At 42.4% G+C, this 72,089-nt stretch overlaps 1 protein-coding gene and 1 pseudogene across 2 annotated transcripts in view; one reads left to right on the top strand and one right to left on the bottom strand.

Moving 5' to 3' along the window:
* Window positions 1–15,753: 15,753 nt before the first annotated feature.
* LOC117535695 lies at window positions 15,754–23,374 on the top strand (annotated as a pseudogene).
* A 44,748-nt stretch (window positions 23,375–68,122) lies between these two features.
* The window catches only part of LOC117535696 (zinc finger protein 37-like), a 6,355-nt gene continuing 2,388 nt past the window's right edge, over window positions 68,123–72,089 (bottom strand). Inside the window, exons 4-6 of one of the 2 annotated variants that reach the window (XM_034200216.1) lie at window positions 71,102–71,331; window positions 70,937–71,028; window positions 68,123–69,543 (exon numbers count right to left, since the gene is read on the bottom strand). In XM_034200216.1, coding sequence (XP_034056107.1) covers window positions 68,361–69,543; window positions 70,937–71,028; window positions 71,102–71,331 — 1,505 coding nt within the window. In that variant the 3' untranslated portion in view covers window positions 68,123–68,360. The remainder of the gene's footprint in view (window positions 69,544–70,936; window positions 71,029–71,101; window positions 71,332–72,089) is intronic. The other variant, XM_034200217.1, reaches the window with a different exon arrangement.

Below are 72,089 nucleotides of genomic sequence, written 5' to 3'. Positions count from 1 at the left end.
ACTCCAGGAGATCAACGCAGGTATGTGAGTTTTGTACACCAGTTTGTATAAGTTTAATGTTTCACATTGCTTGTGAAAAATATACTACCACTATATGATCACTGATGTTTTGTTGTTGACTGGACACTTATTTTGTAAAAGAGATAGCATGAGAGGATCTCTTAAGCAATGCAGCTCACGTGTCCTTTTTATATGCTGTCCATTGAAATGCAGGAAAGTAATCACCAGCTCTGAGTGATCTGTTGCCGAGGGGACACTACCAGTGCTTGAATTGGAATGAAAAAGGTGCCAGTACTCTAAAATCAGCAACTTTTTCAAGTCAATTTGATATATACAGCCCACAAACAAGAATTTGGCTACTATAATGCTGGTGGGTTTGTCTCTTTACTACTGTATATTTTAGAAAGGTTCACTGTACTTAACATTTTTTATGATAGGCAGCGGATATGGCTAAAGCTCAGTAAGGTCAATATTAACTGAAAATATAGCAATCAAAGTCTAGATCTTCTGCTGAAGACACATGAAGCAGAGACCTTTCAGGTGAGAGCCCCTCTGGTGGTGTTCAACATTAATGACAAGGAAACAAAGCTCTGGTCAGAAGCATTTTTTATAAAAAGCTTTAACAAAATTAAGTATTTCTGTACATTTTGAATGCAATCTAACTTTCCAACTCAGAAAACGAAAAACGAAAAAGTGCCAAAAGTCTTCTCACATGGCTGAGCTGCTTTGCAATATACTTCACCACTGAAGAATACAAATATGTATAAAGTAAACTATGATGCAATCTAACTTTCCAACTCAGAAAAATGATAAAGAGCATGAACAAAGAACATGTAAAAACAAATGCAAAATTTGCACAATCTAAAATGAGAAACTGTAACTGCAAGTAACAAAGTCTGAGCCATGGTAAAGAGTTACATTGAACTACCAAGCTGATCAGATAACTCCCTGGTTGGTCTGAAGTCCTTCTATCTCCAGGATCTGTACAAATCGGCACATTATGCCAAAAGTCTTCTCACTGGGTGAGCTGCTTTGCAATATACTTCACATTGTTAGAAAAGGCTCCAGAAGGCCTTGGGGACATCAGTATCAGGGGCTGGAGCTGGACAGGCTCTTTCATCAGCACTTCTCCTTCCCTTTGCCAGCCAGGACCTCACATACTGTTCCGGATTGAACTGTCCTAGTGATGGTCCATTACATTTAATGAAAACCAGGCTGGACAGTCGGCTGACAGAGAGAGCATTCCTTTTTGCAGTAAGGATATCGTTCATGCAGCTGAATGCCCGCTCACACTCACTAGTGGAGACAGCGATGGTTCGGACTGCTTTCAGTAGAGGCTCCATGGCAGCAGGTGTATGGGATGCCCTGGTTTCCTTGTATTCGCGAAAGCCCTGAACAGTCTCTCTTCTGTCCACTTTCAGCACTTCGCACAAACGTAGCACCTCTACGTCCCCATACTGTACGTCTAACTCCTCTTCAGGCCAACTTCCAGGATGGATAACTTTCATGTCCTGGATTAGCTGATTGTCCCGGGCCTCCCGGCCATGTAATGGGATTTCTCTTGTGCTGACATGAGAGGAGGTTGTGGAAGTCATTCTGTGTCTCAGATTCTCTACCATACTGCGGAAAAACTGACCTGCATGAATCTGTACAAGCCTGCCATTCTCACGCAGGGCAACACCCTTGAAGGACTTCTCAGCTAGAGCTGTATGAACTGTAGTCATGTGTGGGCCAGGCATGGTGACCATGGATTCAAAAACTCGTATTTCTCGAGTTAAGAGCCTATCTGCTGTAGGCAGTGTCATCTCTCTTTTTTGGAGTTGCCGAGAGAGGTCGCTGAGCTCTGTGAGCGCATCGTACATCAGTCCCAGATTGCTGACAAACGTTGCAGATGTGAGCACATCATCCAGGCCCTTGTACTTTGCTCTGTCTCTGGAATCCCTGCTCGTGTCGTTTGCAGCATTTGTGAAGTGATCATGAAGCACTTGGTAGTTTTCCCAGACTGCTCTGACGCTCCTTTCACTTGAAGCCACCCAGCGGATGGACAAAACACGCCCTATCACCAGGAGACGCTGTCCGACTGCTTGCGCACACTGCGCTAACTGCCTCTGATTTTTGGGGGAGGCATGGAACAAGGAATAGAGTTTGTCAAAAAAGATCTGGAAATGATTGAGCCCTGAGACCTCCTTGACCACATCCCCAACTGCCAGCTCTAGACGATGATTGGAGCAGTGCCACACAAACAGGCTTGGGAATTTACTACACAACTGGGTAGCAACGCCTGTTCTCTTCCCTAGCATGACTGAAGCCCCATCACATGCAAAAGAAACGAAACACTGACCTAAAAAGTCCTCGTTAAAATCTCTTCCAAGACACTCCATTAACGCCTTTGTGATGTCATCAGCCGTTGTTCCATCCAACTCGATCAGCTCCCAAAAAAACGTTTCGGGCTCAGCATCAGCTAATGCTGAGCGTAGACACACAACAAGCACCGTTTTACCACTAATAGTGGTAGATTCATCGACCAAAACACAGAGTTTTCTTTGGTTTTCTGTAATGTCTTTTGCCATTTTTTTCTTCAGCTCATGAGCTATGTGGTCGATGATTTCGCCACAGGTTTTATTGGAGTGCAAAACCCTGCCCACGTTCAGCCCATTCAGTTTCTGTACATTCAAATCAATTGGCATGTCTGTGAATGGCCGGCTATGTTTGCCAATTTGATATGCCGTTCGAAAAACTCTGATAGTGGTGTCTAATTCAGATGTATGCATAGACTGCACTTGATGTTGAATAGTTTCACATGAAGCAGATGTAAGGATGTCAGCAGCTTTTACATGGGCTTGTGATTCTTTATGTTCTTTGATTTTTTTCTCAGGCTAGCTTGTTGTTTGCCCTTGTCAACACCGAAATGAGACACTGCACACTCACCCCATTCAGTTGACAGTTTCAGTCCTTGTCCAGTGTGTATTCCCAAAGATTTGACATCTCTGCATATCCGACATCCTAGCTTCTTATCTTTAAGAAGGAGCCATGCATTGGTCTTGCAAAAATATTGCACCTGGTCCGTTGTCCAGCAGTCAGGTGCATCGCTTTGCCCGGTGTTGGTGGTGGCAGTTGCGCCAGCAGCAGCTAACGTTAGAGGCTCTGGAGGAGGCGGCGGAGCTAGTGCTAATGCTAATGCACTAGAACTTGGAGCAGGAGGATCAACCAAAGAAAGCTCCCCATCAGACACAATTTCCAACACAGGCACAGCATTCTCTGTATTTGAAGTTTCTTCCGGCGACAACCGCTGTCTTTTTGCACTTTTATTAATCCACGCTAACATTTTAGAAATGCTAATTTGTGACGTGACTTGCTTTCCTTCTCTCGGGGGCGTGCCTGCTCTGTTCTATCACTCTACATAGCCACCCACTGGGTGGGAGTTGCACTGCATAAACACAACACACGTGCATCTAGGTATGTAAATTGTAAAGCATTAAAACATGGTTTTACTAACAGTTTTCAGTATGTTGTTACTTCGGCATTATTATTATTATTATTATTTTGAAACGTGTATTACTATTAAATCACGGTCAAATAGGTTAATTTTGACATAGTCGTTTCCACCACAGTATTTACATGGAGAAGATAAGCCCCGCCCCCTCTCCAGCACGTTCTGTTTGAATGACAGGAGTAAACAGCTGACAGCCGCTGTGAAACTCCAGCGGTTAGAGCGATGAGAATGTCCGTTCGGCACCTCATGACGCATCTACTGAGTACCGGGCGGCTGTATATATATATATGGATGTATAATAAGAACGGCGGGAGAGTGTTGAGTACTGGCACGGTGCATGAGTACCGGAGTACCGCCAGCATGCCGGTACTGAGCAAGAAGTGCCGGTACTCCATGGGTCAGAACCAGAAGTGCCGGTACTGCGTACCGGTGAGTACCGGCCCAATTCCAGCACTGGTTACATGTAGCACCGGCGATTTGTGAGGAGATTCCTCTAGATTCTGTCGGAATTAGACTAAAGCCTTGAGTGAATTGTAGAATGAAAGTTTGAAACTGTTGGATCAGATCACTGACTATTTATGAGGAAATCCCCCTAAATGTTGTCGGCTTGAATGTGTTTTTAGCACCGGCGATTTATGAGGAGATTCCTCTGGATTCTGTCGGAAGATTATAATGTCCCAACTGAATTGGGCAGTTGAAGTTACAATTTAGTGAAATAAATGTTAGACTGTGAATTGAGGTTTCATATTAGAAAAATTACCACAGCATGATATGTTTTGTATGATTGTCATATTGTAACGAGAGAAGGTAAACCCCCTGTACAAGTGTGGACTTTCTATTCAAATAAACTGATCCCACTCTTTGGATTGGGAAAACTGCGCTCTCCTCTCCTGCTTTAAGGTAAGATTGCACCCTGCCACACTCACACTTAGGTAGGGCCACACCTCATTACTGATATCAAAATCCTTCGGGATCGCTTAAACAGATTTAGCGGGTCGTCTGAATTGAAACAGCTGTGAACCTGTTAAGCCCTGAGCCTGTTTTTCAGGTCTCAGGCTCGAAAATGACATTCCCAGAACCCCTTTGAAAGGGTAAATGAACAATATGTTTTCTCAAAGTAATGATAAACCTGTGAGTTGGATGTAGAAAAGTCAAAATCAATATAGATTTTTTAAATGTTAAAGTAAATTCAGATTGAACATAGTAAAAAAATGTAAATTCTAGTGTCCGTCCAAAAAAAAGAAATTACTTGTAGTGAAAACCACCCTTGAATGATGGGATAGTAGACTAAAAGATGTAGGAATCCAAACTATAACATATAATAAGTACCCTGTATCAAGATTGATGCAAAACAAGTGAAATTCCCACTTCTGGGGTCATTGGGGTGGATTTTCCATATCTCTGGCCCCCCTCGGTCAGTTTTGATGATTGACACCTCTTTTTAACCGTTAGAGCCAATAGTATCGAGGAGAAGTTCCTAAAATCCATCTAGACATTACCCATTGGTGAATGAGTGCTGCGCACATTGGATTAACGTATGGATTAACCTTCAGCCGCGTTTTTACCGTTTTATTGCCATTGAACGCAACTTTTGATCAGAAAGGTAACAGCTAAGGTAAGAGATGTCCAGTGAATGAATGCTACGTGTTGTGATGTCTGTGTTTGCTTCCCCTGTCGCGACTTCTGATCGCTCAGTAATGATACTAATACCTATAGAATCTGTGGAATCTCAGTTTTAATCGGATATCTTGTTTGTGCAGTTACGATGAGTAATAAGGGTATTTTTACCTTGAGTTCTGTGCTAAGTGCGTCAGCATTTTTTCCCTCAGGGCTAATTTAGACGCTTCTTGTGAGACTTGTGCTTTGTTTCGGTCAAAATTGTTCATATCTTCAGTTAGATGAGTTTCTAACCGTTAAGTGAGTATGACACATTAATAGGTTTGAGACACAGTGTCGTGAAAAAACACCACGCAGGTCCATAATCCGGGTGCTCTCGGGCTTAACAGGTTAATAGAGGTGAGATCTTGCTGACCTTGGTGGATCTGAGCCAAGCAGTAAACTTACATGGACTCAATAGCTACTGTTAGGTCAAATAGTAGGTCTGAGTCATTTGCCGGAATACATTAACAGGCAGAAAAAAGACAATCTTCTCAATCTTCCTCCTCCTCTCCTTCTTCTTCTGTTTGATTGATTTATTTGTTCAGTTATTTGTGTATCTATTAATTTAACAAACATCAACAGTACCATTGTAGAAGCAAACTTTAAATACAAAAGATATAATTTAGATTAATGATCAGGACGGATCGTTTGTCTTCGTTTGTCCTTTATTCAATTTGTATTTGTTTTGCCCATTTGTAATGTTATTTCCAATGTTTACCAAAAAAATGTATTTACTTTTGTATTTATTTATTTTTATTGTAAATCATTCTTCTGCCTTTTTAACCTTAATTCATGACCAGAACATCCTGCTGGCTTTTTCTCTGTGAAATGTGACCCGAGCGGCTGGACCTCCTTTGTGTTGAAATGAACCAATCAGGGTGTGTCAGACGTGTCTTACTGCTAACATATCAAATCAGATTAGACAATATTTTCTGATAAACACTCCCATTGTGTCACCCTTTATAAATGCTTGCCGCATCACAGGGAGCCATTCTGCAGAGCGAGTCCACTAAAGTCAAGGTAAGACGCTTTAAATATTTCTTTGTTTTTTTAAAGGTATTTTTTAGGCCAGGGTGGGCCTTTAGATCAGGGGTGTCAAACTCAAGATCTGGGGGCCAAATTCGGCCTGCAACTTCATTTAATGTGGCCCACAAGAGCTTGCAAAGAATATAATATGTTTATTATATGGTTACATGTCGATTTACAGAAGGACGTTGCCATACAGTACATGTAGCACAATGCATCTCCAATTTGACTTTTTTCTCAGAATTTGCCTTTTTTATGTCACTTTTTTTTCTTTTTATTAACTTTTTTTCCAAAATCATTTTGTGGCATTCTCACTGAAGAGACTTGCAATTATTTGTCCTAGACTTCTGCTTTCAGACATAGTTAATTATGAAGTTATTACCCTATCCGATAATCTCAATCTCAATCAATCTTTATTTATTTATATAGCACATTTAAAACAACCTTCAGTTGACCAAAGTGCTGTACAGGCAATATTAAATAACCCAATGGGAGTACAATAATAAAACAATAATTAAAAACATAATAAAAAGCACAATAACTAGAAACATATAAAAAATAAATAAATAAAAAACACATATAAATATAAAAATGTAATGTTCAACTAGTATTAAAAGCCAGTGCAAAGAGGTGAGTTTTTAGCTGAGATTTAAAAAGTTCAATCGACTCAGCAGTCCGGATATGTGCTGGGAGGCTGTTCCACAGTCTGGGAGCTGCAACACTGAAGGCCCTGTCACCTCGGGTTTTTTCCTGCTCCGAGGAACCACCAACATATTCTGCTGAGCTGAGCGCAGTGCTCTAGCTGGAGCATGGCGGTGCAACAACTCAGACAGGTAATGTGGTGCCAGTCCATGCAATGATTTAAAAACAACAAGTAAATACTTGAACTGGATCCTGTAACTGACAGGAAGCCAATGAAGGTCTGCCAAAACGGGTGTGATGTGGTCATAACGTCTCTTCAGTAAGAAGGCGTGCAGCCGCATTTTAATAATAATAATTCAAAGCAGAGGCAATAATGTAATATAATACATTATTTTATATGTATAAAATATTTATGTATGTATTTGTATATTGTCTTAAAGTTACAACCGGTCCTTTGAGTGCATAATGCGAATGTGGCCCGTGAGGAAATGTAGTTTGACACCCCTGCTTTAGATAGATAGAATCGGAGGGACGAAACCCTCTGTAACAAAGCACACAGGGTGAAATGTGCCTGTTTGTCTGCTTTAGGACGCTTCAACATTGCCGTATTATGTGTTAATACTTCAGGTTAAAGCCTAATTGCTTACTTTGCATAGCGTCACCAGCTTTAACAACCTCCACTTGCCAAAGAAACTGTTCAAGGGCAGGAGGTGAACTCTCCAAGTACCAGTCCAAACTCCATATGTAGGTATTTTCGGGGACTTGAACTAGCAACCCTAGTGGTCCAAGTCCCTATTAACTAAGCCTCGGACATTAGAGATGTAAAGGGAAGAAAGGGGCAGATAGAGGACGCAGCGCTTTAAGCATGTCCTTCTATCTTTACATGTGACCTGCTGTCAAAAATCCAACATATACACTGAACAAAAATATAAACGCAACACTTTTGTTTTTGCTCCCATTTTTCATGAGATGAACTCAAAGATCTAAAACATTTTCTATAAACACAAAATAACCATTTCTCTCAAATATTGTTCACAAATCTGAAAAAATCTGTGATAGTGAGCACTTCTCCTTTGCTGAGATAATCCATCCCACCTCACAGGTGTGGCATATCAAGATGCTGATTAGACAGCATGATTATTGCACAGGTGTGCCTTAGGCTGGCCACAATAAAAGGCCACTTTGAAACGTGCTGTTTTGCTTTATTGGGGGGTCTGGGGGGGTCCGAAAACCAGGCAGTATCTGGTGTGAGGGGTAGGGTTAGGGTAATGTTGTGAATCGAGTGGCCTGTGTTCGTCGTCCATAACATACGCCTGCCCATACCATAACCCCACCACCACCATGGGCCACTCGATTCACAACATTACCCTAACCCTAACCGGTCTTGTCCTTACGAAGCTTTTATGATGCTTTTAAAAAGGTTTTTATAAGGTTTATGTTTATGGAGGTTTTTAATGTTTTTTTAAACACCTATCTACCGAGAGCCAGTGCACCACGCAGGGCTCCTCCAGCGCTCTTCCCCAACCTACCCCTACCCCTACCCCTCACAGTATGTTAGTATATAACAGAGATGATTTTAGCATTGATTTTTACAAAACTGGATTGATCCACTGAAATAGCTTTAAAATCACAAAATAAAAGTAAATCTATTCAGACAAAGTTTGTTATGTTCTAGTTTTTAAGGTTTTATATACATAAAAGTGTATCTCACCTTAGTTAGTGAAAAAAAGCAAAATCTGTAAAGTTATCAAAAACTACGTAGTTTCAGTCAAAAAAGTGTTAAAATCCCCAAAACGTCCTATTAGGTGGCACAAGTCGTGTGTGTGTGTGTGTGTGTGTGTGTGTGTGTGTGGTGTTGTGTGGTGTGTGTGTTGTGTGGTGTGTGTGGTGTGTGTGTGTGTGTGTGGTGGTGTGTGTGTGGGTGTGGTGTGTGTGTGTGTGTGTGTTGGTGTGTGTGTGTTGTGTGTGTGTGTTGTGTGTGTGTGGTGTGTGTGTGTGTGGTTACATGCTCTTTTGGATCTAATATTCTCTTAATTTAATACCTTTTATTTTTGGTCTTGTTTAGATTTTGAAAACACATCTCTTTAACCCCAGGAAGGGGGCAAGAGGAAGGGGGAAAGGGACGAGGACGAGGGGGGAGAATGATGTGAGGGTGACGAGGGGGAGGGGGGAGAATGATGTGAGGGTGACGAGGGGGAGGGGGGAGAATGATGTGAGGGTGACGAGGGGGAGGGGGGAGATGATGTGAGGGTGCGAGGGGGAGGGGGGGAGAAGAGTGAGGGGCGAGGGGGAGGGGGGAGAATGATGTGAGGGGGACGAGGGGAGGGGGGGAGGAGAAGTGTGAGGGTGACGAGGGGGGAGAATGGTGAGGGTGACGAGGGGGCGGGGGGGGGGAGAAGGATGGAGGGTGACGAGGGGGGAGGGGGAGAGAGAATGATGTGAGGGTGACGAGGGGGAGGGGGGAGAATGAATGATGAGGGTGACGAGGGGGAGGGGGGAGAATGATGTGAGGGTGACGAGGGGGAGGGGGGGGGAGAAGGATGTGAGGGTGACGAGGGGGAGGGGGGAGAAGGATGTGAGGGTGACGAGGGGGAGGGGGGAGAATGATGTGAGGGTGACGAGGGGGAGGGGGGAGAATGATGTGAGGGTGACGAGGGGGAGGGGGGAGAAGGATGTGAGGGTGACGAGGGGGAGGGGGGAGAATGATGTGAGGGTGACGAGGGGGAGGGGGGAGAAGGATGTGACGTCAAAAACATTTAACACTTTTTCCAAGAGCGCCTTAAAGAACATCAAAGCTCAGAAACTATTCAATACCGATATATAGTTTTACAGTTCAATTAAACAATAAAAAAGGGTAGGATCAAGGGGTTTGAAGCTCTTTCAATTATTACCCAAACACAACTTCAAAGGGACGTCCTTATAGTCACCACTGTCACTTTATAGGCATACTAATGTGATGAAAGGGGTATGCATATAACTGTCCTGCCCTCTGAGGTCAGAGGGAGACTCTGGAGATAAAGGTAAATATAATAGAAATAAAATATGAAAAGCTTTACTTAAACAACTAAATACATGTGAGGAGGGATATGAGCGTATAAAACAGGATAAACAAAGGAAAACATAATAAGCCAATATATGCTTTTAAAATATATATGTATATAAATGTGTTTAATTTTATAACGTTTTAATTTCATTTTTTTTTTAAAGATATTGCTTTTACAATCACACACATACACACACACACACATACACACACACACACACAAACACACATACATACACACACACATACACACACGCACACACACACACACATACAAACACGCACACACATACACACACGCGCACACACACAGACACACACATACACACACATACACACACACACAAAGATCCTTCTGGTGTGTTTCTTAACTGTAAACGGTGTTTGTCTCGTCACTTTACAAGATGAGATACTGTACATTTACAGGATGTAATGATGTCTGCCTCCTTTAGTTCCTGTTTCCCTTCTTCAGAAAGCTGAACTCATGGATCCTCAGACAGTGAAGTGGAAATCCTGTGAGTATTTTCTTGCAGCAATATTGTGTTTTTATCAGAGACAGACATCTTTTAAAATGGTGTCTGATAAAATAATGTCTGTTGAGAGTTTTTCATGCAGATGTTGCTGCGGTCACTTGTTCTGCTTCCTGAGTTCATGGTTTCAGTTATCATTCATCACCGCATGATGACAAATAAGGATTTCACAGGAAGTACTTTACAGGTCACATGCTGTGTTAAAGGTCACATGCTGTGTTAAAGGAAGTGAGAATATAAACCCACTAGGTTTAACTGCAAGTCATTAAAAATGTAGACTGACTTTGTATTGACTGTTAAAATAAATAACATGTATTCAGGCTTTTGCCTTATTTTATCCACATTAAAAAAGGAAATCATCAGAATAATGATTAATAACAAGTATTCTTGTTAATTAAATCGGCTTTTCTTTCATTTGCTTTGCACTTTTATTATTTTGCCATATTTTATAACCTTTAGGAAACTTTAAAAAACATTAATTTGAATTTTGAGTCTTTTTTGTTTATTAAATTAGTGTTCTTTAATTACTTTTTTCCATATTTGATACACCTGTTCTTTGTTTAATAAATCATTTTTTAAATGTTTCTTTTGCACTAAATTCTTATTTATTTGTAAGCACTAGGGGTGGGAATCACCAGGCTCCCCACGATACGATACTATTGCGATACTTAAGCCACAATACGATAGTATTGCGATTCTCTGATATGCTAAGTATTGAGATACGATATATTGCGATATAGCAAATCACATGACTCATATCCATGTCAGTCTTCCCTTCCTGGTTAAAACATGTATTTGCAATATGAATAGTTTATGTAAATAACCCAATGTGTGTTCTTTGAACCTGAAAAGGAGATGGCATTGTTTGTGTTACTTTCATTGCAATTGTATACATGTCTTAACTAGGGCCGGGACTTTAACGCGTTAATTAAGATTAATTAATTACACAAAAATTAACGCGTTAACGCATTTTAATCGCACTTATTTTTGCACCGCGGAACGTTTCTCACTGGATGAGTTTTCAGGCGTACCGATTATACTGGAGCACCAACTAACGTTCATGACTTCAGACAACAACAAACCACAGTGAACAACAGTGGGAACATGTTGTTTTAAAAAAACGGACGGATGGAAGCGTCGATAAGAGCACGGTTGTGTGCAAATTATGCAAAAAGGAATTCGCATATCACCGCAGCACATCAAGCCTCAAGTATCACCTCAATGCAAAACATATAGCAGCTAGCGTGGACGTTAGCCTCTTTTATCGCGTTCACACCAAAAAGAGCCGGTACTACTAAAATTAGTTCATGAGAACCTTTTTACCCCAAGAAAGTCCCTGCTAGAGAGCAGAGAGCTGCTAGAGAGCAGGGACTTTCGTACGGCTCTCTTGTGAGAAAAGAACTATATTTCTGATTGGCTGGGCGGATTGCAAACCACGCCCCGTAAAACTCCCAAAAAGTTTTGTGAAGCCGCCATTTTATTATCCTAGCATTAGCATTATTAGCATTAGCATTATTAGCATTAGCCCAGCGCAGAAACGCAGAGAGACTAACTTATGGCAACACAAAATAAAACATGGGAGCGGTGGAGATGAGGAGGTGTCGGCGTTCTGGCGATTTACTCGGAAGGCTTCATTAGAAGCTGCTGGGACGTCCCAGCAGCTTCTACTGAAGCCAGTCCCCAACTCCGGGGACTTCCGGCCGGGGACTTTGGGCGGCAGTATACGCCGTGAAGTGGTTTGCGGCCTGCCAGTAAACCCAAAGCAGAAGAAGAAGAAGTGACGTCAGCGGCTTAATTTGCCTAATCCTCCCCCAGGTTCAAAGAGTTCTCATGAACTAAGTTCTCATGAACCTTTGTGGGAAAAGTACTGCGGTGTGAATGCGCCTAATGGTATACTAAAATCCATGTGAAAAAAAATTGCTTCTCACTGTTTCTCAGGTCAAATATTTATATGCGATTACAAATGCGATTAATTTCGATTAATTAATTACAAAGCCTCTAATTAATTAGATTAATTTTTTTAATCGAGTCCCGGCCCTAGTCTTAACGTAACTTCCCGTTATACGACCGTCTTTCGGAGGGATATGCTACAGTTTATAGAAGAAAAAAATATATATATACGAAGATAAAAGTTTATATAATAAAATATTGATACTTGGTATCCGTGTATAGATACAATATTACCACACAAGGTATCGCGGATACTATGCTTGTATTGATTATTTAAGCACTAAGGGAAGCACAGAGGCTGAGATTAAATGTCCCTCTCTTCATTGACTATTATAAAAATAATAGATAAACATAGATAATAATAATAATAATAATATCTGTGTTTCCAGGTGTCGTCCGGCTGCTGCTGCTCACTCTGTGCCTCAGAAACCCATCATCAGCTGCTTGGAGTGTGGAGGAACATCTGGAGGAAACTCTGGAGGATCATCTGGAGGAACATCCGGAGGATAATCTAAAGGAACATCTGAAGGACTGTCCTTCACCACAAAGACTACAAGGTTCTCCTGAAGACGGTGCCAGAGCGGCCTTGCCTCCCATCCACTCCTCCCATCACGTGGTCATCGTCGGGGCCGGGGCTGCAGGAACTGACGGCTGCAAAGCTGCTGCAGGACTGCCGGGCACAAGGTGCACGCTCCAAATACACTTCATACAACTATTTATCATGATCTAAGAACTCTAAAATAGGAATTAAGGGGGAAAAATGCTTTATAAAACTATTTCTAATGATTTAAAGGATCTAAAATGAAATGTTGGTCTTGAAAATTGCTTTATAAAACCAGGTGCATGCTCCAAAGATACCTTTTAAACATTTTATCATGACTTAACCCTTCTCTTGCCTTAGGTCACCCCCTTTCCCATGCTATTTATGAGTGTATATATATATAAGTATATATAAATATATATTTATGTGTGTATATATCAATAAACATATATATATAAACATGTCAATAGAGATATATTTATACACATAAACACAGAAAAAAAATGCTCTTCACTTATTTAACCCTTTTTTCTCAACCTTGCCCTCTACCAGCCAAGGCCCCTGGACTGCAGGGTCAACCTAAGCGTCCCTGTCCTGGACAGGTTTTTTAAAGACCAGGATACACACCCTGATTTCAGGCTGAGCAGGGAGTCCCTGAAGGTGCTGCTGGACCTCCTGGGTCAGAACAGGAGGCACGGCTGGGGGGCCACAATTGAGACCCTGGTGTTCCTGTTCTGGCTGATATAATTCAATCTTAGTCGACAGACTCACTTAGTGCTAGCTTAGATCATTTATTTCATCAGCAGACGCCCAACGCTACACCTGACTTCTGTTGAGAAAGACAAAATTGAAATCATCACTTACATTTATATCTTCAGGTGTCAAAGCCATTTTCCCATCTTTCCTTTTGGTATCGCTCGTATGGCGTGACTGGGTTGAAACAAACCGAGTGACGTGTGTTAATATTGCAATTTCATAGATAATTCATGTATTTTTTCAGATTTTTTCCAGTTAAAGTAGACGAGCATATGACTATATTAGCTGGAACGTTTTGGTATGATTGGCCATTTTTATTTTCGATATTCAATGAATATGTAATGATGCTTAGTGAGGACATGTAACTATGTTTGTTGTCTACTCCAAAGACAACCAATGATCTTAAAACTAACTATATGTATTTATTACATGGCTTAGTTGAATACTCGATTCTGATTGGTCAATTCAAAATACGTGACACGTTGTTAATCCAGAACAGACAGACCGCTGTCAAGGATGTATTGACCGTTGTTCAGGACGCTCACATCTGCAGAAAGAAATGCGGTCGATTTAACTGTATGCAGTTTGGCTGAAAAGCGGGCTCCTGATCAGCCTGTAGGTAGGATGTTCTTTTCCCCATAATGACCGCGTCGCTGCACATTATCCCTTACTTAGTTTTACATTACACAACACCCTGTTAGTGTATTAATTCATTGCTTTAAAATATTTGTTTTACGCCCTCTAGTTTAACTTGTTTTCTACATGTGATAACACTGTGTGGACCTTCATTTTTCTTATGTCATCCTGTCAGTCACTAACAGAGGATGGACCTGGTACTGTAAAACGATCCCATACATGGGCACAGCATAGCTGTTAAGGATCCAAAATATTTGTACCTAGCTTATAAATGTAGGTTAGGTGCGTACAGCAGACAGTAGCTAGCAGTTTTCGACAGATACAGCCCACTGAAAAAATATATTGTTTTATATAAAAATAATTGATATATATATATATACATATATTAGGTGTACACTTTACGAATATAATAGTTTGGTTATGGACAACTTTACCATTCAATCTCGTCCAACAGATCTTGCAGCTGTCACTCCTCGGCTCTTGGTAGTTCAGGCATTTATCAAACCAGGCAACTCCGGGGTTTCCTGTCAATCAAAAGTCCAGTGGCTCCGCCCCAAAGTGTCAGAAACTTTTCACGCGCGTGTAGACAGACTCAGCGCGCGCGCAAGAGGGCTGTCTCTCTCCCGCGAGCGAAGCAAGAAGAGGGCTGTCTCTCGGGTTTAATCTGCGCGCGAGGGTCATTTCATGCGCGTGTAAAAGCAACATTTCCGCTCGAGTAGCTTGTTTTGCGCGCTAGAATATTGACCCCAAATCTGACTCCATAGATTCGCTCTGGTGCAAAACTGCATGCGCAAAGCCCCCCACTTTTTTTTTGGTAACGTTGGTGTGTATGTGGAAATTCTCCTTCTATTCTATTGGCTCTAACGGTCAAAAAGAGATGTCAATCACCAAAATCGACCCATGGGTTCCAGAGAAACGGTAAAAACGGCCATTTCCACCCAAATCACCTCAGAGGTGGAGTTTTTTGCTAAACCTCTCTAAAAAGGTCAAATATCACTTGTTTTGCATCAATCTTTGATACAGGGTACTTATTATATGTTGTACTTTGGATTTCCTAAAGGTTTTAGTCTACCATACCATCATCCAAAGTTAGTTTTCACTATAAGTAAAATAAATGTTTACATGTTCAATCTGAATTTTTTTTAAATAAAAAACATCTATATTGATTCTGACTTTTCTACATCCAACTCACAGGTTTATCATTACTTTGAGAACAAAGATTATTAATGTAACCCTTTTAGAAGATATGGTCATTTGTTCTGGGAATGTCATTTTGGAGCCTGAAACCTGAAAAACAGGGTTCAACAGGTTAAAAAAAACAATTCTCATGATTTTGAAGCTTTTATTGTCAGATGCACAAGGAAACCCCCAAAGCTCCCTTAAAGGATGCAACACACTGAAGACTGAATAAAGACTTCATTTAAAGGTTGTTTTTTGGGGGAAATCACACATTTAATGACTTTTTTTTATATGTACAATGGTAACCATAGTAGAGTCCAGTGAGCGTGTTGGAGGCCGGGTGCATACCCATAGGAACAAGACGGAGGGATGGTACGCTGACCTTGGAGCCATGAGGATCCCCAGCTTTCACCAGTGAGTTCAAGACAAGTTTGAAGAAATAAATCTGATTCACCTTAACGGTACGTCCCACACAGCAGCTTTCAAAAAATCTTGAAAATCTTGGAGCTGGGCGTGTCTGAAAAGCTTGGGGATTTTTTGCAAGCAACTGCGACCAACAACCAATCACATGAATCTCCCGCCCCCGACATACAAAGCAAAAAAACCCCGGGGATTTTATGCGAGCAATATATATATATATATATAAACTCCCCAAACAGGCGAAAACCTACAGTTCCACCCACTGTCTCGCCACCTCCCTCCATGCCTGGCTCCTCCGGTTTGTATCCTGTTAGTTCTGGTCGTAAAGAACCGCGTGATTTTGCTACCGTAATTTCTCGTTTGGAATATGAGGAAATGAACTGCGGTCTGGCTCTCCCTGCTTACAACGTGGTTTGATTGGCTAGAGCTTCTACTGTTAGATTTGCATAAACGGGATTTGATTGGCTGACGCTTCCAGCTCAGCTTCAAAAGTTGAACATTGCTCAACTTTGAATCCTGGAAATCCTGGAAATCTTCGCTTTGCTTCCCACAATGCAGTTCGCGAAAAGCGAGGCAAAGTGATTGTCACCCCATTCAAAGTGGAATGGGCAGAGAAGCGTTGGAAGATATTTTTAACGCTGCTGTGTGGACGGGCCGTAAAGGTCCCTATTAAGGCATATATTATAGGTTTCTGATCTATCAAAAATGTATAAAACATTTTTCTCTGAATTTGTTTTGCTCAAAATACCAAACAGATCACCCATTCTAGCCTCAAGTCCCTCTATTTCAGCTGTTACTAAAGTGCTGATTCTGGGTCTGTGCTTTAAAAATCAAAACCACATCAAGGATTCTCTCTGAAACAGGATGGAGCTCAAACTCTTTTTCTCTCTCAGGTTTACCACAAGGGTAGTGTTAATTTCGTCAGCCTATTTTTTTGATTTAGTTTTAGTCTTAGTCCCTTTGTTAAATTTCCTTTTTAGTTTTAGTCATATTTAGTCACCTTCATCCTGTTTTTATTTAGTCAAGTTTTAGTCGACTAAAAGTCTGAGCATTTTAGTCTTATTTTAGTCAAAGAAAACTAATTATTTAGTCTACTTTTTGTCAATAAAAACTGTTGAGTATTTTTTAGTCATCAGATTATATAGAACATTTCAGTCAAACAAACTAGTCTAGCCAAAACCAATAATTTGTCATTTTAGTATATATAATAAATAAGATTATATCTTGTCCTTATTTGATGAAAAACACAGGTTGAATGATGAAGAAGAAGCTTTGCAGAGAGTATCTGGTCAGGTTTGTGGTGTTTTTACCTGTGTTTTGGCCACATTGCTTCCCTTCTGATGAAAACAATGCATTCGCTATTTTTTCTCCGCCTCATTGTAGCGAAAATGGGCCCAAATATCACGTTGTTTCTTTCTCCCAAGCAGTGGTGGCTTTAGACTTTTTCGTTGTCAGTAATTTGGACGGATCGTAACTTTCCGTCATAAATCCATTATTATCCGTAGAGTGCACAATTTATCAATCACTCGCGCTGACAGGGGGGTATTCGGTTAACGCGAGTGCGACCACTGCTCCCAAGGCCCTGTTGCCATTTTATTTTCTGTTAAATAAGGTTAGTTAGACCATGAGTTAGACCCGAGTCTTCCTGACAGTTCACAGTGTGCCGCTGCCCGGTGTAATTCACATGTACCGCCGCACGCACCGCAGACACACACAGCTGCTGCCCTGCCGCAGCTCCGGAAATGGAACTGCTGGGAGAAAAACTGACTATCAGAGATGTAACGTTATCTTTGATAATATTTCGTCTCCTCATTTTCGTCAACGAAAGTAAAGAGAGATTTTGGCCATAGTTTTTATTAGTGAACTACATTTTCGTCTGTCACTTTTCGTCAACGATATTGCATGTTGATTTCGTTACAGTATTGTTTACTGCCGTCGGTGCCCGTCTCGTCATCGTCTCGTTTTCGTCATGGAAAAAAAGGTCGTTGACGAACATTATTTCGTCATAGATTTAGTCAACGAAATTAACACTACCAACAAGGTGACTTCCTTTTGATTTCTCTGCTTCTTCACACACATGCTCTCGACTGTACAGGTTAGCTCTGAGCAATGGAGGGGTTGACGGCGTTAGGGGGTGGAAGGGGGGGGGGGAGACCACTATGGACGCCACATCGTGAACTGTCAACGGGGGGGTACACTGTGGACCTGTCAGCGCAACTTACATGGTGCCCGTTTAAAATATATAATAATAAAGGGTGGTGCCAGCCCGTCAGCGAACCGAGCCGGCATTTCTGCGCGACTGTCACTCAAATGCGGGACATTGTCTCAATTTGTGGGACGCGGGACAAATAATAAAAATGCTGTGTGTGCAGTCCCTTACAAAGCGGGACACCTGGTCACCCTACACACACACACGATGCTCTGCCCCTCACACACACACATGCTTCAAATCAAGTTGCATAAATTGCTTGAGCTACATTTTTATTATAATTACTGTCAATATGCCTATTATGTGTGTTCTCATTATTACAACAAATACAATTGGAACTGATAACACTGGCAATGATTTTATATTTATTAGACTAAAAAAAATCATGCTTCAAATAAGTGGGGGGTACGGCGTCCAACGCCCACTACACCACTGGCTCTGAGTGTTAGCAATGCTAATGAAAACACTGACCGTATTATGTCCAAAACACATCTCATTGTTTCTAACAGCAACGTTTCTGATTGGCCCGTGGGGGTAAAGCCCGCCCACATTTTAGTAATGTCGTCAAGACGCAGCAAATCTGGATCAGCTCCGTTGATCCCCCGTTTTTAGAGATGTGGGTACGGAGGAAAAGAGAGAGGGGTTATTATCTGACACTTAGAGAGTCTCCAGACACACCGGGGGTCACACCGGGGTCACACCGGGGTCACACACCGGGGTCACACCGGGGACACACCGGGGTCACACCGGGGACACACCGGGGTCACACCGGGGTCACACCGGGGACACACCGGGGTCACACCGGGGACACACCGGGGTCACATTGGGGACACACCGGGGTCACACCGGGGACACACCGGGGACACACCGGGGACACACCGGGGTCACATTGGGGACACACCGGGGACACACCGGGGTCACACCGGGGACACACCGGGGACACACTGGGGACACACCGGGGACACACCGGGGACACACCGGGGTCACACCGGGGTCACACCGGGGTCACACCGGGGACTAGTGCTGCGTACCGGTACGCCGAACCCGTACTGGACTTGTAAAAAGTTTCGGTTCAAGTCCGGTTAAAACCGGAACGTCGGGAACCGGTACTTGGACTCGCAAAAAAACTAGCACTTACGTATATTCTGGTGTCTGTGGTTATTTAAACATTCCCTGATAAACGTTATTCAGTGTCAATAAATGAGTGCTAATCCCAGTGTGCTCAGTGTACAACATCACATGTCATTTCACCTTCGATTCACGGTTTGAAAACGTAGTATTTCGCCACATGCTAATGCTAACCGGAAGTGAAGACTTTTCAGAATAAAAGTATTAGTTAATAGTGTGAACTTCCGGTTTTTTCAAGAATAAAACTGATTTAAATTAAATAGTGTATTTAATTCAAAATTACGCCATATCAACATTGATTTTAATTTCTAACAGTATGTATGTACATCACTATGTATGTAGTATGTACTGTATAATGTACACATGTAGAGTTGTAGAAAAGACATGGTGTACAGACAGTACACTCTGACTGTACAGTCAGTCACTACAGTGTGTACTGTATAGTAGGTGTGTCACAGTGTAATGCGTATAGTCTACTCTACACTCTACCTTTCAGCAACGTTTTAGGGATTTAGGCTCAGTTAGCTCAGGGACTGTTTGGTTACTTTAGTTTGGTAAATGAAATAAATGTTTGAACTTTGTAGTAGTTCACTGTAGTTGCTGTCATAAGTCATTTGTAGACTAAGTGGCAAAAAAGTGTTTTTTTTACATTTGTACTTTGTAGAGAAATGTAGACACAAGTTGGAAGGGAGTGCAATAAACCTGATGAGTTTGAATTTGAGTTGATTATGAGTTCATTTTCAATTGATAATTAGCTCACAATAAGTTCACTTTAGTTACTCACACAACTTGACACAAGCCATGGGTTCAGGTCCGGACTTATAAGTCCGGACTTATAAGTCCGGACCTGAACCTGAACCTCTGGACTTGAGTCCGGACCTGAACGTGAATGTGAGTCCAGGTACGCAGCACTACCGGGGACACACCGGGGACACACTGGGGTCACACCGGGGTCACACCGGGGTCACACCGGGGTCACACCGGGTCACACCAGGGACACATTTATGTAGAAAACATCAAAAAGTGCATTTGCATGATAGGAGACCTTTAAGTCTGAAACATGTAAATGCGTCTGTTGGCAGCATCGTCCACTGGTTTGCTAAAGAACTGGGAGTGAAGCTGAAATCATTCATCATGGAGGACGGGAACACGTTCTACCTGGTGAACGGGCTGCTGAAGAAGACGTACGCTGTGAAGGCTGATCCAAACATCCTGGAGTATAACGTGTGGAAGAGCGAGAGGGGAAGTCTGCCGACCAGCTAATGCAGGGAGCTCTGCAGAAGGTACATTGCACATAAACACAATAAAATGGAATAATAATAATAATAATTTTAATAAGATTATATATAAAAGTAAAAAAATATGAAATAATAATAATACTGGCAAATTAATTTAACAATATCACAAAAGAGAATATTCAATATTGAATGATTGCTACTCAGATTTTCTATGAATTGTTTTATTTATTATCGCTTGGTGTTGTTCCTCAATATGCATACAGTACAAATACCAAATAACAGCTGAGATGTTAATAATATTCTAGGTGAAAGATTATGTGAAGGCACATGGCTGCAAAGCTGCGCTCCAGAAGTACGACCGTACTCTTTGGAGGTAATTTAAATTCTTATTTTTTTTAATTGTATGTACTTCCAATGCACGTTGTACAAGGGGAGAACACTTTTGCTTTGATGAAAGACAGAATATTTAAAGATAATGACTATAATGTAAAAAACATCTGTTTCCCAGGATTATCTGAATGAAGAAGACATGAGTAAGGAGGCGATAAGGATGATCGGAGACCTACTGAACCAAGATAGCCTGATGAACATGGCTCTGACCGAGGCTATCTACCTCCGTAGCGACGTCAATAGCACCATCAAGTACCGTTTCAATGTTTAACTTGTTCCTGAATTCATTTACGGCTAGAACAGTGCAGCAATAAGTCTTTAATGAGGAAATTAACCACTTACTGTTCCTCCTCTCGAAGACAAGCTTATCAAATATTCACGTTTTGTTCTACGACATAAAATACGTCAGATAATACCCCACTGGTAACAAAAAAGGCTGTTGCTTACAAGTATCTAAACGAGACAACTAAACGTCATCACGCCCAATATAGCCACAATTAGCTTAGCGGTGGTGACATGAAGTCATGTGACCGAGCTGTAGTTCCTTTATAGCCCAACATTAGCCTCCTTTAACTTAGCGGTGGTGACGTGAAGTCATGTGACCGTGCTGTAGCTCTTTTATGGCCCAACATTAGCCTCCTTAGCTTAGCGGTGGTGACTTGAAGTCATGTGACCGTGCTGTAGTTCTTTTATAGCCCAACATTAGCCACCTTTAGCTTAGCGGTGGTGATCATAAAGTGGTGTGAATATGTGGAGTTTCAGATTCAATCAACATGTGTTTTATTAACTCTCCAACGGCACACATATAGAGAAATCCAGAGCTCATCGATCACATATTACCTACATTTGTGGCTGATACAAGGAGACTACAATTGTTTTCTCTTACAGGTACTTCGAGGTGACGGGCGGGACTGATCTGCTGACCACAGCTTTCCTCAATGTCCTCCACGTCCCAATCCTCCTCAACTCTAAGGTCAAACGTATCCGCCAATCAGATCGAGGGGTCATCGTGTCCTATCAGACCGATCGAGAACTTCCTCTTATTGACCTTCATGCTGACGTTGTCCTGGTGACCACCACGGCCAAAGCAGCTCTTTTCATGGACTTTGATCCGCCTCTGTCCAATACAAAGATGGAAGTCATGAGGGGCATCCACTACGGAAGCTCCACTAAGGTCATCCTCACTTTTAGAGAGAAGTTCTGGTTGGAGGACGCATCCATGGCGGGAAGAGCATCACCGACAGTCCTTCTCGGTTCATCTACTACCCGAGTCACAGTTTCCCGACCAATAAAGACATCGGGGTTCTGCTGGCTTCCTACACCTGGGCCGCGGACTCCCTCCTCTTCCTGGAGTGAGCGACGAAGACCTCAAGGTCTGTAAAGTGCCCCGATAAACATTCCTGTTTGTCATCTTGCAATATACTTATTTATAAATAGTTATCACCGCAATAAAGCGTATTTGATTTTGTCTTACTTTACATTATTTAATTTCATCCAAGTTGAAATAGAAATTAGTTGCAAAAATATATCGTATAAAGCATGATGAAAACAGTTTATCTCTAAACTATTGAAAAATAATGAAGAATATCTCGTAAAAAAGTCAAAGTATAGTTTGTAAAAAAACACAATGAAATAAGTCGGAAAAAAGTATAAAGTCAATGAATATTACATTATCTTGGAAAAAAGTCACAATATGAATTGTTAAAATAAAGTATATTGTCAGCGTAATTATGTTTTTATATTATTTATCGAAATAGAAATCACCGCAATAAACCGTATTTATTTTGTCTTAATTTACATTATTTAATTTAATATTCTGTTCTTGTACATATCATATTCTATTTACTTCTTGCACTATTTATTATTATGTATTGTATTATATATGTTGCATTGCTGGAGGAGCTCAGGTCAGAAGAATTGCACTGCTATTTCTACGCTGTAGCTTTGAGCATATGACAATAAAACCTTTGAATCTTGAATCTTTGAAAAAGGAGCTGGCGCTGAGAGACTTGGAGCGGATCCACGGGAAGAAGTGAGGGCTCTTTGCACCGGGGTGGTCGTGAAGAAGTGGAGCACCGATCCTCACAGCCTGGGCGCCTTTGCTCTCTTCACTCCCTACCAGCATTTATACCAACTCCAAGGAGCTGTTCAAAGTGAAGGCAGGGTGCACTTTGCCGGGGAACACACCGCCTTCCCTCACGCCTGGATCGAGACGGCCATGAAGTCCGCGATCAGGGCGGCTACTAACATTAACGCAGAGCAGCGAGAGCTCAACAGCATGACGAGATGTAGCGTACCTCTGAGATACTAAGTTACTTAGTGCACCACTGGCCAAAAGTAATCAAATCCTTTAATTAAACTGTTATTTTCTTCACAAACCGTTACAATCATAACATAATATGGAGATATTATAGAGCACGTTTTTAATTGAAGAGAGTTTGTATATTATGCAGTAACAAGCTGAAACACTTAAAACTATCCAAAAACCCTTAAAACAAATCTGAATCTAACAAAATGAATTCTATGTGTCTTAACATCGGTAAAAATGTCTAAGATATAATAATATGGTGCAGGGATGTTGTATTTGACCCTGAAGGCTGGTTCCTTTCACAAAAGCCAATGGGATTTCTCATGTGATTTTGGATTATTACAGAAAATACAAACACACGTTTGATACTTGGACGTTTAGATCAGCAGGTTAATCTCACATATTAACACCACCTCTTGATTTCTGGAGTGAAAAGCTGTGGCCGTGCTCTAATTCATTATCTCTGTATTTGTGTTGATTGTAAGTAAGCTTAAGAATCATAAAGTGGGTTTCTTTGTAGTTGTAGTCCTGTGTGTGTTTCACAGGACATGTTTGACCTGTCAGGAAGGGCAAAAGGGGATTTGCAAATGGTTGAGCACTGGGAGGTTTAATGGTTTAGTTTAATGATGGGGATGTTTAGATAATGCCTGAGAGAATTGAAGGGTGGGACCAGTTGGATATTCTCTCTACATATAATGAGACTGTAAGCTGTGTTCTGGGGTCGAAGCCATTTCATCCTGATGATGAAGCTGCTCTGTTTCCTGCATTTGGGATCGATTTCAATTCTATATGGACTTTCTTTATTACTTTATTAAATATAACAAAAGACGAACTTTGTTCATGAATAATTTATCAGTTTCTCTTAAGAATTTCCTCCACATTATTATGTGGAGATTTCTGCAAAGCATGTCTCTTCTTCATCACATGTGTCCCCTCTTCTTCATGTCTCTTCTTCATCAACATGTGTCCCCTCTTCTTCATGTCTCTTCTTCATCAACATGTGTCCCCTCTTCTTCATGTCTCTTCTACATCAACATGTGTCCCCTCTCTTCATGTCTCTTCTAGATCAACATGTGTCCCCTCTTCTTCATGTCTCTTCTTCATCAACATGTGTCCCCTCTTCTTCATGTCTCTTCTACATCAACATGTGTCCCTCTTCTTCATTTCTCTTCTACATCAACATGTGTCCCCTCTTCTTCATGTCTCTTCTTCATCAACATGTGTCCCCTCTTCTTCATTTCTCTTCTTCATCAACATGTGTCCCCTCTTCTTCATGTCTCTTCTACATCATCATGTGTCCCCTCTTCTCATGTCTCTTCTACTCTCAACATGTGTCCCCTCTTCTTCATGTCTCTTCTACATCAACATGTGTCCCCTCTTCTCCATGTCTCTTCTACATCAACATGTGTCCCCTCTTCTCCACGTCTCTTCTACATCAACATGTGTCCCCTCTTCTTCATGTCTCTTCTACATCAACATGTGTCCCCTCTTCTTCATGTCTCTTCTACATCAACATGTGTCCCCTCTTCTTCATGTCTCTTCTAATCTTCTACATCATTGTGTCCCCTCTTCTTCATGTCTCTTCTACATCAACATGTGTCCCCTCTTCTTCATGTCTCTTCTACATCAACATGTGTCCCCTCTTCTTCATGTCTCTTCTACATCAACATGTGTCCCTCTCTTCTCCAATGTCCTTTCTACATCAACATGTGTCCCCTCTGTGGAAAGAGACTCTGAAAGTTTCAGGAACAAAGATTCTCTCTCTTTTTGATCCATTTCTATAAAAACCTGTCTGAAAATGAGCTGATCAGATTTTGGCCACTTGATGATGTCATAACAATGTGTTGTCTTGTGTAACCATTAGCCAATCAGCAACCAAGGTAAACCCCCCCCCCCCCCTTATCACCTGAATCTCCTCCTAGAGCTCCATTGAGTTCTTTGTAACCAAATGTCTCTCAGAGGGGCGTGGGGAGGGGCTCCTTATTTTCATCTGAAGTAACAGACAGAGAATCAGCACTTTGGAAACAGGGCTGAAACAGAGGGGATTATGGGTAATGCTGCAATGATCTGTTTGGTGTTTCAGCCAATCAGAGACAGGCTCTGTATATATCTGAGACCTATAATATATTGATGAAAACCCGCATAATAGGGGACCTTTAGGAATCATAAACATTGAATCCAATCCAAAATCCATTCGAGAGATCTGATTGGTGTTTTGTTTAGGGAGCCCTTGCGATGCTAACCTCAGAGTCGGCACATTACTTCACACAGAAGAGTTCTCCGCTCGGTGCAGGAACAGCGGCGGCAGCACCCAGACTGCTGGGCAGACTGAACCAGTGTGGAGAATGTTCCAGCGCACAGCCAACCTCGGTGTTCAGCAACTTAGATTTCTCCAGAGACAGACTCACGATCATGCCTGCAAACCAAAGCCACGTCACGCCCATATGGCTGTGATGGTGTGGAAAGCCCTTTGCTTTGATTGGTCAACGCGCTCCCTGCTCCCGCCCCCTGGCCCTGGACGAATCAGACTGCAGTGAACAGAAAGGCTGCAGAAAGACAGGGTGATTAAAGTGACGGCCAATGAGCTGAATATTGGCCCACTGGACAAACCGAGCCACATGTTACACCGCTCGATGCAAAGCTCAGCAGCCAAACGCACGCTATGCTAATATTTCGTATTTTGACACCACGTGCATTTTTCAGCCCCATGTACACAACGGGGTGAACCACGGCCAGGTATCGCTCTATACAGGTGAGGGTGTGAAAGCCAATCTGTCCAAAGAAAATGATATAACCGAAACACACCCCCCGCTTTAGTGACCTCATCATCATCATCAGTGATAAGGCCGCTGACGTACGTGATGCCCCGCGACCCCGTGGATCATCTCTACGGCGGCCAGATGGTAGGTGAAGATGTCGGAGTGACTTAAGATAAAGGTATATTATTTTCTTTGTGATGCCAAAGGTAATGGAGATGACCATTGCCACTTTGGAGTCCATGCAGTGGTACTTGGAGGAAGAGTTGACGGACATTTTGATTGGTTGCTTTTATGAAGGAAATGGAGACGAGAAATTAATGAACTGATGCAACAATTAAAACATTCAAATTTATTTTCAGAAGAAGTGGGCCTCGAATTGATCCCTGTGGCACACCAAGAGCGTTATTAATAAAAGGATATTTGTTACAGAGAAAGATTTTTCCTCCACCATTTAGCAGCCGAAGAGGCACTGAGAGATTTCCAGAATGATTCAATTATGTAAAACATTCTTAATGTAAAAGCTTTTTCAACCAAAACACATACTGTATATGTCATGTTTTGTGTATATTGCATTTAAATACATATATTTAATCTAATTGTATAAAACGTATGCCTATGTATAAAATATGGATGTTAAGCGTTTAAATAAATCACGTCTACCTTCGTTTCCACATTATTAAAGCAATAAAACCATACAACACCATCATTTGTTTCAGTGTTTGTATATAGAAGCAGCTTTTTTATTATTTTATGCCAGATTCTTATATACAAGCATGTGATAATACAATTCCAGAATACGTATAGATATGTATATTTAGTCAATTGAAGGGTTTATAAAAAATAGTTAAAAATGGTATTGATGATTCATTATTTTTACAAACATGGGCAAAACATTGAAAAGCAGATATTTAAATTATATTAAATGTTATATTGATTAAAGAACACTCCCCTTGTCACGGTGTTATTGATGATCTGTCTCTCCGTGCTCTCTGATTCTCTATTATCTGATTCTCATGTATTAATACCTATGTGTGTATAATGGCACCATGTGCGACAGACAGCTGCAGGACTGTGGTTTTATTTGCATATTGTCAAACAAATGATGGCTTTCGTGTCACTCTACACTGTAAATGGTGTCATGCAAACTTTTTTTTTCAGACTTGAATTGTTTTCATTATTTTCACAGTCAGAGCGCGGAGTCACTCGTTGCTCGAGGAAAATGTATTTACATAGAGTTTGAAATAAAATCGTTGGTTGTTGGTTTTTAAAATCAAATGTTGTCTTGATGCATACAACTCTCATTCAACAATGAATGCATTTTTGTTTTAGATGAAGCTCCATCTATCTGAAATCAAGCTAGCCAACGTTTACTATCGTTAACAAGTTGACCTATAGGAGGACCAAACTCCATTAACCTGTCAGTCAACATTGTGTTTCATAATGGTAACCTAATGGGCCAAAGTTTCCATCAACATCGAACGCTTTGCATATAAAGTGTTTTCCACCCATTTCTGTTAAGATCAGGAAATGGGAATGTGACGAAGGACTGACGGCTTCGGGCCGGGGGTAATATTGCACTTTATTAGTGTGATTGCACAGTACAGTTGACATTACATATTTGCACATAATTTATACTATCAACCGTAGGCCTATTTATCGGAATGTCGTCTGGCAGGTTATATTTTTTGGACGTTCTTCTGCCTCCTGCCTCCTTGCTTGGTTCTGGGCCTGTCACAGGGAACATTGAGATAAACATTTGGTGGCACTAATTCTTCAGCAATTTGACATTAAACGGCAGAAGAAGTTCCCTAGTAATGATTACAACATACACTAGTGTAGTTCAGCCTTGTCTCATATACAATCTGATTGCACACACTAATGTGATTCAGGGTTGTGTTTGAAGCCCGGTAGTTTTCCCTCTCTGTGCAGAGACAGCAGCGGTAACACCAGAGTGCTGGGCTCATTGAACAGCAGTGAAAACAGGACCACCACACACTGAGCGCTGTTGAAAGAGAAGCCTACCAAATTGCAAACCAGATTCCCCCCAAACCCCAAGAACAGCACTCCAGTTATGATCAGGATGGTGTGGTAGGCCTTCTTCTGTGATTGGCTAACCCGCCTCCTGGCCCCGCCCCCCCTCCCCTGGCCGGGGTCGAATCAGAACGCGGAGAACGGAAACGCTGCTGACAGTAAGGGAGATTACATTAACTGCAAATTGGCAGGTGCTTGGGTAAATAGGAGAACCTTGAGCCTTCCTTGAGCAGGACATGGAAACCCAGCCCCCGAAGCACAGCAGCCAAATGTAGGCGGTCGGCGATGTTTCTGATTCGGACACCGGACACCTGTTGTCAATACAGGTAGTGATGGGGTGGACCACAGCGAGGTAGCGCGCCACACAGGAGAGGATTGGAAAAAGCATTTGTCCATACCAGGGGGAAAATCCAATGAGTAACCCAGCTTTGGCCACCACAGGGTCACCGATGAGGCGGCCGGAAATGGCGATGGCGGCCCCTAATGCTCCAATCAGCTCCAGGACAGCCAAGTTGTAGGGACAAGTCAGACAGATTCGTGACCGCGATGAGGAACCACATCGCTGTTTGTTTCCAACGCTGGAATCCAAGACGGAGGGAGCAACATACGGAGAGAGGGAGTGAGGAAGATGAGTGTTGGTAAGGTAATGGTAAGAGTTGTTGAGAGTTTTCATAGTATGTTGAATAGCTTAAAACGAAAGTTAGTTATAACCAAATATAATCAATTATATTCTTGTATAACCCACAATGAACATGCTTCATATTTTAGGTTTTTCTATATTTACAGCAAAAACAAAACACCAGTGGTTTGTTAAGTTGAGGTAAGAACCTATACTAATGATTTATGCCTTACTCTCTGATAAGAGTAGGCCGTTTTTTTCCCTCTCCTCTGACAGCAGTTCACAGGGAGGGGGGCTCCTGATTTTAGGGAGAAACACATTGGGGCCTCAAAAGGTGGTTATGTCATAGCCATAGAATATGTCCTGTTCATGTCCTGTTTTTTACACAAAACATGGGAAGGGTGTGTCTTATGCTATAGCCAATAGAAGATGTTGGTTGGGAATAGAGGAGATGTTTTTTGGGGTTTCGATCCGGTTTTTTGAGCAGAAAGAGACTGGTTTTTGAAGAGAGCGCGAGAGAGAGGGGGTTTCCCCTGGTATACTCTCTCCCGGTAGGCTCTGTCCTTCAGAGCTGGGTTAATAGCTCTCCGGTAAGGTCCTCTCACACTTGGTAAAGTATCTCTTGAATTTGTTGGTTGAAATGCTGAGTGGATTTCTTTGAATGCTGAGTGGAATGATTTGATGGGAGATGTGTCAGTGAGTATTAGTAACCGCCACCATGAGGATCTTCCTCCGAATACCTGCGGGAGATAGGTATGTGTTTGTGGATGTTAGTACCCGCCGTCTGTATCGGATAGGAGTGTGTTTGTAATTAGTAACCGCCACCATGAGGATCTTCCTCCGAATACCTGCGGGAGATAGGTATGTGTTTGTGGATGTTAGTACCCGCCGTCTGTATCGGATAGGAGTGTGTTTGTAATTAGTAACCGCCACCATGAGGATCTTCCTCCGAATACCTGCGGGAGATAGGTATGTGTTTGTGGATGTTAGTCCGCCGCCGTGTTTATCGGATAGGAGTGTGTTTGTAATTATTAACCGCCACCATTAGGATCTGTCCTCCGAATACCTGCGGGAGATAGGTAGTGGTGTTTGTGGATGTTAGTACCCGCCGTCTGTGTCGGAAAAAAGGTATGAACCTGATGTGAATTGATTGGGTGAAAATGAAAGTTTGAATTCAGATTTTTTATTGTCACCGGTCTTTTTATGAGGAAATACCTCTAAATTCTATCGGGAGATTTTAAAAAGGTCACAACTGAAGTGGGCAGTTGAAGTTAATCATTTTGGTAATAAATGTAAGACTGTGAATTAAAGTTTCATATTTGAACATGATCACAGCACCATTTTTTTTAGTATGATTATAATGTGTTAAAGAGAGAAGGTAAAAACCCCTGTATTAGTTTGGACCTATTTTTCTTTCAAATAAACTGATCCTACCTTTTTGGACTGGGACAACTAAAAGAAAACCTGTGCCCTCCTCTCCTGCTTCAAAGGTAAGACTGCACCCTGCCACACTCACACTTAGGTAGGAGCACACTCCATTTACTGATATCAAAATCCTTCGGGATCGCTTAAACAGATTAAAAAAGAGTTGTCTGAATTGAAACAGCAGTTAATTGAAACCTAGGTTCTTCGGGGAGTAATAGAGGTGAGATCTTGCTGACGTTGGTGGATCTGAGCCAAGCAGTAAACGTACATAGACTCAATAACTTCGGTCAGGTCCATTAGTAGGGTCAGAGTAATTTACCGGAATAAATTATCAGGACCTCTCCGACTCTAAACAGAATGAATTGCAGGTAGTCAATGATGGTGCAGTCAACCAAGGAGGTGGACTGATGAGAAACTGAGGTCATTGGTGGAGGATGAATGGTTAATGGGCATTTTTAAACAGAAGAGGCCTGAAGAGGAGGGAGAGACAGAGACGAAATCATTAAACCAGTCATGCTAACGTGCTCAAAATGATTAATGCTAACATGTGGGTGTTTACCAGGTAAGGTATTTACAATGTTCCCTTTAGCATGGGGGGCATTATATTTCAGCAGTAGATAGAAAGGGGCAATCGAGGCAGATTGGAATTAGTTTCAAAAGCAATCTAGTCAAAAAAAGTATTAGACAAGTAAATATGATGATGCAGCTAGATACAAATTCAGTTAAACCCCAAAGTCTTCACAATTCATCCTGAGCAGGGTTTGAATGTTTTATGGCAATCCATCAAATAGTTGTGGACCAATTGACCACCAACAAGCAACATTGCAATCCCTGGAGGCGTAATTTGTTAATATGATTTAACTGAACTTAATTTATGTTTACAAAACCATCGATTTGTGCAGAAGAAGAACCTGGAACCCATTAATTAGTACTACATATCCAAAACTCTGCTGTAATTATAAATACCAGGCTTGAAGAAATATCTCAAAATTGGTATAAAAACTGTTGGTCCAAACAGTTGATCTTCAACTCAGCCTATGTATTGGAGTGTATGGTGCCTTTGGGATTGGACTTTTGAAACTTTGCGGTCTGATGTTTTATTGACGACATTCCGAGCAAATTACCAATAATTCAATACATTTAAGCCAAAATGGTGATATTTTAAATATATTGAATGGCCGTGGCCAACAATATTTTAGGTTATAACTTGGTTTGTAATTGGACCCTTCCTAGTAAATATACAATACATACATAAATAATACTTAATATGATAAAACATCTAAAAGGAAATTCCCATCTCACCAAACGTGTCAGTCCCTGATCTGCTTCCTCCGGTGTCTTCACAGTTATAGACGGCTGTGTGGAGGTGTGTGGTGATGTGTGTGTGTGTGTGTGTGTGTGTGTGTGTGTGTGTGTGTGTGTGTGTGTGTGTGTGTGTGTGTGTGTGTGTGTGTTGTGTGTGTGTGTGCATGTGTTGTGTGTGTGTGTGTGTGTTGTGTTGTGTGTGTGTGTGTGTGTTGCGTGCGTGCGTTGTGTGTGTTGTGTTGTGTGTGTGTGTGTGTGTTGTGTGTGTGTGTGTGTGTGTGTGTAGAGTTTCATTTGTTTGTACAGTATATGTAAAGGCAAGTTGAGTACATTATGTGCTTTGCTTCGCACAAACAAACTTTTTTTTCGCAGTTTATGCTGAACTTTGCAAATTCCATGTAGAAGATGGACATGCTTGGGCTAAGAGTTTATTCCTGATTAAAGTTAGACACTTCTATTATTGTTTGTTTGGTGGCTCATCTAAACTCAGTTCAGATCCCGCCTTCCTCCAGGCCCTTGTAATCAGCTCACTTCCCTCACCTGGTCTCCCCAGCCCTTCCCCTCACCTGTTACTCATTCCCTCATCACTCCACAGTATTTATACCACCTCACTATCACTTGTCCTTTGCCAGATTGTCTTGTCGTTTCTGCCAAGCTCTCCAGTGAGTGTTGTGCTCTAGCCTAGATGTTTGTCCTGCCCGGTTTTTGATCCCTGCCTGTTTACGGATCTTGAGTTCCTGCCTGCTCCCTGTCTGGTTTTGTTGCCTGTCTGACGGATTTACTGGTTTTGACCCTGCCTGTCCCTGACCTGAATAAACTGAACATTGCTATACACTGGTTGTATCTGAGTCGTGCTATTGGGTTCTGATCTGTACCTGTGATCGTGACAGTACAATCTGGCCAACATGAACCCAGCCGACTCAGCGACAGAACCGCCGACGCACGATATCATGTTTACAACGCCACGAGCAGCAGCTTACCTTCATGGCTGAAGCAATGCAGGAGATGGCCGCTCGTCACGAACGGACCTTTGTGAATCTCCGTGATCATCTTCAGAACCTTCCTGCTACGGTCCAAAGTCCGGAACTAACTCCAGCTTCCGCTGTTCGAATCCAGAGTCCTCCGGCATCGGATGCACGCCTGCCTCCTCCGGAACGCTACTCTGGAGCCCCAGGTTCGTGCAGACCATTCCTGGTCCAATGTTCCCTCGCCTTCGAGCTTCAGCCTTCCGCCTTCCCAACAGAAAGATCCCGGGTGGCGTATATTGTCTCTCTTCTCATGGGCAAAGCTAAAGACTGGGGCACCGCCGAATGGGAGAGACAATCCTCTTTCTGCTCATCTGTAAACTTATTCTCCGATGAACTGCGTAAAGTCTTTGATCACGCTACACCCGGAAGAGAGGGTCGCTCGGGGACTGTTTAACCTGGCGCAAGGAGGGAGATCTGTGTCCGATTACTCCATCGAGTTTCGTACCATAGCCGCCGAGAGTAACTGGAATGCTTCTTCACTTCTCGATGCCTTCTACAACGGTCTGTCGGATCGCCTTAATGACGAACTGACAGCTCGGGACCTTCCTGCTGATTTAGATGAGCTGGTGGCTCTCTCCATCCGCATTGACTGCCGTCTGCGGGAGCGGAGGAGAGAGAGGGTTTTCTCCGTCGCCCCTCAGGCTCCGCCTCTCCCATCAGCGCATGCTACTGAACAGGTGAGAGGAGGATTTTCTAACTCTTCAGAACCAATGCAGCTGGGGCGGACCCGGCTCTCCGAGGCAGAACGACAGCGCCGCCTGCGGGACAACTGCTGTCTTTACTGCGGCCAGGAGGGTCATCTTGCCTTCTCTTGTCCTGTAAAAGGCAGGGCTCACCAGTCATCCAGAGGGGCGCTGGTGAGCCGAATTATGAATTTAGAAATGCCCTCTCGACCCCTAACCCATGCTCAGCTGAGCTGCTTGGGGAAAATGCACACTGTGGCAGTTCTTATTGACTCTGGTGCTGATGCCAGTCTTTTGGATATAACACTGGCCTTTCAGATGGGACTTGGTCGGGAGGTTTTGGAGAAAGCCCATCAATGCTACAGCTCTAGATGGTCGTCTTCTCTGGCAGAGTGACACACCGTTCAACTCCAGTTGAAATGAGCATGTCAGGTTAATCACAGCGAAACCCTCTCTTTTCACCTTATCCATGCACCACATCAGCCTGTCATTTTGGGGTTTCCTTGTTGTTAAGGAGGCATAATCCTCATATAGATTGGGCTTCAGGGACTATTAGAGAGTGGAGTGCTCATTGTCATGCTGTCTGCTTAAGAATCTAGTTCCTCAATTGATTCCAGTCAGCCGATTATCTCTGAGTTTCAAGACCTTTCCGGTGTTCCCAAGGATTACTGGGACCTTAAAGAGGCCCTTTAACAAGGTTCGGGCCACCTCACTCCCGCCTCATCGTGCTAATGACTGTCCTATTGACCTGTTACCTGGTACTTCTCCTCCAAGAGGTCGACTTTTTTCTTTATCGGCTCCTGAAACTAAGTCAATGGAGAAGTATATCAATGACTCTTTGGATGCAGGGCTTATCCGGCCTTCATCATCTCCTGCTGGTGTAGGTTTTTTTCTTCGTGGGTAAGAAGGATGTTGTAAGTAGACGGCTCTGCTAAGATTGTTCCCTAGTTTAGGTTTCATGTTATGTGTTTAGATAGGTTCCTGTTTTATTTTGATAGTCTTGTCTACCCTCATGTGTCTAAAGTACGTTTCCTGCCTTGTCTGTTTTCCAACGGTTGTGATTGTCTAATTGTCTTCACCTGGTGTTGTCTGTCTAGTATATATAGTTCTCGTCTTCCCCTGTCTCGTTGCCAGATTGTCTTGTGTGTTCCAAGCCTTCCAGCGTAAGATTCTTTTGTCATTGTCCATAGAGTTATCGTCCATGGAGTTAGATTAGTGTATTAGTAGTTTTTGTTTTGTTGCTTTATGTATTCAGTGTGTTATGACCTGTCTACATTAAAACACTTTATTTTGATACTTTGTTTGTCTCTGCATCGTGCATTTGGTTCCACGCCCTTGTACAGCCCTAACAGTACAATTTGGCCAAAACATGGAATTAGCAGATGCAGAACCAGTTAAAACAGTGATACGACTTCAGGGCCAACGTCTACACCATCATGAGGAGAAGTTTCTCTGTCCATACACCAGGCAGTGAGGGACCTGGCGGAGCAGCAACATGGACTCCAAGCCTCGGTCAACACCCAAATCAGCGACATGGCGGAGGCGGTGCATCGTGTGCTGGCACGCCTGGACGCCGGTGCCACCGCTCCGGCATTACCTGATGCTGCGGCTCATCCTCAACAGCTGGCAGCCCCTCCTACTACAGCGGCACCGCTTCCTGGATCTCATGCTGTCCCGTTGCCTCGCTCGGCCCCTCCAGATAAGTTTTCCGGAGATTCCAATGACTGTAGATCCTTTCTGACTCAGTGCGATCTACACTTTAAGTTAATGCCCTACATATATAGCTCTGATTATGCTCAGATTGCATTAATAATTTCTCATCTGTCCGGGCGTGCGGGCTGCATGGGCTGCGGCGGAGGTGGGAGAACAATTCTGCAACTTGCAACTCTGTCTCTCAGTTCATCCACTCGTTTAAAAGAGTGTTTGCACATCACACACCAGCTGTAGAGAGCGCACAGAATTTGACATACATTCAGCAAAATCAACGCAGAGTGGCGGATTATTTAATTGAGTTCCGCACTATGGCTATTGATTGCGATTGGAATGATTCAGCGTTAAGGGACATATTTCGGAACGGACTATCAGAGAAAATTAAGGATAATTTATTGCTTATGAATCCTCCCACAGACTTAGAAAGTATGGTAGCGGCTGCTATTAAGATTGACAATCGCATCTGTGAGAGAGATAGAGAAAGAAAGAAGACTGCCGTTTCGTCCAGCGGAACCAGAGGGTTCTCAACAGCTGTTCATCCTGTCCGGAGGACATCATTCGGCTCGTCACCTGCTTCAGAGGCCACAGCACCCCCCGTTGACTCGGAGGAGCCGATGCAGCTCGACAGGGCCAGAATCTCACCGGAGGAACGACGTCGCCGCCTAGTGGAGGCAAGATGTTTCTACTGCGGCCAACAGGGTCATCAACAAGCCATGTGTCCAGTAAAAGAACAGGCTCGCCGGTGAAACGGAAGACACTGGTGAGCCAATCTGACTTTTTTGACTTCCCTCCACGCACATTAACTCAAGTTATGCTATGTGAAGGTAATCAGGTTATTGAACGGGGGGAACTTGTAGATTCTGGAGCCGATGAGAGTTTTTTGGATAAAGAGCTAGCTCTTAGGCTTAACCTGACGTTGACGCCATTACCTTCGCCATTAAAAGCGAACGCGTTAGATGGGCTCCTACTATTCACAGTGACTCATTGCACCACACCTGTAAAAATGACAATCAATGACACTCATGTTGAGAACATAGTTTTTCATGTGTTTAAATCAGCTTAACACCCGATCATTTTAGGTTACCCTTGGTTACTTTTGCACAATCCTGTCATTGATTGGCGGTCAGGGAAAGTACAAGATTGGGGAATGTTGTGTAAACAGAAGTGTGTACACGATCCGAGTAAGTTGATACTGAGGAAAATCTCCACTTCTAAAGCAGACTGTCACAACGAACTTCTTTCTGACTATTTTTCTGATTACCCTGATTTATCAAAAGTCCCCACATGTTATCATGATCTAAAGGAAGTCTTTAGTAAAGCTAGGGCGAGTGCACTACCACCCCATCGGCTATAGACTTGTTGCCAGGATCCACGATTCCCAAGGGCCGTCTATACTCCCTGTCAGCTCCAGAAAATGGTCCTGCCTCACTCAAGGCAGGACTCGTCCGACCGTCTTCCTCTCCTGCTGGAGCGGGCTTCTTCTTTGTGAAGAAAAAAGATGGTTCTCTCCGTCCCTGCATCGATTACAGTCCACTGAATGACATCACGGTAAAAAACAGATACACCCTCCCTCTCATTGACTCTGCTTTTGACCTGTTGCAAGATGCTAAAGTGTTCACAAAACTGGATTTACGCAACGCTTATCATCTGGTAAGAATAAGGGAGGGGGATGAGTGGAAAACTGGATTTAATACCCCAACAGGACATTACGAGTACCTCGTAATGTCTTTCGGGTTAACTAACGCCCCAGCAGTTTTCCAGGCGCTGGTCAATGATGTACTCAGGGAGTTTTTGAACGTGTTTGTCTTTGTGTATTTGGATGACATTTTAATCTTCTCTCCTGATAAGGAGACTCATGTGCAACATGTCCACCAAGTACTACAGCGCCTACTGGATAATCACCTATTCGTAAAAGCAGAGAAGTGTGAGTTCCATGCATCAACTGTCTCATTGCTGGGGTTCATCATTTCTCCTGGACAAATCCTGATGGACCCTGCAAAGGTCAGTGCAGTGGCAGACTGGGCCACCCCCACCAATAGGAAGAAGGTACAGCAGTTTTGGGGGTTTGCTAACTTCTACAGACGATTTATTAGGAACTTTAGCTCTGTTGCTGCTCCCCTTCATGCACTGACCTCACCAGGGGTTAACTTTGTGTGGGGCCTCAGGGCCGAGGAGGCTTTTAATGAGTTAAAAAGAAGGTTTACCACAGCTCCCATACTGACTGTTCCTGATCCTCAACGACAGTTTGTTGTGTAGGTGGATGCCTCCAATGATGGGGTGGGGGCCATTCTCTCACAGAGAGCGGCTGGGGATCATAAGATGCATCCTTGTGCCTTTTTGTCTCGCAAACTATCACCCGCAGAGAGAAACTACGACGTCGGAAACCGAGAGCTGTTGGCAGTCAAGATGGCTCTGGAGGAGTGGAGGCACTGGCTTGAGGGGGGGCCACAGCCGTTCTTGGTTTGGACCGACCACAAGAACCTTCAATACATCCGCAAAGCTAAGAGGTTGAACTCACGCCAGGCCCGGTGGCAACTTTTTTTCAACCGTTTTGACTTTACATTGTCTTTCAGACCTGGGTCCAAGAATGGCAAACCTGACGTCCTCTCACGCCTCCATGACCCAGAGCCCATGGCCAAGGATCCAGAGCCAATCCTTCCACTCTCCCGTGTGGTTGGGGTGGTGACATGGCCTATAGTAGATCAGGTGAAACGTGTCAATGGTGAGGGGCCGAAACCTAGTGGCTGTCCATTGGACAGGCTATTCGTGCCTGAATCCATGCGGTTACAGGTTATTCATTGGTCTCACACATTACTGCTCACTTGTCATCCAGGAGTCAAGCGGACCGTATTCGTCGTTCGACAGAGGTTTTGGTGGCCTTCCTAGGTTAAGGATGTCTCCGAATATGTGGCTGCCTGTGTAGTTTGTGCCAGGAACAAGACGTCATCAAAATCACAGATGGGACTGCTGCAGCCTCTCCCCGTTCCCAGCAGGCCCTGGTCTGACATTTCGTTGGATTTTGTCACGGGTCTTCCTCCATCCCTACTTAGAGAGAATGGACGTCCATTCTCAGGAGACGTCTGACAGTGGTGCGGTTACCCAAAGTGACAGAGACCCAAACGACGGACTGTAAGCAGGGTCCCACACTCACACAGGCAGAGATCCAGGGTCATGCACATGGCTTTCTTACCCAGCAATAAGTGTGTGAAAGCTGGGTAAAAGTTATGTAAATACAGGGGGAGAGAGGAGCAGCAGCAGCAGCAGACTGTGACCCAGAGAGCAGCTCCTTCCAGCACCTCGCTCTCCCACCCAGAGGACAGGCTGCTTCACAGCACTATGTAACCCAGGAAAGAAACTTGAATCCTGGGTATGTCAGTGTTAAAAAGTGCATTAAACTGGTTTAATTACCCATCAATAAGTGTGTGAAAGCTGGGTAAAAGTGATGTGAACAGAGGGAGAGAGCAGCATTTCACAGGCACATAGGCAGAGATCCAGGGTGATGCACATGGGTCAGAAAAAGTCTAAGTTAACTTTTGGAAGAACCAGAGAAAAGGGTGAAAATGGATCAAATGTATCACAAAATAGTGTCTCTTAAGGCGGATATAGTCCCCTGACAACTCCCGTTACATTCCTCCAGAGTCAGAAAAAGTCTAAGTTAACTTTTGGAAGAACCAGAGAAAAGGGTGAAAATTGATCAAATGTTTCACAAAATAGTGTCTCTTAAGGCGGGTAAAAGTTATGTGAATATGGGGTGACGTATATGGACACTTGAGCACCAGCAAGACCCCCACCTCCATAACCTCGATTACCTTGGGTCCCCGGGCCCCCGAACTTAAGCACTCCCCCACGGAGTTTGCGGTGCTTTATTGTCCGCCCATCGGCATCCATATTCGTAATTATTCACAGCAGCATCACCCAACCTTCCTGTGGAGGATGTTCTCATGCCCCTGGTTATACTTAAAGGTGGTGGATTTTGTGGTGCTGTACTGCACACCAGCATCAATATTCGGCCTTCTTCCCATCTCTCCCTGACATGTGCAAACCCAGATGTTCACACCCTACAGAACCTCATGCCCCTGGAAACACTTTGCGGTGATCTACCCTCCGCCCATCAGCATCCATATTCGGCCTTCTTCAAGGCACCACCCCCCCATGCTGGAGGTTCACACTTTAACTGTTTTGTCATATTTCGTCTTTCCACAGGTGGGTGCGTCCGGCAAAAGATGTGTACCCAAACTCAAGCACTCTCACCCTGACTAAACACATAAGGACATCCAAGTAAGACCTTAGTGCCCCTTAGTTCCCCTGGTATGCCATGTGGTTAAACGAGAGCTCCGTAATGTACTGCACCACATCACATGGGTAAAACGAGCTTCGTGTTGCCCTACAAAATCCCATTTGGTGTATTTCCAAAAAGCTGTGAAAATACACCTATATCCGTCATGTCCTGTCAAATAGCATTTTGTTTTTATTTCCATCATTCAGGCAAATACACATATCTTTGTCCGCTCCAGGAGCTTCAAAGTGCAGACCCCTGAGCCCTGTAAAATATTATTATTCCGACCGCCAAGCACCGGCATGTGGACCTGGGCAGGAGGCCCTCCGATGGCGGGTCACATTTGCTGATAGCACAGCTGACGGCTGGACACTAGCCGTAGAGGAACACCAGGGCAGGACCAGGCAGTTCACTCTTTGCAGACAAGCATATATGGTTGTTACGCAGGATCATACAGGTAGCCTGTAATGAAGTAGGGTCAACCCTATATCATGGTAGGCGTTTCTCAGTCTCCCTCTCCGGAATCGAACCCTGATTCCCCGTTACCCGTGGTCACCATGGTAAGCACAGAAAGTACCGTTGGAAGGGCAGACATTCGAATGAGACGTCGCCGCCACAAGGGCCAGCGATCGGCTCGAGGTTATCTAGAGTCACCAAAGCGCCCGGGGCGCCCCGGAGAGCACCCCGCATGGGTTTTGGGTCTGATAAATGCACGCATCCCCGAAGGTCAGCGTTCGTTGGCATGTATTAGCTCTAGAATTGCCACAGTTATCCAAGTAACGTTAGAGCGATCAAAGGAACCATAACTGATTTAATGAGGGTAGCCTGTGATGAAGTAAGGTCGACCTTATATCATGTGAAGCCACCGAACACTGGTCCCCGGGGGAACCGGTGCCCGGAGCAAGGCCAATTGCTGAATGCCGCAGCCGACGAAGGCCGCTATGCAACAGTGGAGGGTTCGAGAAACAACAGTGTTTGCCAGGCGCACCGCGGCGGAGGTTCCAGCCCGGAACCTCCGTCCCGCTGCGGGACCCGTGGTGGGACCCGTGGTGGGACCCCTGAGTCAGACGGTTCGTCTCGGTCACGCTTCATATCGGGCGGCCCGGGAGGGAAGAGACATGCAGGGTTACCCCCACACAGCACACCCTCCCGGCCATTAGAGTCGAACCCGCAGTTCGGAGGAACCGACAGCCAAAGCACCGGCACGTGGACCGGGGGAGAAGGCCCTCCGATGGCGGATCACGTTTGCCATTTGATCAGTGCGGTCAGAGGAGAATAACCCGCAGTTCGGATAAACTGCCCGCCAGAGCACCGGCACGAGGCCGGGTCGGCGGAGGCCCTCCGATGGCGGGTCACGTTTGATCAGTGAGAAATCAGGAAAAAGTCTGACTTAACTTTTGGAAGAACCAGAGAAAATGGTGAAAATGGATCAATTGTATCCGAAAATAGTGTTCCATAAGGCGGGTAGAGTCCCCTGACAACTCTCCTTACATTCCTCCAGAGTCAGAAAAAGTATAAGTTAACTTTTGGAAGAACCAGAGAAAAGGGTGAAAATGGATAAATTGTATCCGAAAATAGTGTTCCATAAGGCGGGTAGAGTCCCCTGACAACTCTCCTTACATTCCTCCAGAGTCAGAAAAAGTCTAAGTTAACTTTTGGAAGAACCAGAGAAAATAGTGACAATGGATAAATTGTATCCGAAAATAGTGTTCCATAAGGCGGGTAGAGTCCCCTGACAACTCTCCTTACATTCCTCCAGAGTCAGAAAAAGTATAAGTTAACTTTTGGAAGAACCAGAGAAAAGGGTGAAAATGGATCAATTGTATCCGAAAATAGTGCTTCATATGCGGGTAGAGTATGCCCAAACTCCCCTCGCATTCCTCCAGAGTCAGAAAAAGTCTAAGTTAACTTTTAGAAGAACCATAGAAAATGGGTGAAAATGGATCAAATGTATCCGAAAATAGTGCTTCATTTGCGGGTAGAGTCTCCCCAAACTCCCCTCACATTCCTCCAGAGTCAGAAAAAGTCTAAGTTAACTTTTAGAAGAAACGGAGAAATGGGTGAAAATGGATCAAATGTATCCGAAAATAGTGCTTCATTTGCAGGTAGAGTCTCCCCAAACTCCCCTCACATTCCTCCAGAGTCAGAAAAAGTCTAAGTTAACTTTTGGAAGAACCAGAGAAAAGGGTGAAAATGGATCAAATGTATCCAAAAATAGTGTCTCATAATTCCGTGACAACTCCCCTTGAATTCCTCCAGAGACCAGTTCAAAAACTTAAAGTTTTGTAAGAACCATGATTGGGGGTCCTCCAGGCAACAATTGTATCCGATCCAAAGTGCTCATGTAGCGGATGCATTCCTCCATGATTTCCCCATCATATGAAATAGCCCGTTTTTTTCTAAGTGCTCTCAAAAACCGGGTTTCTAATTTCGTGCAGATGGTAGCTTGGAAAAGATGAATGAATTTTTTCGACGGAGGAAGGGAGGTCTCGATTCCCCTCTCCGTTGTAAAATACAACGGGGGAGTGGAAATGTCTCCGGGGCTTCCGCCCGAAGCGCCAAAGACTTGAGCTTTTTTGAGCCCCTCCTCCGTTGGCACTTAGCCATTTTTTCGAGAATTTTTCAAAACTTCATTTTTGATTATTTTAAGATATAATTGACCATTTTCTTTACTTTGTTTTGCTTTCCACGGGTGGGGGCACATGGCAGGCCGCCTATGATCTCCCAAATTCGGCCTGGAACATCCGGGAATTGTGGGCTAAGCTTCATAAACTGACAAAGTCACCCAGAAATGTCATTTTAATAGCCCAAAAATATATAATACAAATACATTTAAATAGTAAAAGGTACAATTGTGCTCCTAATTACCCGGAATTTGATTTATATAGCCCCATGATAGTGAATAAAAATCATTTTAATGGGAAAAAAGTGTTAAAATGCCTGATTAATATGTTTGTAATGCTGGCAACAGTTTCACTGCTGTAAGCAGGGTCCCACACTCAAAGGCACCTAGGCAGGGATCCAGGGTGATGCACATGGATTTCTTACCCAGGAATGAGTTTGTGAAAGCTGGGTAAAAGTGCTGTGAATACAGGGAGAGAGAGCAGCAGCGGGCTGTGACACAGAGGTACACAACGATGTGTACACTGGGTCATTCAGAATGTGCTATTTCTAAATAAATAGCACATTCTGAACATATGTCAAACAGAGATTCCTATTAAAAGTTATCAATTAATAGCAAGATTTGACATGGGCAAACAGGATATTTCACAGGACACAGGCTATGTCAGACTTCCATGAAATACACCGGGAAAAGCACCTCTCTGTGGCCGCTCCAAGACCCCCAAAGGACGGACTACAGACCTCCAGCATCGCTCCCTGACATGCGTACTTCCATAACCTCGCGCACCTTGGGTCCCCGGGCCCCCAAACTTAAGCACTCCCCCACGGACTAAACCCAGATGATCACACCCTCAAGAACCTCGTGCCCCTGGGAACCTTAAAGGGGGGGGGGGGGAGTTTGCGGTGCTTTATCGTCCGCCCAACAGCATCCATATTCGTCCTTATTCACAGCACCACCCACCCTCCTGTGGAGGATGTTCTCATGGCCCTGATAACACTTAAAGGTGGTGGATTTTGCGGTGCTTTATCGTTCACCCATTGGCATCCATATTCGTCCTTATTCACAGCACCACCCACCCTCCTGTGGAGGATGTTCTCATGGTCCTGGTAACACTTAAAGGTGGTGGATTTTGCGGTGCTTTATCGTCCGCCCAACAGCATCCATATTCGTCCTTATTCACAGCACCACCCACCCTCCTGTGGAGGATGTTCTCATCGCCCTGGTAACCCTTTAAATAGTCTGATACTACCACTGCACTTTACAAGCCAGAAATAATGTTTAAATTGTCGGGGGAAGTGTTTTTAAACGTTTGGAAGAGATTTTTAGCCTGTCATTTTGCAAGATATTATTTAACATTGAAGCTCTCCTGGAGATGGACAGAATATGTCAATTTCCAGGAGAGGTTCAATGTTAAATCATATCTTGCTAAATGACAGGCTAAAACCCAGGAAATAAGTGTTTGAAAGGCGGGGAAAAGTTGTTTAAAATAGTCTGATACCTCCAGGGCGCATCACCACATTTTACAAACCAGGGAAGGTGTCTGAATCCTGGGTAAACTTTGTTTAAATAGTCTGATACCTGGCACTGTATCAACCCCTGGGAACCTTAAACGTTATTAAAATGTTTTTGTATTTATTTAATTATCACATTATTGTTACAAAAACAGTATACACAATATGCATAATAAACATAATAATAACTTGTACGGTGCACCGAGGGAAACAGGCTGAGTCCACAAACTCTACCCCCACATCAGGAGTATCAACCGGCCCTGAAGAAGAGGTATCGCTGCTATCCGCCTCTGAGTCCTCTTCGGAGGTATCTGACGGCGGTAGAACTCCTTCCGATGATGCTGCTGCTGCTGCCGCCCTGAACATGGAGCGGATCTTCAATCCCTCCTTTATTGCAGGCGTATTCGCGTAGAACCGGTCTGCAGTGCTTACGTCGTGACACATAAACCTGGCGAGAATCGACCTACTTTCTGGATCTTGGTGATGCTTGATATTGTCTGCCAGGGCAGTGCGCAGGATTGTGAAGGTGACGGCTGTTTCTAGCCCAGCATCAGCCCAAGCCCTCTTCAAGTGAGCGTTCAGGTTCCTGAAGGCATGCTTCCACCTTGGGAAAAGGAAGAATTCATTCTGAGGACCCGACAAGCCCTCTTTTATCCCCATCCACCGCATGACCCAGCTAAACTCCTTTACTGTAAGCACCAGCTGTGCTTCGCCAAATGTCTTGGCAGTCTTGTGATCCTGCACATGGATGATGTAGCCCTCAGCAGTGCCCCTTAAGTCCGCCTCCAAGACCTCAGTGTTGGTCATGTTTGCGTACACACCCGGACGGTGGCCATACAGTAGGCTCCAATGGAGGGATAGATAGCCATATAGCAGGTACTGGGTGATTGAGGTCGGGTTGCAAGCCATCAGGTCAAGGAGATCAGGGATGCGCTTCTCAGCGGCCGCCATGGCGGCGAGAAGGTCCGTCTGGCTCGGCAGATGATCCAGCTTGTTTCTCTTCACCTTAAACTGGTGGACAGTGACAGACTTTTTCAAGTTGTTCATGTTGGCTTTCACCTCTCTGATGATGTGGGTCATATCAGACTGGGTGAGCCTGCACCCCCGGAGCTTTGACTCAGACAAGTACCTCAGGAAATGGTTCACATTCTTCAGGAACAACAGCGATGTTGTGACTGCCCGGCCCGACTTTACAATATACTCGCTCCAGCCACGGACCCTCTCCGTGTCTTTTAGGAACAGCCAATCTGATAGCCGGTTAACACCATGGGCCATGAATACGAGGAAGTTCTTTATCCGGCTGACATTGGACAGACAATTTTCTTTCTGTTTTACTGTCGGTGCGACACCCTCACAATGATGCCTGTATGTCTGAATGTACATCTCCATGCTTTGAGGCTACATGATTTCACGCATGGTATTCCCCCGTCCCTTCCCAGTGGACCAGTGAGGAGAGGGCCAGTCCTCATTACAGGAGGCTGCTGGGGGCCGCATGACAGTCTTGACCGGGGTATTGAGAGGGGTCTGACTACGGGAGGCTGCTGGGGACCGCATGACAGTCTTGACCGGGGTCTTGAGAGGGGTCTGACTACCAGAGGCTGCTGGAGACAGCATGACAGTCTTGACCGGGGTCCTGAGAGGGGTCTGACTACCAGAGGCTGCTGGAGACCGCATGACAGTCTTGACCGGGGTCTTGAGAGGGGTCTGACTACCGGAGGCTGCTGTGTTTATGCCGGAGGTACTTGAGATTGCCAGGCCCTTTAATCGTATACATTCTTCCTCTTCCTCAAGCACAGCAGCAGTGGCACACTGCACTGATTCTGTTGTGTTTCTCCATTTATATGCGTTAGCGTAACCGGTAATTGCAACAAAAGTTCGATGCTTCAATGCCTGGTACACGGACCAAAGGAGGACTTGGGTTACCACCTGGCAAAAAGATCCCACCTCCGCACCAACGCGGGGCTGGTGATGGCAACATTGGGTCCGATGCATCAATTCATGGTGGCCCGACCATGAGAGGGTTTAGGGTGCCCCGGAACAAGGCAGTACCCCAGCAGGAAACACGTTTTATGGTCAAAGGAGGAAAGAGTGATAGAACCGGGGTAAAGCAAAGAAAGTGTCCGAAAATAGTGACTTGTAACTCAGGTAGAGAGTATGTCATCTCTCGGTCCTATCCTCCAGACAACATGGTAACGTGGGGACAACAGTACCTCCGGGCGCTCCATCCCGCTCCGGCATTCACCGCAGCGGGGGGAGGAGGCATTGAGCCCCTCACACCTGCCCCCGGAGGAGGCAGGGAAGTCAGGTACCCGGAGGGCGCACAGTGGACGGCCAGGGCGAGGCAGCCACAGCGCGCTGGAGTCAGAGTTTCGAGTTTTGGAGCCGGGTCCCGGTGAAACGCAGGACGGAGCACCCAACAGGAGCCTCCAGCAGACCTCCCCACGCGGTTCCCTCGTCCCTCGGAAGAGGCGGAGAGGTGGAGAGGTGGGTGTTTTTCATCTGCTGGCGGACTGCCGGGGAGAACGCGCTGCTTGGGAGCCAGGCTCAGAGTGAGTGGCAGTGGGTGCCCGCGCACCTGCCTTTTACAGCTGGAGCACGAGCTGGTCTCGGGGAGGGAGAGAAGAGAGGAGCGGAGGCTGCCGAAACAGCCAGGGCCCTCCCCTCAAACACACCCCTCAATTTTTACAAGACAAACAGCAAGAAGAGTCCCCTTTCGACTCCCCTTGCATTCCTCCAGAGACCAGTTTGGACTTAAAGTTAAGAACCAGGCTGGGGGGGTCTCCAGGCATCAGAGAACCAGAGAAAAGGGGTGAAAATTGAGAAATTGTATCCCAAAATAGTGTCTCTTAATGCAGGTACAGTCCCCTGACAACTGCCCTTACATTCATCCAGAGTCAGGAAATACTCTGTTATATTTTGGGAGAACCAGAGAAAAGGGATGAAAATGGAGAAATTGTATCCCAAAATAGTGTCTCTTAAGGCGGATAGAGTCCCCTGACAACTCCCATCACATTCCTCCAGAGTCAGAAAAAGTCTAAGTTAACTTTTGGAAGAACCAGAGGAAGGGGTGAAAATGGATAAAAATGTATCCGAAAATAGTGTCTCATTATTCCGTGCCAACTCCCCTTGAATTCCTCCAGAGACCAGTTCAAAAACTTAAAGTTTGGTAAGAACCATGATTGGGGGTCCTCCGAGCAACAATTGTATCCGATCCAAAGTGCTCATGCAGCGGATGCATTCCTCCATGATTTCTACATGATGGAAAATAGCCCGTTTTTTTCTAAGTGCTCTCAAAAACCGGGTTTCCGATTTCGTGCAGATGGTAGCTTGGAAAAGATGAATGAATTTTTTCGACGTAGGAAGGGAGGTCTCGATTCCCCTCTCCGTTGTAAAATGCAACGGGGGGGTGCAAATGTCTCCGGGGCTTCCGCCGGAAGCGCCGAAGACTTGAGCTTTTTGTAGCCCCTCCTCCGTTGGCACTTAGCCGTTTTTTAGAGAATTTCGAAAATCATGCATACTTCCATAACCTTGCACACCGTGAGACCCCGGACCCCCGGACTTAAGCACTCCCCCACGGACTAAACACAGATGTTCACACCCTCCAGAACCTCATGCCCCTGGTGACACTTAAAGGTGGTGGATTTTGCGGTGCTTTACTGTCCGCACAACAGCATCCATATTCGGCCTTATTCACAGCAGCACCTGCCCTGCTGGAGGTTCACACTTTAACTTTTTTTGTTACCCTCCTCTGCCTTACACATCCTCCCACACTTGAGCACTGCTCAGAGAACAGGCTGCTTCAGAGCACTTTGCAAGCCAGGAAAAGTGATTGAATCCTGGGTATACATGTTTTAAATAGTCTGATACCTCCAGGGTGCATCACCACATTTTACAAGCCAGGGAAGGTGCCAGAATCCTGGGTAAACATTGTTTAATTGTTTATGTGGTTTTAAATGTGTGAAAAAAGTGTTTTGTCACTTTCAAAACTCTCCCGTCATTGACCGGAGAAATTGGGTCGATGTTGTATTCAATCTGACCGTTAATATTCCAGTGAGACGAAGTACGTACAATCACCGGAGTGATCCCATATTAATTTTGTCCCAAAACCGGAGCATTCCCTGACCCTACATCACGGAAACAGATTTAAATATATCTGGATCAGATCGCAGTGAGCAGCAGTCAGAGAGTTTGGAGACGGTGGAGAAGGACGATCAGAAGAAACTCTGCTGAGGTGGGTGACCTTTAAAAACAAACCAAACAGATACATATGTAGTTAAATACAGATATTAAGAGATTTGGTTAGTTGTGTGTATTTTTTGGTGAAGAGAATGATGTTTTATAAGACTGAATCTTTGTTGTTAACTATCTTTACGGGAAATGTGTTGATGTTTTTGACTTGTTTGCTGCAAAGGCTTTTTACACTTGTGCTCCAATGTTCTCACATATTCAAATCAACAATGCTTATTCTGTTTTTGTAGATATCTGTTTCCATGATGTGGCTTAAGTACTATGCAACCATAGATATGAGTGTATTTAACAGGTGATTCCTTTAAGAACTTCCAAAAACCATATGTTTTGATCCCTTCAAGACCTACCCTGATATACCTTTGTTTAATTTGTCCTCTTATTCTGAAAAGCTCTCATATAAAAATAAATGTAGCTAACACATCTGCTTCTCTTGAAGAGAAAGACTAAATATAAAGCTGAGAGCCATTTATGTTTCGAGGCTTGAGATCAGAAAAAAGGGACAAACATTTTGTCTTGTCGGATTCTCTACATTATATCTAATAAAGCCGGTTCTACTCTTTATTGATTAGTGATTAACCTGTGTTGTTCTCCCTTCCTCTCCTTCTCCTCTTCAGGCCTCCATGTATACAAACATGTCTGTCAACTCCTCTTCCTTTGCTGATCTCCCCCCTCCTCCGAACTTCTTCTCGAACTCCTCTGACTTCAATATTTGCTCGAATACCAAATACTTCATCTACATCTTCTCAGCTTTCTCCCTCAACATCATCTTCCTCACGCCTCTGCTCATCTTCGTCCTGTACCTGGGATTCCAAAAGTCGAGGAAACCGCGCTCAAGTTCCACGGCTACAAGTCACTCTGACCACTTCACCTATCACTCCACCTTCATGCAGCTGATTGAACTACTGGGGCTTGCCCTCTACTTCATTGGCACATATGTCAATCACCTGGTGATGTTGGTTGTTGGGCTGTCACTTTGGAGTTTCACCTATTGCGGACAGGCTCTGTTTCACCTGCTCACCTGTGTGGAGCGCTACCTGGCTGTTGTCCACCCCGTCACCTACCTGGGGCTGAGGCAGGGGGGCGGAGTCAGGATCAGGAACATCAGCATTGGAGGTGTTTGGTTTCTGGGCTTAGTTTGGTTGGCTGTATCTTTCTTAGGTGGCCAGGAGTTATGTCAGATCTTGTACTCTTGCATTACTTGTTTATTGTTAAGTGGCGTCACTTTTTGTAGCGTTTCGGTTCTCTACGTTCTCAAGCGTCCCAGGCCGGGGGAAGGGGGCGGGAACAAGGAGCACACTGACCAATCAAAGCAGAGGGCTTTCTACACCATCATGGTCATAATGGGAGTGCTGTTGTTGAGGTTTGGTGGGAATGTCATTGCCAATATCATGAACACTGATTTGTGTGTGGTTTTGATATCCAGTCTCTGGTCTGGTCTGCCCAGCAGTCTGGTTTTACCTCTGCTGTTTCTACACCGGGCAGGAAAACTACAATGCTGCAAACAAACACTGAATCAGGATGAGTGAAGGAATCAAGTTCTCATAGGATGGTAGGAGTCACAGGTAGATGTAGAGAACATAATGTACTAGTTTGGAGTGAAACAATGCACCTATAAAGTGGTGTCATCTGCATAAAACATTTACGATTTGTTTTCATTGTTATGCAGATTTTAAAAGACTGAGACTAGAACCCTACGGCCCTCCATCACTGATGAGCCACAGGTAGAAGGAGAGAATACCTCGTAATCATTTGGAAAGCATGCCCATAAACAGTGGTGTCATCTGCATAAAAAAACTATGTTGCAGTGATTCAGAAGAATGTTGTAATTCGTGTCTAACGTGAATAGTATAGGATCAGAGATAGTACCCCGTGCCAATCCATTGCTGATGGTAAACAAAGCTTTACTTCAGCACCATAGATACAAGCAACATTTATTGTGATGGCATGATAATATATACAAAAACTATAATTTAGGTTAACAGGAATATCAATAGTTCAGCATGTAAATGATAACTAATAAAAGCACTAAATTATTTAAACCTGTCTTAGTAATGCCATCATTTTAATATTGTCACATTTTCATCTTAATGGACTGATTTAATTAACCATATTAAAAGATTAGTAAATTGTGTTAAATTCAGCTGTAAATAATTCTTAGAAGTTTATTTACATTTTAAATCTAATTTTAGTGTCAAATTAAGACATTTAAAAAACTCATATGTGGAATCAACAATTATGTAGTGGTTCCATATTTAATGCACCCTATGGGGACACTTGATCAGGGGCGGCTGGTGGCTTCTAGGTAGGGCTGAGCCACATGCAATCAGTCTGATTTCTCCATCTCCCCAGCACTGAACTTCAGTCATACAGTGTTCTAGGAAAAGCATATATTTTGCGCAACTTATTTAAAAATAATATTTTACACATATTTATGGCTGCATTCCATATTTAAACACAAATATTGACAATTTATATAATTAATTTGTATTATTATTTGTATTATTATTGTTATTAATAATGTTTTTGTGTGTGGGTTAGGGAGGGCTCTATCGCCCCCTATGGGCCAGCCGCCACTTTACTTTATTTGAATTAGTATGCATGAGACAGACATTTGTATTTGCACATTTGACATTGTGTGAGATGTCTTTGTTATGTGGACGTAACCAAGACAACCTAACCTTTTATAAACATAACTACCCAATTATCAAACTTAACGAAACTATTAAACTTAATTTGTTATAATAAGTACTGCAGCTAACGGCAGCTAACTGCAGCTAAAGCTAACAGCTGTTAGCGGTTACTTTGGCTGGCTAAAAACTTAGAAAAATTAAGTATGGTCTGTTTTGACTTTGTGTTGTTATTGTAAATAAGTCGTAGCAAAGACAATCCTTCACACAAATGTTAAACTCTAATGTAGCATGACTGTATGTTATAGTGTTGTATAAACCTGTATAACATTACTGTATTTCTAAAACTAATAAATGCCATAATAACTAACTCTTGTATTTTTAAATATGTTTTACACTGTCATATATGTTTGTTATTCTGTAAAGCCCACTGACATAAATGTGTTTTGTGATATTGGGCTATATAAATAAACTTTGATTTGATGATTTGGGAAATTGGTTTCAGGTGTTTAAGTTTGTTAACCTGTGTGTGCACTAAACTATTTAAGTGTAATGCATCCTATAAGTCAACACATCCTCACTCCCAGGTCGGCCTATGTTGACGTTATGTCAAGTCCCCTGTCGGCTTTTTCCAACGCAAGGGGGGGCCTTAGCGTCCATTTTCAACGCAAGGGGGGGGCCCTTAGCATCCATTTTCAGCTTTCCGGGATGTCCATATGCTTCTATGGACGCTCATGGAAGCACGGCATTCGTTTGTGTCGGCTGCCCTTAAAGGCAATGTGAGCGTCCATTCTCATTGGATAACGGAGAATTGTACACCCGGAAGTAAGTATTCCCCTTACTGTCGATTGATTTTACAGTGATATCTGCACTACTCATCGACTAAAAAACACCAGATTATCCTTGTTAATTACACAACATTGATTGGTTTAAATTGTGTGCAATGCTTTTGTATTTTTCCCCTTCGATTCGGAGAAACAAATGTGTTTTCGGAGTAAAGGATGGCAGAAGACACTACACTACCCAGAATCCCCAGCTATCGTTTGGACTACACCATGTGCTCTGTTTGACGTCACGTGATCTTCAAATTTCTCCCTGCAGAAAAAAAAACATGGCCGAACTTCGTTTTATTCTCGATGGAAAATGCCTATTTTAAAGTTAGTTTGGCCATTAAAATGCGTTTTGATGTCATTTGATGCGAGAAATATGAGTTGTTATTTCAGATTATGTGTGCAGTGGATGCACATGATCTTTAGTTTGCTAGTTATTATGAAGATTACTTCAGGAAATTGCGTCCATAACGTTTTCATTGTTACCAAGGTGGTTGCTAGGGACGCTGCTATCGATATTATTTCTGTTATGTTGTGTAACTGTTTAATGGTGTTATCTTTATTGCTACCCCCTTCCCCGTCAATGTATAGTGTTGGTCCACAGCGCAAACATATTAGTTTAACAAAATCCGCATCTAAAGATAGCCTACGTTATTTTCCCCTCTGCAATTCCAGTCTCACATCTCACAGCACATCGTCATGAACAAATAACGGAAACAGACCGAAATTTAAAAAAAAAAATACAATAATACTTTATTCCGAGTGTGCTTGCTTTTCTCTTTGGAAGTCATCACATACCGGCATTGTAATACACGGTTCGGCTGCATTACATATTACATATCTGCCGTAGTTCTGTATTTATAGAGCCCTGCTGAGAAGACTTCTGGACAAACATGAGGAACTGAAAACGTGACGTGGGTCATAAATATATCAGCCATTAAACAACATCTTACATTTCTTTTCACACAATACGTCTCCTTGCAGTATCAACACTAATTCGGCTGACTTTTATATTTGATCCAATTGGTAGATAGGCTGTATTTACACCATAAAGGTGCACAGCTGATATAAAGGGACACCTAGTGGTTAAAGCATGTTATTGAATTTCATTATTTTTATTATTAGATATGAATAGGATCCCTATAAAGTATATTAATTACTCGTTATTCTCTACTAATAGTTAATTAAAGACTGTATATAATGACTATTTTGCACATCCCTTTCAAGATTTCAAGATTTTCTAAGGTTTATTGACATATCATATAGGCCTACACAACTATGGTGTAGTTCTGCATTGAATGAAAAACTTGGGTCGCAGGTTTCTCAATAGTGCATTACAAGACATCTATCAATATTTGTGCGTACCTCCAGCAATGTTAACTATGTTGAAGCACTTATTTTAACTGATATTATACATAATGTATTATACTCTTATAAGATGTATGTAGATATTTCATCTCCGACCTTGTCAGGTATTGAACAATCAATAAATAAAGAACACAGAATTGTTAAATATAAAACACAGAATTTGTGTGATTATACTAAATGATTTACAAATAAACACCACTGCATATTTAACTGTTACACATGCTGATGTAACGCAAATGTTCCAACTTGAGATCAATAAAGTATATCTTCTCTTAAGCTGATCGATGGCTACTGCCATATTTGCAAAATGTGCCTCTGAACCTTGACAAGTGCATGTTTCAGGCTTATCAATTAATGTAATGTAATGTTATCAATTAACAACAGGGGTCACAAACATAAGACCAGCTGTTAAATAAAGCTCTTCTGACCTTAGCTGGCATGTGTATATATATATTAATGCTGCCCATTATGGGCACAAGCAATTTTCACCCATTTATTAATTATATGTTTTAAATGTGAGTGTTTCCTATCCCCTAAACCTCCAGGGATGTACACAGTTTAATACTGGCAACTTCTTATTATGGGAAATACGAAAACGTCTTTTAAAACTACAACTCCCAGTAGAGACGTGCCATAGATACAGAACATGTTGCGAAACAGAATAGCCAGCATGTGTAGTTCTGGGGATGGGGTGGGGGAGGGGGGGACGCGGGGGACCCGTTCAAATCCAGTTTTGGATAGTCTGCCGTGATTCCATCCCATTTCAAGTGCTGTTCGAGAATCGGCGTAACCCTCGGAGCACACTCTCCAATCACAGAGCTTGAGGACTATCACGGGGTTTGTCAAACAGAGCACATGGTGTAGTCCAAACGATAGCTGGGGATTCTGGGTAGTGTAGTGTCTTCTGCCATCCTTTACTCCGAAAAAAATATTTGTTTCTCCGAATCGAAGGGGAAAAATACAAAAGCATTGCACACAATTTAAACCAATCAATGTTGTGTAATTAACAAGGATAATCTGGTGTTTCTTAGTCGATGAGTAGTGCAGATATCACTGTAAAATCAATCGACAGTAAGGGGAATACTTACTTCCGGGTGTACAATTCTCCGTTATCCAATGAGAATGGATGCTCACATTGCCTTTAAGGGCAGCCGACACAAACGAATGCCGTGCTTCCATGAGCGTCCATAGAAGCATATGGACATCCCGGAAAGCTGAAAATGGACGCTAAGGGCCCCCCCCCCTTGCGTTGAAAATGGACGCTAAGGCCCCCCCCTTGCGTTGGAAAAAGCCGACAGGGGACTTGACATAACGTCAACATAGGCCGATCTGGGAGTGAGGATGTGTTGTATAAGTAATTGTGGTGTAACAAAATATGACATTACTGTACTTTAAACACAAATAAACGTTATAATAACTCACTTTACTCTTAGTGTTTTATTGTGTTGTTGTATAATGTCTTACAGATCATGCAGAGACAACTAGCTGATGATGATTGGCGCACTATTCAAATAATGCTGCTGCTGTCCCTGCAATCTGACCTCCCAGAGACGCACTGCGAGAAATACATTTGCCTGTTTTAATCTACCGTAAGAAATACCATTAAATGAGGCAGTCCTGCTCTCACCTGTGCTTCCCTTACCTTCATCACGGATACAGATTTAAATATATCTGGATCAGATCGCAGTGAGCAGCAGTCAGAGAGTTTGGAGACGGTGGAGAAGGACGATCAGAAGAGACTCTGCTGAGGTGGGTGACCTTTAAAAACAAACCAAACAGATACATATGTAGTTAAATACAGATATTAAGAGATTTGGTTAGTTGTGTGTATTTACTGTTGAAGAGAATGATGTTTTATAAGACTGAATCTTTGTTGTTAACTATCTTTACGGGAAATGTGTTTTACACTTGTGCTCCAATGTTCTCACATATTCAAATCAACAATGCTTATTCCGTTTTTGTAGATATCTGTTTCCATGATGTGGCTTAAGTACTATGCAACCATAGATATGAGTGTATTTAACAGGTGATTCCTTTAAGAACTTCCAAAAACCATATGTTTTGATCCCTTCAAGACCTACCCTGATATACCTTTGTTTAATTTGTCCTCTTATTCTGAAAAGCTCTCATATAAAAATAAATGTAGCTAACACATCTGCTTCTCTTGAAGAGAAAGACTAAATGTAAAGCTGAGAGCCATTTATGTTTCGAGGCTTGAGATCAGAAAAAAGGGACAAATATTTTGTCTTGTCGGATTCTCTACATTATATCTAATAAAGCCGGTTCTACTCTTTATTGATTAGTGTTTAACCTGTGTTGTTCTCCCTTCCTCTCCTTCTCCTCTTCAGGCCTCCATGTATACAAACATGTCTGTCAACTCCTATTCCTTTGCTGATCTCCCCCCTCCTCCTAACTTCTTCTCGAACTCCTCTGACTTCAACATTTGCTCGAATACCAAATCCTTCATCTACATCTTCTCAGCTTTCTCCCTCAACATCATCTTCCTCACGCCTCTGCTCATCTTCGTCCTGTACCTGGGATTCCAAAAGTCGAGGAAACCGCGCTCAAGTTCCACGGCTACAAGTCACTGTGACCACTTCACCTATCACTCCACCTTCATGCAGCTGATTGAACTACTGGGGCTTGCCCTCTACTTCATTGGCACATATGTCAATCACCTGGTGATGTTGGTTGTTGGGCTGTCACTTTGGAGTTTCACCTCTTGCGGACAGGCTCTGTTTCACCTGCTCACCTGTGTGGAGCGCTACCTGGCTGTTGTCCACCCCGTCACCTACCTGGGGCTGAGGCAGGGGGGCGGAGTCAGGATCAGGAACATCAGCATTGGATGTGTTTGGTTTCTGGGCTTAGTTTGTTTGGCTGTATCTTTCTTAGGTGGCCTGGAGTTATGTCAGATCTTGTACTATTGTATTATGTGTTTATTGTTAAGTGGCGTCACTTTTTGTAGCGTTTCGGTTCTCTTCGTTCTCAAGCGTCCCAGGCCGGGGGAAGGGGGCGGGAACAAGGAGCACACTGACCAATCAAAGCAGAGGGCTTTCTACACCATCATGGGCATAATGGGAGTGCTGTTGTTGAGGTTTGGTGGGAATGTCATTGCCAATATCATGAACACTGATTTGTGTGTGGTTTTGATATCCAGTCTCTGGTCTGGTCTGCCCAGCAGTCTGGTTTTACCTCTGCTGTTTCTACACCGGGCAGAAAAACTACAATGCTGCAAACAAACACTGAATCAGGATGAGTGAAGGAATCAAGTTCTCATAGGATGGTAGGAGTCACAGGTAGATGTAGAGAATATAATGTACTAGTTTGGAGTGAAACAATGCACCTATAACCTAAACCTGCAGGTCCGCTGCAACTCTGACTACTTTTAAATCCAGGCTGAAGACTTTTATTTTTGTCGCTGCTTTTAATTGAACTATTCATATCTTAGACTGCACTGTAACTTTTATCCATGTACTTTTTCTTTTAATGTTTATTTTATTAGCTTTTCTTTTTAATGACTGATTTTAAATGCCATTTTCTTAATCTCTTTCATTTTTTGTAAAGCACTTTGAATTGCCTTGTGTTGAAAAGTGCTGTATAAATAAACTTGCCTTGCCTTGCCTATAAAGTGGTGTCATCTGCATAAAACATTTACGATTTGTTTTCATTGTTATGCAGATTTTAAAAGACTGAGACTAGAACCCTACGGCCCTCCATCACTGATGAGCCACAGGTAGAAGGAGAGAATACCTCGTAATCATTTGGAAAGCATGCCCATAAACAGTGGTGGCATCTGCATAAAAAAACTATGTTGCAGTGATTCAGAAGAATGTTGTAATTCGTGTCTAACGTGAATAGTATAGGATCAGAGATAGTACCCCGTGCCAATCCATTGCTGATGGTAAACAAAGCTTTACTTCAGCACCATAGATACAAGCAACATTTATTGTTATGGCATGATAATATATACAAAAACTATAATTTAGGTTAACAGGAATATCAATAGTTCAGCATGTAAATGATAACTAATAAAAGTACTAAATTATTTAAACCTGTCTTAGTAATGCCATCATTTTAATATTGTCAAATGTTCATCTTAATGGACTGATTTAATTAACCATATTAAAAGATTAGTAAATTGTGTTAAATTCAGCTGTAAATAATTCTTAGAAGTTTATTTACATTTTAAATCTAATTTTAATGTCAAATTAAGACATTTAAAAAACTCATATGTGGAATCAACAATTATGTAGTGGTTCCATATTTAAGGCACCCTATGGGGACACTTGATCAGGGGCGGCTGGTGGCTTCTAGGTAGGGCTGAGCCACATGCAATCAATCTGATTTCTCCATCTCCCCAGCACTGAACTTCAGTCATACAGTGTTCTAGGAAAAGCATATATTTTGCGCAACTTATTTAAAAATAATATTTTACACATATTTATGGCTGCATTCCATATTTAAACACAAATATTGACAATTTATATAATTAAATTGTATTATTACTTGCATTATTATTGTTATTAATAATGTTTTTGTGTGTGGGTTAGGGAGGGCTCTATCGCCCCCTATGGGCCAGCCGCCACTTTACTTTATTTGAATTAGTATGCATGAGACAGACATTTGTATTTGCACATTTGACATTGTGTGAGATGTCTTTGTTATGTGGACGTAACCAAACAACCTAACCTTTTATAAACATAACTACCCAATTATCAAACTTAACGAAACTATTAAACTTAATTTGTTATAATAAGTACTGCAGCTAACGGCAGCTAACTGCAGCTAAAGCTAACAGCTGTTAGCGGTTACTTTGGCTGGCTAAAAACTTAGAAAAATTAAGTATGGTCTGTTTTGACTTTGTGTTGTTATTGTAAATAAGTCGTAGCAAAGACAATCCTTCACACAAATGTTAAACTCTAATGTAGCATGACTGTATGTTATAGTGTTGTATAAACCTGTATAACATTACTGTATTTCTAAAACTAATAAATGCCATAATAACTAACTCTTGTATTTTTAAATATGTTTTACACTGTCATATATGTTTGTTATTCTGTAAAGCCCACTGACATAAATGTGTTTTGTGATATTGGGCTGTATAAATAAACTTTGATTTGATGATTTGGGAAATTGGTTTCAGGTGTTTAAGTTTGTTAACCTGTGTGTGCACTAAACTATTTAAGTGTAATGCATTCTATAAGTCAACACATCCTCACTCCCAGGTCGGCCTATGTTGACGTTATGTCAAGTCCCCTGTCGGCTTTTTCCAACGCAAGGGGGGGCCTTAGCGTCCATTTTCAACGCAAGGGGGGGGCCCTTAGCGTCCATTTTCAGCTTTCCGGGATGTCCATATGCTTCTATGGACGCTCATGGAAGCACGGCATTCGTTTGTGTCGGCTGCCCTTAAAGGCAATGTGAGCGTCCATTCTCATTGGATAACGGAGAATTGTACACCCGGAAGTAAGTATTCCCCTTACTGTCGATTGATTTTACAGTGATATCTGCACTACTCATCGACTAAAAAACACCAGATTATCCTTGTTAATTACACAACATTGATTGGTTTAAATTGTGTGCAATGCTTTTGTATTTTTCCCCTTCGATTCGGAGAAACAAATGCGTTTTCGGAGTAAAGGATGGCAGAAGACACTACACTACCCAGAATCCCCAGCTATCGTTTGGACTACACCATGTGCTCTGTTTGACGTCACGTGATCTTCAAATTTCTCCCTGCAGAAAAAAGAAACATGGCCGAACTTCGTTTTATTCTCGGTGGAAAATGCCTATTTTAAAGTTAGTTTGGCCATTAAAATGCGTTTTGATGTCATTTGATGCGAGAAATATGAGTTGTTATTTCAGATGATGTGTGCAGTGGATGTACATGATATTTAGTTTGCTAGTTATTACGAAGATTACTTCAGGAAATTGCGTCCATAACGTTTTCATTGTTACCAAGGTGGTTGCTAGGGACGCTGCTATCGATATTATTTCTGTTATGTTGTGTAACTGTTTAATGGTGTTATCTTTATTGCTACCCCCTTCCCCGTCAATGTATAGTGTTGGTCCACAGCGCAAACATATTAGTTTAACAAAATCCGCATCTAAAGATAGCCTACGTTATTTTCCCCTCTGCAATTCCAGTCTCACATCTCACAGCACATCGTCATTAACAAATAACGGAAACAGACCGAAAACATTTTAAAAAAATACAATAATACTTTATTCCGAGTGTGCTTGCTTTTCTCTTTGGAAGTCATCACATACCGGCATTGTAATACACGGTTCGGCTGCATTACATATTACATATCTGCCGTAGTTCTGTATTTATAGAGCCCTGATGAGAAGACTTCTAGACAAACATGAGGAACTGAAAACGTGACGTGGGTCATAAATATATCAGCCATTAAACAACATCTTACATTTCTTTTCACACAATACGTCTCCTTGCAGTATCAACACTAATTCGGCTGACTTTTATATTTGATCCAATTGGTAGATAGGCTGTATTTATACCATAAAGGTGCACAGCTGATATAAAGGGACACCTAGTGGTTAAAGCATGTTATTGAATTTCATTATTTTTATTATTAGATATGAATAGGATCCCTATAAAGTATATTCATTACTCGTTATTCTCTACTAATAGTTAATTAAAGACTGTATATAATGACTATTTTGCACATCCCTTTCAAGATTTCAAGATTTTCTAAGGTTTATTGACATATCATATAGGCCTACACAACTATGGTGTAGTTCTGCATTGAATGAAAAACTTGGGTCGCAGGTTCCTCAATAGTGCATTACAAGACATCTATCAATATTTGTGCATACCTCCAGCAATGTTAACTATGTTGAAGCAATTATTTTTAACTGATATTATACATAATGTATTATACTCTTATAAGATGTATGTAGATATTTCATCTCCAGCCTTGTCAGGTATTGAACAATAAATAAATAAAGAACACAGAATTGTTAAATATAAAACACAGAATTTGTGTGATTATACTAAATGATTTACAAATAAACACCACTGCATATTTAACTGTTACACATGCTGATGTAACGCAAATGTTCCAACTTGAGATCAATAAAGTATATCTTATCTTAAGCTGATCGATGGCTACTGCCATATTTGCAAAATGTGCCTCTGAACCTTAACAAGTGCATGTTTCAGGCTTATCAATGAATGTAATGTAATGTTATCAATTAACAACAGGGGTCACAAACATAAGACCAGCTGTTAAATAAAGCTCTTCTGACCTTAGCTGGCATGTGTGTATATATATTAATGCTGCCCATTATGGGCACAAGCAATTTTCACCCATTTATTAATTATATGTTTTAAATGTGAGTGTTTCCTATCCCCTAAACCTCCAGGGATGTACACAGTTTAATACTGGCAACTTCTTATTATGGGAAATACGAAAACGTCTTTTAAAACTACAACTCCCAGTAGAGACGTGCCATAGATACAGAACATGTTGCGAAACAGAATAGCCAGCATGTGTAGTTCTGGGGATGGGGTGGGGGAGGGGGGGACGCGGGGGACCCGTTCAAATCCAGTTTTGGACAGTCTGCCGTGATTCCATCCCATTTCAAGTGCTGTTCGAGAATCGGCGTAACCCTCGGAGCACACTCTCCAATCACAGAGCTTGAGGACTATCACGGGGTTTGTCAAACAGAGCACATGGTGTAGTCCAAACGATAGCTGGGGATTCTGGGTAGTGTAGTGTCTTCTGCCATCCTTTACTCCGAAAAAATATTTGTTTCTCCGAATCGAAGGGGAAAAATACAAAAGCATTGCACACAATTTAAACCAATCAATGTTGTGTAATTAACAAGGATAATCTGGTGTTTCTTAGTCGATGAGTAGTGCAGATATCACTGTAAAATCAATCGACAGTAAGGGGAATACTTACTTCCGGGTGTACAATTCTCCGTTATCCAATGAGAATGGATGCTCACATTGCCTTTAAGGGCAGCCGACACAAACGAATGCCGTGCTTCCATGAGCGTCCATAGAAGCATATGGACATCCCGGAAAGCTGAAAATGGACGCTAAGGGCCCCCCCCCTTGCGTTGAAAATGGACGCTAAGGCCCCCCCCTTGCGTTGGAAAAAGCCGACAGGGGACTTGACATAACGTCAACATAGGCCGATCTGGGAGTGAGGATGTGTTGTATAAGTAATTGTGGTGTAACAAAATATGACATTACTGTACTTTAAACACAAATAAACGTTATAATAACTCACTTTACTCTTAGTGTTTTATTGTGTTGTTGTATAATGTCTTTACAGATCATGCAGAGACAACTAGCTGATGATGATTGGCGCACTATTCAAATAATGCTGCTGCTGTCCCTGCAATCTGACCTCCCAGAGACGCACTGCGAGAAATACATTTGCCTGTTTTAATCTACCGTAAGAAATACCATTAAATGAGGCAGTCCTGCTCTCACCTGTGCTTCCCTTACCTTCATCACGGATACAGATTTAAATATATCTGGATCAGATCGCAGTGAGCAGCAGTCAGAGAGTTTGGAGACGGTGGAGAAGGACGATCAGAAGAGACTCTGCTGAGGTGGGTGACCTTTAAAAACAAACCAAACAGATACATATGTAGTTAAATACAGATATTAAGAGATTTGGTTAGTTGTGTGTATTTACTGTTGAAGAGAATGATGTTTTATAAGACTGAATCTTTGTTGTTAACTATCTTTACGGGAAATGTGTTTTACACTTGTTCTCCAATGTTCTCACATATTCAAATCAACAATGCTTATTCCGTTTTTGTAGATATCTGTTTCCATGATGTGGCTTAAGTACTATGCAACCATAGATATGAGTGTATTTAACAGGTGATTCCTTTAAGAACTTCCAAAAACCATATGTTTTGATCCCTTCAAGACCTACCCTGATATACCTTTGTTTAATTTGTCCTCTTATTCTGAAAAGCTCTCATATAAAAATAAATGTAGCTAACACATCTGCTTCTCTTGAAGAGAAAGACTAAATGTAAAGCTGAGAGCCATTTATGTTTCGAGGCTTGAGATCAGAAAAAAGGGACAAACATTTTGTCTTGTCGGATTCTCTACATTATATCTAATAAAGCCGGTTCTACTCTTTATTGATTAGTGATTAACCTGTGTTGTTCTCCCTTCCTCTCCTTCTCCTCTTCAGGCCTCCATGTATACAAACATGTCTGTCAACTCCTATTCCTTTGCTGATCTCCCCCCTCCTCCTAACTTCTTCTCGAACTCCTCTGACTTCAACATTTGCTCGAATACCAAATCCTTCATCTCCATCTTCTCAGCTTTCTCCCTCAACATCATCTTCCTCACGCCTCTGCTCATCTTCGTCCTGTACCTGGGATTCCAAAAGTCGAGGAAACCGCGCTCAAGTTCCACGGCTACAAGTCACTGTGACCACTTCACCTATCACTCCACCTTCATGCAGCTGATTGAACTACTGGGGCTTGCCATCTACTTCATTGGCACATATTTCAATCACCTGGTGATGTTGGTTGTTGGGCTGTCACTTTGGAGTTTCACCTATTGCGGACAGGCTCTGTTTCACCTGCTCACCTGTGTGGAGCGCTACCTGGCTGTTGTCCACCCCGTCACCTACCTGGGGCTGAGACAGGGGGGCGGAGTCAGGATCAGGAACATCAGCATTGGAGGTGTTTGGTTTCTGGGCTTAGTTTGGTTGGCTGTATCTTTCTTAGCTGGCCTGGAGTTATGTCAGATCTTGTACTCTTGCATTACTTGTTTATTGTTAAGTGGCGTCACTTTTTGTAGCGTTTCGGTTCTCTTCGTTCTCAAGCGTCCCAGGCCGGGGGAAGGGGGCGGGAACAAGGAGCACACTGACCAATCAAAGCAGAGGGCTTTCTACACCATCATGGTCATAATGGGAGTGCTGTTGTTGAGGTTTGGTGGGAATGTCATTGCCAATATCATGAACACTGATTTGTGTGTGGTTTTGATATCCAGTCTCTGGTCTGGTCTGCCCAGCAGTCTGGTTTTACCTCTGCTGTTTCTACACCGGGCAGAAAAACTACAATGCTGCAAACAAACACTGAATCAGGATGAGTGAAGGAATCAAGTTCTCATAGGTTGGTAGGAGTCACAGGTAGATGTAGAGAATATAATGTACTAGTTTGGAGTGAAACAATGCACCTATAAAGTGGTGTCATCTGCATAAAACATTTACGATTTGTTTTCATTGTTATGCAGATTTTAAAAGACTGAGACTAGAACCCTACGGCCCTCCATCACTGATGAGCCACAGGTAGAAGGAGAGAATACCTCGTAATCATTTGGAAAGCATGCCCATAAACAGTGGTGGCATCTGCATAAAAAAACTATGTTGCAGTGATTCAGAAGAATGTTGTAATTCGTGTCTAACGTGAATAGTATAGGATCAGAGATAGTACCCCGTGCCAATCCATTGCTGATGGTAAACAAAGCTTTACTTCAGCACCATAGATACAAGCAACATTTATTGTGATGGCATGATAATATATACAAAAACTATAGTTTAGGTTAACAGGAATATCAATAGTTCAGCATGTAAATGATAACTAATAAAAGCACTAAATTATTTAAACCTGTCTTAGTAATGCCATCATTTTAATATTGTCACATTTTCATCTTAATGGACTGATTTAATTAACCATATTAAAAGATTAGTAAATTGTGTTAAATTCAGCTGTAAATAATTCTTAGAAGTTTATTTACATTTTAAATCTAATTTTAGTGTCAAATTAAGACATTTAAAAAACTCATATGTGGAATCAACAATTATGTAGTGGTTCCATATTTAATGCACCCTATGGGGACACTTGATCAGGGGTGGCTGGTGGCTTCTATGTAGGGCTGAGCCACATGCAATCAATCTGATTTCTCCATCTCCCCAGCACTGAACTTCAGTCATACAGTGTTCTAGGAAAAGCATATATTTTGCGCAACTTATTTAAAAATAATATTTTACACATATTTATGGCTGCATTCCATATTTAAACACAAATATTGACAATTTATATAATTAATTTGTATTATTATTTGTATTATTATTGTTATTAATAATAAAGCTTTTGTGTGTGGGTTAGGGAGGGCTCTATCGCCCCCTATGGGCCAGCCGTCACTTTACTTTATTTGAATTAGTATGCATGAGACAGACATTTGTATTTGCACATTTGACATTGTGTGAGATGTCTTTGTTATGTGGACGTAACCAAACAACCTAACCTTTTATAAACATAACTACCCAATTATCAAACTTAACGAAACTATTAAACTTAATTTGTTATAATAAGTACTGCAGCTAACGGCAGCTAACGCTAACAGCTGTTAGCGGTTACTTTGGCTGGCTAAACACGTAAACAAATTAAGTATGGTCTGTTATGACTTTGTCTTGTTATTGTTAATAAGTCGTGACAAAGACAATCCTTCACACAAATGTTAAACTCTAATGTAGCATGACTGTATGTTGTAATGTTGTATAAACCTGTATAACATTACTGTATTTATAAAACTAATAAATGCCATAATAACTAACTTCTAATTTTAAACATATTTTACATTGTCATATACGTTTGTTATTCTGTAAAGCACACTGAGATAAATGTGTTTTGTGATATTGGGCTGTATAAATAAATAAACTTTGATTTGATGATTTGGGAAATTGGTTTCAGGTGTTTAAGTTTGTTAACCTGTGTGTGCACTAAACTATTTAAGTGTAATGCATCCTATAAGTAATTGTAGTGTAACACTATATGACATTACTGTACTTTAAACACAAATAAACGTTATAATAACTCACTTTACTGTGTGTTTTATTGTGTTGTTGTATATTCTCAATAAATCATGTACAGATGACTAGTTGATGATAATTGCCGTGATATTCAAATAATGCCGGTGAGGTCGCTGCAGTCTGACCTCACAGAGACACAATAATGCGAGAAATACATTTGCATTATTTCATCTACCGTTTAAAGGTACCACTAAGTATGTATGAAAATCAGAGTCCTGGTCTCACCTGAGCTTCAGCAGTCGGTTTTGAAGAGGGCAAAGAAGGTCGATCTGAAGAAACGCTGCTGAGGTGGGTGATCTTTCAAGAAAACAACTGTTGATTAGAGTGGGTCTCCCAACGTGGGGGTCGCAAGATGATTACAAAATAAAAATTGTAAATTAAAAAGAAATATTATAATTTTGTATCAATTTTCTTTATCAATTATTTTTTTAAATGTTGTATTAATAATAACGTCTCCCCAGCAGTCTGGTTTTACCTCTGCTGTGTCTACACAGGGCGGGAAAATTACAATGCTGCAAACAAACACTGAATCAGGATGAGAGTTGGATTAGAATTTAAAGTTCTAAAGGTTATGAGCAGATGTAGAGAAGCCTTGTACTGTAAGCCAACATCTGTTTTGGAAATAAGTGTAAGATTAAAAGGAAATACCTGGAAATCTTTGGGAATAGCCTGTTGATACGTAAAAGCTTACTTTGGATGCGACCAAATACTGTATATCTGACTGAGTAATGAGACGGATACTCTTGAATGTGCAGGTCAGCTTTTTGAGTTGGAAAAAAACTAAACTCAATGATTATTTTATGTTCAGTTATTGATTTTCCTTTAATTTACTATTTGAGAACTTGTTTTAGTGGTTAAAGATGATTGACTTGTGTGTGTATTAACCATTTCTAGTATGATGTATCTTATATTATAAGTAAATGTGGTATAACATTGTATGACATCAAATCGCAAAAATGTAATTTAAATTCAATATAAATAATAGAAGACCAAAGCTAGAGCCCTGTGGCACTCCATTACTGATTAAAGGCTTTTTTCATCACTATTGGCTGCTAAATGTAACGTGTTAACATGCTAATGTTAGTTGTTTCGCACATATTGAGACAAATATGACACTATTCCAGATGAAAGTCAAGCTAAATATCAATGTTGTTGATTGATAAGTTACCGATTACTACATTGTTAGCACCGATTGTATATTTAGCGGCTGATTGTTTTTTAAATTTTAGAAATTCATTTTAGTGTTTTTGAGGTTTAAGATATTTAACTTTTGTTTTCACAAACCAGTTCTAATATAATGGATCTTATATTATAATGTAATGTTGTATAATCATATTATGGTATAACAATATATGTAATCACTTTATTTTAAAGAAAGAATAAATGTCTTAATGACTTGCTCTGTGTGTTCTGTTGTGTTTTGTTGTGTCATAACTATAGAAATGACAAACCGATGATAATTGGAATGATATTCAAATAATGCTGCTGTCTCTGCAGTCTGACCTCCCGGTAACACGATAATGCGAGACATCATTTGCCTGTATTCATCTACCGTAGAAAGGTATAATTAAGTATGCATGAAAAACAGTCCTGCTCTCACCTGTGGTTCACACACCTTGATGACGGATGTGAATTTAAATATATTTGCATCAGATAGAATAGAATTAGAATTGGGAGGGATGAAACCCTCTTTAATGGTCACACATGCAGAGCACACACCACACAGCACACACAGGGACATTTGGCCTCTGCATTTATCCCATCCTAGCACCAGGAGTCTAGTACTAGATCTTAATACCTAAACTACTGTTTTTTTATACGGTCATGCAGAATTTTTACTTGTTTAAGAGTAGTTAAGTATTTCTGTATTCGTACTTTTACTGAGTAAAGGATATGAATACTTCTTTCTGATTACTAAAGTCGAGACACGGCAGGCAAAAACATCGTTTTTCAAGCACTGGTCAATTTTGAGATTTTGTGCTATTTTGATTCTATAACAGTTTAGTTTAGTTTATTTTTTTCGAGCGTGTAAAACCAAAGAAAATACAAATGACACAAAAGATGATACAGACATGATACAGTACTATACAAATGAATGCAATAACAAAACGAATATTTAATTAATAATTGAATAATCTGTAGTATCATTGTCTGATATCAATAAACAAAGCTTTAGCTAATCCGACCCCTTCTCCCTTTTTTTTTTACATCTTAATATATGTTAACATACAATATCAATGTATACTTTAACCTTGAATAATTTATATAATCATTCATATAATATATACAGGCAAGTTAGGAGAATGGTCTCTATATATCTATATACACACATACATATGTACATACACAAATTCATACAAACACAAATTCATAAATAAAATACAAAACAAGAATATAAACAGTTATGGTTTAGCAGTCCCTGTACCTGTGAGCATTGTGTCTTCTTTATACCTCTTTTTGAATAGTTTGATGTTTGGACATCCCTTTAGCTCCTCACTCAAATTGATCCAGATCTTCACCCCACAAACAGAAACACAAACACTTCTCTTTGTTGTGCGCACCCGAACATTAGTGAATATAAATGAACCATGTAAATAATAACATATATATAACATGTTTTCTTTCAGGCTTTTGGAAGGAAAACTTACAAAATACACATTTAAGTGTTTATTTTACTATAGTTTGTGTATTTGCGTCTGTAGATTTCTCCTAAATTCACCAAAAGTTAGCAAAAGTTAGCATTCTAACGTAACATAAAGTACCGCGACCGCTGTGTGCACCATGTCAACAGAGGTATCGCTGGAAAGCTCCGTCTCTCCTGCACAATCGCATCGGATCCAAATATGGTCATCTCCTTTGTATCAGCAACCAATCGGGAAAGCACAAAGGGGTCTTAAACCAAGAAACTAAATCTCATTGGCTGGTGTCAATTTCTGACAACGTGATTCGTTCAGATGCGTCACGTGTCTAAAAGACTTCCTGGTTAGCTTTCCGCTAGAAATTGAAATCTCAAAATGGCAAAAGAACGGCGAAAAAAACGTCACTTGCACAAAGCAAGGTTATAAAAAAAAGAAATGACCCCGAACATGAAATACCTTCACGGAGTGCGTCGATGCGCAAGCTGTCATCCAAAGAACAGGAGGGTTTAGCTAGCACCTCACTGCAATCTTTAAAGGTCGTTTTCTCAAAATGAGTTTTTTCTCCTACTCTGAGTTCGAAATTTCAACTTCAGTAGCACGTAGAGTACATACATCAAACCTTCCAGTTATATTCCTATCAATATTATGAAGGCTTTTACAGAAGGGTTTGTTCATATATCATTCATAGCCTGAATTATACAACATTGTATACCTAAAAACATGGCGAAAATTGATATTTTAGGGCTGTTGACAGCATTTTCTGATTTATGGAGTGATAAAAAGAGATATCCAATATCCCTTCTGTAAAAGCCTTAGATACTAATATGACTACAAAATGAAACAAGAATTTTGAACCTGGCTTTTTCCAAAGTTCAGATTTCAATATGTGAAATGTGTTAAAATCTGCGCATATTTAATGAGATAATGGCTCATTTGCATATTTAAACATGCTATTTCAGAACACTTGTAATACAAAAAACAATTGCCTTATTGTAAGTAATTAACTGGAGAACTTTCCAGCTGATACCTTTAAGTTAAAACAATTACCCTATTCACCTGGGGTGTCTCTTAAGATCATTAAATAAACTGCAATTCACCAGGTAATAATTTCCTCTGACAGCACCAAAACTGATATTGCACCAGAGGTCGCGTTAACTGAATATTTTCCGTCTATGACGGATTTTTTTTAACAATGACGGACAAATCTGAAAGCAGTCCGACAGATTAGAACAAACTCGGAACAGCGCCAAAGTTTCCCTGCAGCGAGGCTCCGGTGTTATGCCGTGTTATGCATGCCCTCCAAAAAGGAAATTATACCGTTTCCAAACCTAACTGTGCCGTACAGATCATTGAAATGTCTGTGAGTTTTGGCTTTACGCTGTGCACACTCCCGCGAGGTGCAGCAGCCATGCATAACACGGCGCATGTGAACTTTTCCCACCCCCGTTGACAGTTCACGAGCATGCTTCTTCCCCCCCCCTCGTCAGAGTTGTGTAAAGGCTGACGGGTAATTCTGGATTTTGACGGAAGTTTTACGATCCTGTCCGTCAAAATGACGGGCAGCGAAAAAGTCTAGCGCAACCTCTGTATTGCACATTCATATTTTATTTCTCCCACATGCAATGAACGTTGCCCACTGTACAGGAATCTTCACATAACTTGAAAACAGATACATAAATAGTGGAAAACACAACAATGTCCTCCATTTTCAGCGTCACGTTGCAGCTTCCGCCCCCTGGTGGCTCTTCATGTGAGTCTTCAGGCAGTGGCTCTGAGTGAAGGCTTTGTCACAGAAGGTGCACTTGTACGGTCTCTCTCCGTTGTGCGTCCTCATGTGGACCGTTAAGTACGTTTTGCGAGCGCACGCTTTCCCGCAAATCGTGCAAACAAACGGTTTGGCACCCGAATGCACCGTGGCGTGGTTATCCAGATTAATCTTTCGCTTGAAGGACCATCCGCAGTCGGGGCAGCTGTACGGTGTCTCTCCAGTGTGGACGCGCATGTGTATCGTCAACGAGCCTTTCGTGGAGAATCCTTTCCCGCATTCCCCGCAGTGATACGGCTTCTCGTTGGAGTGCGTTCGCATGTGGATCTGCAGCTCCTTGCTCGTGAGGAACATCTTGCAGCAAACGTCGCAGAGGTATGATCTTTGTCTCTCCGTGTGGATCTTCTCGTGTTGCCTCAGCGTCCCGGGGAGTTTGAAACGCCTCCCGCACACCTGACAACCTTGAGGTCTCTCCCCGGAGTGCGTCATCTTGTGGCGGGAAAGCGATCGGAAGTCGCAGAGGGATTTACCGCAAACTCCGCAGAGGTGCAACTTTTTATTCTCGTGCATCTGCTTGTGATTCTCTAAGGAGACTTTCAATGCAAAAGCGTCTTTGCAAACATCGCATTCGTACGGTTTCTGCCCCGAGTGGGCGGCCACGTGCTCGTCGAGATCAAGAGAACTGAGAAAAGACTCTTCGCAGATGTGACAGTCGTGGGTTTTGTGTCGGCTTTCAAAATGATCCGTCATCGACACTGAATGCTCTCCGCAAACACCGCAAAAACTTCCCGTTTTGTCCACGTGACTCAAGGCGTGTTTGATTACCGCAATTTCCAATTCGTGCAGCGCTCCACACACTTTGCAGGAGAAATCATCCACACTTTTCTCGCTTTTTAAACCCGAGCGTTTGGCTTTTCCTTTCTTTTTAGTCTTTGATAAACACAATCCAGAGTCACGACTCAAGTCTGGTTTCCAATCGTCATCGCTCGCTTCTTCTCTTTCCACACCGTCCATTTTCCCCTCATCTGGCTCGGATGTCCCACAATCCTCGGCACCTGCTTCCTCTGTTTCGATGTCTTGTTGTGATATTGAGAGGTCTTCTCCGCTCACTTCGACTTCCTGACACGTGCTGCTGTGGGAACAAGGAGTAAAGATTAAAAGGGAACTAAAATGAGGGGTTTGAAGAGGCAATACAAGATGGTATTTATGCGTTTTAGTGGCCAAAAATATGGAAAAAGGTTTTAGGAGATGCGTACACAGAAAGAGAGACAAAAAAAAGTCAGGATAACGGGTTAGTATCTCACCTCTTCTCGTACGCACCGCCTACACCGTGTTTACCTTCATTCCAACAGCTATAAAGAGTGACCGCAGGCTGTTACGTTTGACACAACACACACACACACACACACACACCACACACACACACACACACACACACACACACACACACACACACACACACACACACACACACACACACACACACACACCCCACACACACACACACACCACACACACACACACACACACCCACACACACACCACACACACACACACACACACACACACACACACACACACACACACACACAAAATCAGCCCGGGAATCTCACCCAGCCGAGCCCACGTAAACAGTCAACCCTCGCTGCGGGGAAACGGTGGGCCGAGTGGCCCGACCGTCCCACTCCGGTAACCGGCCCATCGGGGTTTCGGCCATGGGCAGTCCGCCAACTGGCTCTGTGTGTGTGTGTGTGTGTGTGTGTGTGTGTGTGTGTTGTGTGTGTGTTGTGTGTGTTGTGTGTGTGTGTGTGTGTGTGTGTGTGTGTGTGTGTGTGTGTGTGTGTGTGTGTGTGTGTGTGTTGTGTGTTGTGGTGTGTGTGTGGTGTGTGGTGTGTGTGTGTGTGTGTGTGTGTGTGTGTGTGTGTGTGTGTGTGTGTGTGTGTGTGTGTGTGTGGTGTGTGTGTGTGTGTGTGTGTGTGTGTGTGTGTGTGTGTTGTGTGTGTGTGTGTGTGTGTGTGTGTGTGTGTGTGTGTGTGTGTACTGTGTGTGTGTGTGTGTGTGTGTGATGTGTGTGTTCTGAGTGTTTGTTCCCCTTTAAAACAGCTGCGGGCAGCAGGTACTCTGAGAGTCACGGACATTAATTCATAGATCAGAGCAGACTGGTTCACAGACTCTCCTGTTTGGCCAATGCGGTGCTTAAACACATAGCTCTACACCCCTGGCTGAAATGTCCTTAAAATTAAGTCTGAGTTCCAAATATATCTCAAATAATGTCTGCACTGTCATTTCCCCACAAAAACACAACAGTCTGCAATGAAACGGTTGTCTCCTGTGCGCTCTACTTCCTCCTTGGCGCACCGGTAACTTCCTCAAAAAACAAAAAAGATAAATTCGGGATAACGGGTTAGTTTCGTTATCCCGACTTTTTTTTTCTCTCTCTCTTTTTTCATGTCCCTTTAGGGGCTCCCTAGAAACCACAATAGGGCCACTTTCAAACATTTTAAGGTGACTTTCCTCCAAATTACCTCGTTTCATCAAACAGAACGTCTCCAGTGCTGCTGTGTTTTATCTGTAGAGGATTCATCTCTTCTTCACTGGATTGAGGGTCCTTATTCTTCTGTAAAAATTAAAAAAAAGTCAGATCTAGCGTTTGAATAAAAGAGACTTCTACCTTCGATAAGTTAAACCACCTTCAGTCTGATGTAGAGAGGCGAGTTCCTGATGTTTCTGTGGATCTCCTCGGCTGTTGGAGTTTTTATTTTAAGAGGCTTGAGTCTCCGTCTCTTGTCTGACGTTAAAATGTCAAAATGTTTATTTTCTGCACACAGTTGTGGAAAGCTGCCCCTCAGGAAGTTCAGGAAGTCTTCTTCCGTCAGTCCTCGAGGACACTTCAGCTTCAGCAGAGGACATTTCTTTAAAACTGACACAGAAAAGAGAATAAATTAGATTATTTTCACTGCAAGACTTTCTTTGAGGATTGAGAGCGGTCAGAAGCCAGAACCAGAAGCAACCAGAAGCAACAGGAATAAGTTGATAATAATAAGAACAACAACTTGGATTACATTGATAAATATCTCTTAATAGAATTCTGCCTCTCGATTTCTAAACATAACAAGAGGTTTTATGGTCAAATAAATACCCATTGGTTAAAGTGGACCTATCATGCTATATTTGAGTAACATATTGTAGGGTCATACCTTTATAAAACATGTCTGTGAAGTTTTTTTTGGTGACAGCATGGTAACAGCATGGTAACAGCATGGTGACAGCATGGTAACAGCATGCTGTTACCATGCTGTCACCATGCTGTTACCATGCTGTTACCATGCTGTCACCATGCTGTCACCATGCTGTTACCATGCCGTTACCATGCCGTTACCATGCCGTTACCATGCCGTTACCATGCCGTTACCATGCTGTTACCATGCCACAGCAACCTCTCATTCCCCTGATAGGTGGAGAGTTGCCCATATAGGCGGAGCTCCTCGTTCCTGACGTCAGAGATATTTAAAATCTGTTCCCTGACACACCTCATGTATAAAAGACATACAAAAGTGCATTTTGCATGATAGGTCCCCGTTAAATAGAAACATAGCCGAATTAAAGACTATGTTCTTATCATTAAAGAAACGTCTCAATGCAAAAGTGTTCAACCAATTAAATATCCACAGGACTTTA

The sequence above is a fragment of the Gymnodraco acuticeps genome, unplaced genomic scaffold (genome assembly GCF_902827175.1).
Source record: "Gymnodraco acuticeps unplaced genomic scaffold, fGymAcu1.1, whole genome shotgun sequence".
Taxonomy (NCBI): Eukaryota; Metazoa; Chordata; class Actinopteri; order Perciformes; family Bathydraconidae; genus Gymnodraco; species Gymnodraco acuticeps.
The sequence above is the reverse complement of the archived record's forward strand: the minus strand, read 5'-3'. Positions and strand labels throughout refer to the sequence as shown.